General features: G+C 38.4%; 4 protein-coding genes across 4 annotated transcripts; 3 read left to right on the top strand and 1 right to left on the bottom strand.

Annotated features, from left to right (window-relative positions):
• Positions 1-5,509: 5,509 nt before the first annotated feature.
• LOC102851835 (olfactory receptor 1L8-like) lies at positions 5,510-6,442 on the bottom strand. The gene has a single exon (XM_006890744.1). It carries the CDS (start codon positions 6,440-6,442, stop codon positions 5,510-5,512), a length of 933 nt encoding a protein of 310 aa, XP_006890806.1.
• A 23,185-nt stretch (positions 6,443-29,627) lies between these two features.
• Positions 29,628-30,563, top strand: LOC102851421 (olfactory receptor 1J4-like). Its single transcript, XM_006890743.1, has one exon. It carries the CDS (start codon positions 29,628-29,630, stop codon positions 30,561-30,563), a length of 936 nt encoding a protein of 311 aa, XP_006890805.1.
• Positions 30,564-44,109: 13,546 nt separating this feature from the next.
• Positions 44,110-45,051, top strand: LOC102851008 (olfactory receptor 1J4-like). Its single transcript, XM_006890742.1, has one exon. The coding sequence runs from the start codon at positions 44,110-44,112 to the stop codon at positions 45,049-45,051; it is 942 nt and encodes a 313-aa protein (XP_006890804.1).
• A 15,865-nt stretch (positions 45,052-60,916) lies between these two features.
• LOC102850596 (olfactory receptor 1J2-like) lies at positions 60,917-61,858 on the top strand. The gene has a single exon (XM_006890741.1). The coding sequence runs from the start codon at positions 60,917-60,919 to the stop codon at positions 61,856-61,858; it is 942 nt and encodes a 313-aa protein (XP_006890803.1).
• Positions 61,859-70,485: the final 8,627 nt, after the last annotated feature.

Here is a 70,485-nt window from a genome sequence, read left to right as displayed (position 1 = left end):
GTCAGGGAGGAGTGATAGGGAATGGCAAGGGACACACTGACAAAGGAGATTAATCAGAACTGGCTTTGACAAGCACTGTGGCAATTGGACAATTAAAACGACATTGGGGGGAGGGGAAGAAGAACGAACTGGGGATGAGGGTGGTGAAAACAGTGCAACAATGAATGAATGAAAACCCAAAATCTCTGTAAATGTTCATTAAAAGTAATAAAATTTAATAAAAAAATATTTTCCCAATAAAATAATTCAATATTGAAAAAAAATAGAGAGCAAACAGACAACAGAGTATTGAACAGAATACAACAATTTTTTCCCGTCCTATTCAATGCTTGCTTTAATTGGTGTCACAACAATGCCAGTCACAGAACACTCAGTGAATCTCCAAGGGAGGAATCTCCTTGGGGCTATAAGGAATCATCATGACTAATACAATAGCAAAATGTTTCTAGAACCATAGTCCCAACCAATTATTATCCAGGCAGACCACACAGAACACTGACTGATCCATTCTTTCCCCAATCACATTAGTTAAGTTCTCAGATAATTGTTATAATTTGGCATGAAAGAGTGAGGTATCATCTATGCAAAACCCTAGTTTAGCCACAAGGTGAAGGTTCTACCCAGTCCATTATTCCTTTAGAACTGTAGGAATCCTATAGTTAAGTAAATATAATAATATTTATAATTTATATTATAATATATAATAAATATAAATACATATAAATAATATTAAGTAAATTTATAATATAGAAAACTATAGGATTGAGAGGAATTTAAATAGGGTTTTGAGAAGTATTTTCCTCTGTTAGGGCATGGAGATATAATTCAGTACTTCATACAGTGGAATTTGTCAAATAAAAGAAAAACTTTGTTAGATTGAGATCATTCTTATGATGTGATAGTATTATCCTTTGATCTCCCATTTTTATCTGTTTCCCCCAGTTTCCCAAAGACATCTTCCTTTTATTAACTCTAATATTCATAAGAAGTATACAGTCATCTGTGAAGTATCACATTCTTTATTAATCTGTTTTGTACACCAATGTCTAGACATCCATCACCCTTTGCTCATTGTCTCCTGGTTATTCAACTTTTTGATAAATTGGTGTAGAATTTATAAACAGTAAAATTCTTTTAATCTTAAGCATACAACTTTTATTGTGAAGTTTTAAAATTTGTTTTCTGGTTGGTGGACATTAAGGTATTTCTATTTTGTCCTCTTTGGAATAAAATGGCTGTGAATAATTTCACACAAAGTTTTTGCAGGCTTATGTTTAAAAATTATTGAGTTAAAACATATATGTGAAAATTTGTCATTTTAACTATTTGTAAGTGTAAAATTCAATGACATTACTAGACTCATAGTGTTGTTCTGTCGTTAACACTATCCATTCTATGTCACCTTAAACATAAACTCCGTTCATAAACCACAACAGCAATAGCTCCTAATCTCTTCTCTCTCCACTACTTGATAGACATTAATGAGTTTACATGTCTATGATTTTGGCTGATTTCAATATTTCATAAGTAAGATAATGCAATATTTTTGTGCTTGATGAATTCATTCAGCATAATATTCCCAAGGTTCAGAACATCTATCAGAGTTTCATTTTATTTATGACTGAATAATATTCCATTATATGAATATACTAAATGTTGATTAACCATTGATCTATAGATAAATACTTAAGTTGTTTCCACCTTTGATCTATAATGAATAATGCTACAATTGACAATGACATATATGTTTTAACCTCTAATTTCAGGTCTCTTGGACAAACACATAGAGATGTTTGGGTCCATATGAGAATTCTATGTTTAACTTTTAAAAAAGTTTGCTTAGTTTTTTAAAAAAATAAATATTGTTGTGGTAAATATATATTAACACATCATTCACTAATTTCATATTCTTTTTAAAAATTATTTTATTTTATTATTTTGCGTGTGTACCATCAAATAGGATCTGACTGGTACAGGAGGAGATTGCCCCTCCTCCTCCAGCAGAGCATCTGGTGGATTCGAACCACATACCTCTGGGATTGCAGTGCAGCTTCTTGCCAGTAGGCCACCAGAGCTCCCTTAATTTCATATTCTTAAACATGTGAAATAAAAAAATAAAAAAAAACACAACCCAACTGAGCAAAAACCGTTAGAATCAACTTTTGAACCTGGAAGATAATGAATGGTTTTTAGCAACCACAAAAATAGCTAATAAAGGAAAAGATGACTTACAGAAAAAAGTTGTAGTAGGTACTAAGTGGTATTTTAAGTTGGCCTTGTTCCACTTACCTGCCTGGTGTAGTGGAAGTCTTGAAGATGTTAGTCTGTGTTTCTGACATGAGTACATATTTCTGGAGGGAGCAGAGTAGGTTTTGTGAAGTAGAATTTCCTCAGAATTGTGTCTATTTGGCCTATTTGGTATCCCATAGATGACTAATGCAAAGAAGATGCTTGTGTTTCACCTTAATTTAATGTTTCTCAGAGAGGAAAGTGATGAAATGGAAGGCGTCCCTTGAAAAAATTGAGAGGCAAATGAAATAGTCACTGCCACCAATGCAAAAGACTGCAGTGCAGCAAGAATAGACATACACACCCAAACCTGAGAGGAAAATCTGGCAAGAGCGTCACTTTAAGGAATAAAGAATTTGAAAATAAGTCTCAGGAAAGCCACATACCTTCTTAGAGTAGGATGCTTGCTCACAAAAGACTTGAGAATGCTTTAAGCTTTCACCTCTGTTTTATTGTAAATTCACCATAAGCAAGCAAAGACTAAGGCAGAGTTACAAGTGAATTTACTAATTATTGAAAGTGTTCTAATATTGAGCCAATCTACAAAGACTTAGAGAATACCTGTACCTTTTTTAAAGCCATTTAAGTAAATTTATATCAAACTACAACAGATCACAAACTAAAGGATAGAGGATTCAGAGACCAAAACAGACAAAGAACTGAGTCTTTGAAAAATGGCTAGAGAACCATGGAACAAATAATCAGAGAAACAATAAATCATGATGGGGGTGGGGTGGGGGCAGGATTTAATTTTTACAAATGCATTGAAATATTTCAATTATCCAATTTCCATCAAAAATTAGGATACATGTAAGAAAAACTAAATATGGTCCATTCATGGAAAAACCCCCCAATCCACCACAAAACTGCCTTATAGGAAGTCAGCCATTGGATTGACTAAACAAAAACTTTAAATCATATACTACAAAACAAGAAAAACTTTTAAACCATATTCAAAGAACTAAATAAAACTATTAATAAAAAAACTGAAGGAAACTAGGAAAATTATGCTATAGCTAATAAATATTTTGAGAAAGAGAAAATGTAAAACTATTAAATTCTTAAAAAAACCTAAAAAACCTATTAAATTATTCATTATGGAAAAAATAGCTAAAACATTAGTAAATAATGTGAATGAAGGATAGTGTGAAACACAGTGTATATGAACTTTGTAAGCAAATCAATATAAAATAAATTTATTCACAAGCAGCCAGGAAATTAAAAGACGTATTGTGATGGGAAAGTCTGCGGTTAGAGACCTCTCAAAATTACTGAAGAGCAACAATGTCAGTCTAGAGACTAAGGTGCACATGATACAGGTCATGGTCTTTGCAATCACTTGCTATGCATCAGAGAGCTGGACAATGACTAGGCATGATAGGAGAATTGATGACTTTGCACTGTGGTGCTGGAGCAGAGTATTGAATATACCATGGACTGCTAAGAGAACGAACAGGGTGAAGCCAGGGTACTCCTTGGAGGTAAGAATTGTGAAGCTTCGTCTGACATACTTTGGACATATTGCAAGGAGGGATCTGTCCTTGGAGAGGGACATCATGCTTGGGAGGGTGGAGGGACAGCACAGGAGAGGAAGGCCCTCAATGAGATGGATTGATTCAGTGAATGGGGTAACAGGGGTAGGTGTGTCAGAGATAATAAGATTGGCACAGGATAGAGCAGGGTTTAGGGCTGTTGTACATAGGGTCGCTATGAGTTGCAAGCGACTTGACGGCACACAACAACAACTGGTTTACTTACAAAGTTCATATATATATTGTGTTCACATCAGGTCTTTCCCTTTTCCTTTTCCCACCCTGCCTTCCATCTATCAAATTGTGCGACTCTATGATTAACCCCCTCATCCTCACCCTTCTGCTCTCACCCTCCGCCCCTTGGATCCTTATACACTTTCTATAATAATGGTCTTATACCATGTTTGTCCTTATGGGACTGAATTAGTTCGGTTAGCATAATGTTTTCCAGTCCCTCACAAGTTAGGTAGGATTTACAAAATAATTGCTTCTGTGTGCTGTATAGTATTCTATTGTGTAATGTACCATAGTTTCTCAATCCATTAGATTGTGGTTGGACATTTGGGCTGCTCTTGAGATGGTGAATAACACTGCTCTGAACATTGGTGTACAAGTCTGTTTGTACCTCCGTTTTCATTTTCTCAGGGTATATTCCAAGCAGTTGGAATAGCTGGGTCATATGTAATTTCTATCTTCAGCTTTTTGAGGAAATGAATGTTGTTTTTTTTAAAGTAAATCTTAGCATAAAATAAAATAAAATAAAAACAACAGACAAGATCAAATTCGAGTTCCTGCCATGAGTGTCTAGCATGCTTCACTTTCAGAAAAGTACACTGGGTGTCTAGGTGGCTCTGTAGTCTAGTGATTTCTCCTTAAAATTCTGAGATAGAAATTGTTTCTCTTCATTCTATAGCCACCTGACTTTAAGACACTAGATACAAATTTAAGCACAGATCATGCATCTTATTTGAAAAACTGGGTGTTAAAGAATGAGTATGATTTCAACAAGGACATCACCATAACAAAATTGTTTCTAAAAGGAGGTTCTGCAGAATTAAAAGTATGTTTGTGGGGAACAATAACAGATAACCAGAACAAAGATACTGAGAGCTCTGAATGGTTGAGCTGAATCACTAAGTACTTTAGCTCATTGGGATTTACTGTTGAGCTGTTGCTTGCTACAAGACCCAGAACCAGTGGGTGATACAGAGGAAAGGGTAGACATGATCATACCCCAGATTATGGGAAAGAGACACCATCATTGCCAGAGTTATATAAAGCGCTCTGGAAAAGATATAATTTTTCTCTCTCTTGCAATCTTTTTCTCTCATTTCCTTCTCCTCTTTTCTCCTTTCTTCCATCCTTTTCTCTCTTCAAATGTTTGATTGAAAAGGCATCCAAACAGCTATGAATTGAGTCACTATTGTAAGCAGTATGTCAAAATGAGAAGAATTGTGGAGAATCGGCCTTAATAAACACAGAGAAATTTGTTCAAGAAATATTTATGGAAAAAGGATTAGTTTAAAGAAATACATGGTAGACAAGAAAAAGGAGCCCAATTGCTTTGCTAGGCTGTGAAAAAATGGTTATAAAATGCTCATGTCAATTTTACTTCAAGTGGATTAAACAAGCTAATCTCTAGCTGGTTGACGCTGATCCCACTTCTGAATTTGCAAAGAGAGAACTGGCTAGGGTTTTCTCCTGGCCATCAATTTCTTCAGGCCCCGTTTCAGATCTTGGTTTCTTAGGCTGTAGATAAAAGGATTTAGCATAGAGGATAAAACAGTATAAACAATAGTTGCCACGCGATTCTTGGCAGTGTAGCTGGACTGGGGTTGTAAATAGACATAGAAGATGCTTCCATAAAAAAGGGTTACCACAATGAGGTGAGAACCACAGGTGGAGAATGCTTTGCGCTTCCCTACAGCTGAGGGAATTTTGATAATCGTGAAGAGGATTTGTAGGTAAGAAAAAGAAATACATAAAAAGGGACTTACCAAAATAACAAGCCCTTCTGTCTTTATCAAAATCTCATTGACATACGTGGAGGTGCAGGACAATTTTAACAAAGGATTGATATCACAGAGAAAATGGTGAATGATGTTGGAGTCACAGAAGGTGAGACGATTTAGCAGGAGAATGTGAAGGAGGGAATGGATGTAAGAAATGGAACAGAAAAAGGCCAGTAGCAAGACACAGCGGTGCTGGCTCATGATGGTGACATAGTGGAAGGGGTCACAAATGGCCACATAGCGATCAATGGCCATGGCTACCAAGATGAAACTGTCGATGTTGCCAAAAGCATAGAAGAAATACATCTGTGTCAGGCACCCAGCATAGGAGATGGTTTTCTTCTTAGACAAAAAATTCACTAGCATCTTGGGCACAATAGTGGTTGTAAAACAAATGTCAGTAAAAGACAGGGACTTCAAGAAAAAATACATGGGGGTCTGGAGCTGGGGGTCAGAGCTGATGGCCAGAATGATGAGCAGGTTCCCGGTTATGGTGATGAGGTACATGATGAGAAAGAGTACAAAGAGTGGCTTCTGGTCCTGAGGTCTAGAGGACAGTCCCAGGAGGATGAACTCAGAGACACTGTTGGTTTGGTTGACTCTTTCCATTGATTTGGGCCCAGTTGGATAGAAGAAGTGTTGTTATTTAACACTTTTTATTCCAAACCCCAATTGTTAGAACCCAGTATGTCTTTGTTTCCTCTATGTAGTCAAGATTAACATCTATGTTGGGACAATTTGTCAACCTCATGGTCATTGATGTAGTCTTCCGTTCCAAAATTCTTGGGCTTCACAAGGCCTTTGTGTTGAAAACAAGAGTAAGAAATGAAGAGTTTTCCTTTAGAAACCATCAGGGAGGAGACTCTCTGATTAAGATTCATTAATTTATATATTATGAAAAGCACACTTCTGCTAGAATATATTTCTACTAGAATACTTCTATATTCTACTACAATACTCAGCAGAGAAATCTCTGCCTTTGTGGAGTTTATGGTATAATTGGAGAGATAGACTACGAACACATAAAATAAAACAAAACACGTGGTGCAGTACCCGATAGGAGGCAATCTCAAGAACAAAATAAAGAGTATGAGAGGGTACGAAGATTTACTTCTTGACTACCAAAGCAAATTTTGTGCCATTATATTGAAATTTATCTTTCTTTTGATAAAAAAATAGGGCTTGCAAGAATAAATAGCACAAACATCTTCAGAGAAATGTTGAGTCTAATTTATAAAGCAGGTTTTTTTATGCCTTCAGGGAGCTCTGGTGGCGCTAGTGACAAGAAACTGCTCTGAAATCCCAAAGACATGAGGTTAAAATCTACCAGTTGCTCCTCAGGAGAAGGATGGACAATCTCTTTCCATGAGATTTACTATCTCTGAAAACTCATTGGAGAGTCAGCTATGGGTTGGCTCTAACTCAAAGGTGCACAATAACCCGCGCATATGCCTTCAGCGCACAGAATGAGAAGCTTATCAGCTTGGCATATGGCACATTATTGTTATTATTCTAAGTAAGTCCTCACTTTAAATGAATTGTTTCCCTCCTTCTAATCCACATACTAACTCACACCTATACAGAATGGCCGCCCAATGCTCAGCGTTCTATTTATATTTTTCTAATTAGTCTTTCAAATATTTATAAAAAATATCTATAAGAAACATGTATTTTTGGTATGTATATTCAATTCAATCACATCCAGTTCCCTAGTATAGTGGAGTTAATAGGGTCCCTTAAAAACTCACACCCATCTAGCACCTCAGAATGTGACTTTATTTGGAAAGAAAGTTTTTGCAAACATAATTAGTTAAGAATTTGAAGAAGAAATTATCCTGGATTTGAGTGAGTCTTCAGTTCAATGACCACTGTACTTATAAAAGAGAACACAAAGACAGAGCAGGGAAGAAGGTCAGGGCAGGACAGCAGCTGAAATAGGAGGGATGCCACCCTAAGCTAAGGAATGCCAGCAGCCACCAAGAGCTGAAGGAGGCAAGGCGGGCATCTGAATTACCTAGTGCTATTATAATAGAAATACATATTTTTTAAAAAATGGGTGGGTTTAACTCGCAGTTTTCTTACAGTTTAGGTTGCTGCAAAAGGCCTCTGTCTCAGCTCTGGAGGAAGAGCTCTTTCAGTTTGTTTGTGGGCCACCTTATAATTTCCATCAACTCTGCTTGCTTCTCTCTTGTTTACCCTCAAAATAGACTGAGACAAAATCCATGCTGCACTGGTCCTGTATTATAGCAAAGACAATGTATTCTCAAACAAGACTATTACCACAGACTAGAGTTTACAGCACATATTTTGGGGACCACAATCTGATCTATTAACAAAAGGACTTTCTCCCTAGAATCTGAACACTTTGCTTTCAGAATTCCAACCTCTAAAAATGTGAAAGAATAAATTCATGTTGTTTAAAGCTACCAGTTTATAATAAATTATTAGGGCAGACCTAGGAAACCACATACCTTGCTATCACGAATGTGTCTGTATTGAAGATTCTTATAATAAGTGTTTTAAATTAATTCTTTAGAGTCAGCAAATTCACTGGTAAGTAGTGTATGAATATCCATATTACAATTTAAGACACTCCTTATTCATAAATTCTTGGTCACCATAAAAATTTCTACAATCAAACTACTAAATCAGCAAAGCATTTAAAGTTTTTTTTAGAGTCAGCATCTTCTTTCACATATTGTGAATGAGCTTATTTCATTGGAATTTTCACACATTTAAAAACACTGACCATTTTATATGTTTATTCATCTAAAAAGCAAATGGTTATGTTTATTTTCAAGTTGTTAAGTATCTTTAACTCTCAGTTTCCTCATATGTAAAATTGTACACTAACATCCTGCCACAAAGATTTAATGAGATAATTCTTTTAATGTACTTAGAAGAGAGCCAGGTACATTATAGTTGTTGATCACCATCATTTATATTGTCATCTTTTCTTATCTGTTCTCCCGGGGATATTATAAAAATGAATTAGCTAATTTATTTTTAAAAATAATATCCTTCACTTTGTAGTTAATTAGACTAATTTAATGGATTTTTAAGACTTTATAGAAGTTATTCATTCACATGCTGAATGGTTTTAGTGAATCTATTATTATGATGGGTAACAATAGAGCTATATGAAAAATTAATGCTATTTATGGCAGTATAAGTATCTCACTAAATCCTCTCAAGAATAATAAAATAGGTTCTGGTATTGTCACTTTCCATATAAGGAAACAGAACTTTAGAAAGTGACTGGGAATCAAGACAAGAGCTTCAAGGTGACTCACTCTGAAGACCATGTTCCTAACCCTTATTTGGGACATGAGGTAGAAGATGGGGATTTTATTTGTGTTCCACCACCTGGTCATAAGTCAATTCAGGGGTACTTAATGAAGAACAGATAAGTTTGCTGAGAAAAATTTACTGAGAAAAGTTTGTCAAACGTAGATAAACGGATAGTGCAATGGTTGCCTCGGTAAAGCAGAATACAAAGAATTAGTGGGAATTTAAGTTAATTGAAGTTGTGTGCTCCAGGGGTTTTGGATGTGAGATGGGGGGAGCATAGTTGTAAAAGCATAGGATGAATAGAGGGATCTGGAAATAGATTGCACCCCCCTTTCTCTACTGGTGATGCTTTGTTTCCTGCAAAACTATCTTTGGGCAAGAGATCAAACTTGATGAATCTAAAGCCAAAAGCCAGACGGAGGCATTAGATAAACTCTAGGGAATCCGTAAATTTCGTTTTCATCAAGCTAATTCTAAATCATAGAGACCCTACAGGTCTTTCAACGGCTGTGGTCTTTTGGAAGTAGATCACCAGGTTTTCCATGGCCTTTCTTTGTTCTGTAAATTGACATCAACAACTTTGTGGATAATAATAGCAGAGTACCCATCCAGACATTCCCAGTCAGACTTTATGGCTTCTTAATCCATGATGTATTTAAAACTATCAGAAAATTATAACCCAGGTCAGATTGAAATGGCCAAGTGATGACCAATTAGCTTCCTGAAGCTCACCTCCATATCCAGAAGCTCCTTTTTTATTTCTGGTTTCTCCATAAGTTGGTCTTTCTTCTGAATTATAACTATTCACTAACTCAAAGTTATTTCTCAGGAATAGGCTAGTTTCCTTATGTTTCTCCCTTTAACTTCTGGATTGATCATGAAAGAAAAGAATGATGGATTAATATATTGTTCTAGATAAGTAACATACTTCCTTCCTCTGCCTTTAAACCTCTGTCTTTTTCCTAAACAATGGCATAATCCTGCTTTCCCCGCTTTTCTATTTTAAAAAGCAGAAATGCTCTGACTCATATTACAAAGACTCTCTTGCTTGTGGAAGTCCTCTTAGCTACTTGTAGGTTTGAGTTCTGCTCTCTTGACCTCTGGGGCTTTTTGTGGGCTGAGTTTAATTGTGGTGTGTGGATTCCCCCAGAGAATTTGTTATGTGAATAAATAGGTACAAAGTAATGGACACTACAGCTATCAGTGATGACTTTAAGAACACATGTAATCATTGAGGCTTCTAATTTAGATGTAGGAATTAGTTTCAGAGTCTTTATTTATTTAATTTGATACTGGCTTACATACAAAGTTCATAAAATTAGTATACATTATTCTTCACACCAAATCTTTCCTCTTTCTTTACCCACCCCTCCCTCCACCCATCAAATTATGAGACCTATGTTTAAGACCCCTGTTCCCCCCTTTGATCCTTGATTCATTCTACAATAATGGTCTTTTATACAGTATTTGTCCTTATGAGACTGAGTTAGTTCATTTAGCATAATGCACTCCAGTCCCTCTTATGTTAGGTAGTAATTTACAAAATCATTACTCTGCATGCTGCATAGTATTCCATTGTGTGAATGTATCATAATTTTTCAACCCATTCCATTGCAGTTTGATATTTGGATTGTTTCCATGTTCTTGTTATGGTGAATAATGCTGCTATGAACATTGGTGTACAAGTCTCTGTGCCTCAGTTCTCATTTTCTCAGGGTTTAGTTCAAGCAGTGGAATAGCTAGACCATATGGCATTTCTATGTTCAGCTTTTTGAGGAAATGCCAAACTGCCTTCCAGAGTGGTTTTATCATTTATAAATCCCACCGACAACGTATGAATTCTTACCTTGCCATATCCTCTCAAACTTTTGTTACTTGCTGCCCCGCTAAACTTTGCCACAGCTATGGGGGTGAGATGTTATTTTATTATGCTTTTATTTTGCGTCTCTCTTATTGCCAGTGATTTAGAGAATTTCTTCATGTGTCTGTTGGCCACCTGAATGTCCTGCTCTGTGAAAATTTTTTCCATGTCTTATGCACATTTTGTAATTGGATTACCAATCTTTTTCTTCTGGAGTCCTTGTAGGAGTCTGTAAACTGTTAATAATGAGACCCTTGTCTGAGATAATATTGCCAAATGTTTTTCCCCAGTCAGTAGGCTTTCTTTTTACCCTTTTAGAAAAACATTTTTACAAATACAGAGACTTGATCTTTAGAAGATCTTCATCAATATCATCCTCTCCAAATTGTGCATTTCTGGCTGTATTTGGCAGTCTGTTTATACCGTAGATTAGGCCTTTTAAGCTTGGTCCCAGTTTGTCTCTTATGAGCTTTATGGGTTTGGGCTTTACTTCCAGGTCTCTGATCTGTCTTGAGTTGATTTTTGATATGGTGTGAGATACGGATTCTGTTTCAGCTTTCTTCAGGTAGTAGTCCAATTCTGTCAGCATCATTTGTTGAAGAGGTTGTCATTTCCCCATTTGATAGGTTTTATTTTCTTGCAGAATATCAGTTGACCATAGATATCTGGGTCTATTTCTTGGTTCTCAATTCTGTTCCACTGGTCTATGTGCCTGTCATTGTACTAGTACTATGCTGTTTTTGTTATTACTACTGTGTAATAGGTTTTGAGGTCAGGTTTCAGAAGTGTTTTGTTTATTTGATGTCTCTTTCCTTTCCAAATAAACCTGACAATTTCCCTTTCAATCTCAGGTAAAAATGAATTTATTATCTGCATTGGGATTGCATTGAACATGTAGATTGCTTTTGGTAGGATTGGCATTTTTACAATATTGAGCCTTCCAATTCATGAACAGGGAATATTTTTCCATTTATTTGGGTCTTTTATTTTGTCTTTTTTTTTTGTAATTTTATTCTCCCCCCCCCACTAGTTTATTTACAAAAGTCTAATACAAATTCAGACAAATTCTTTCCATTTCCCTCACCTCCCTGCAACAAATTGTACAACCCAATGATTAATCCCCTCTTCCCCCTGTACATACACATCCCTCTGCTTCCATCCTCTCCCACCCCTTCTGGATCCTTATACTCATTCTACAATGATAGTTTTGTACAATATTTATCTTTATGTGACTGAGTTAGTTCACTCAGCATAATTATCTCCAGTGTCTGCCAAGTTAGGTAATCAATTACAAAGTTATTGCTCCTGTGTGCTGCATAGTATTCCATTGTGTGAATGTACCATAATTTCTCAATCCATTTGTTTGTGGTTGGACATTTGGATTGTTTCCATGTTCTTGCAATGGTGAATAATGCTGCTATGAACATTGGTGTACAAATCCCAGTTTTTGCCTCAGTTCTCATATTCTCCGGGTATATTCCAAGTAGTGGAATAGCTGGGTTATATGGAATGTCTAGGTTCAGCTTTTTGAGGAAGTGCCAAACTGCCTTCCACAATGGTTGCACCATTTTACAATCCCAACAACAATGTATAAGAATTCCTTTCTTGCCACATCCTCTCCAACAGCTATTACTTGTTGCCCTGTTAAACTTTGCCACTGTTACTGGAATGAGATGGTGCCTCATTGTGGTTTTGATTTGCATCTCTCTTATTGCAGTGGTTTTGAGCATTCCTTCATGGGTCTATTTGCCATTTGAGTATCTTTCTCTGTGAAAATTCTTTCCATGTCTTTTGCCCATTTTGCAATTGGGTTATCAGTCTTTTTCTTGTGGAGGCCCAGGAATATTCTGTAAACTATGTGATAAGACTCTTGTTCGAGGTGGTATTACCAAATGTTTGTTCCCAGTCTGTAGGTTTTCTTTTCACCCTGATGGTGAAAGATTTTGATGTGCACAGGAATTTAATCTTTAGAAGATCCCAAGCATCAATTTTATCCTCTTTAGATTGTGCACTTCTGGTTGTATTTGGCAGTCTCTTTATACCTTGGACTAGTGCTTCTGAGCTTGATCCCAGTTTGTCTCTTATGAACGTTATGGTTTTGGGCTTTCCTCCCAGGTCTCTGATCCACCTTGAGTTGATTTTTGTGTATGGTGTGAGATGTGGATCCTGCTTCAGCTTTCTGCAGGTGGAAGTCCAGTTTTGCCAGCACCATTTGTTGAAGAGGTTATCATTTTCCCATTTGATAGGTTTTATTTTTGTGCAGAATATCAATTGACCATAGATAGCTGGATCTCTTTCTGGGTTCTCAGTTCTGTTCCACTGGTCTATGTGCCTGTCATTGTACCAGTACCATGAGTTTTTGTTACTACTACTGTGTAGTAGGTTTTGAGGTCAGGGAATGCTATGCCTCCAATCTCATTTTTGTTTCTCAGAAGTGTTTTGCTCACTTGGGGTCTCTTGTCTCTCCAAATAAACCTGACAATTTCTCTTTCAACCTCCAGGAAAAATGAATTTGGTATCTGGATTGGGATTGCACTGAACGTGTAGATTGCCTTTGGTAGGATTGTTATTTTCACCATATTGAGTCTTTGGATCCATGAACAGGGAACATTTTTCCATTTTTTAAAGTTTTTTATTTTGTCTTTCAGAAATGCACTGTAGTTTTCTTTGTATAAGTCTCTTGTATCTCTGGTTATGTTTACTCCCAAGTATCTCAATTTGTGGTTGGCTATTATTGTAAATGGTATTGCTTTCTTTATTTCCATCTCTGAGTTCTCTTGTTAATGTAGAGGAATCCTATTGATTTTTGGATATTGATCTTATATCCTACTAAATTGGCCTATTAACTCTAACAGGTTTTTTTGTTGAGTCATTGGGCTTTTCCATGTACACGATCATATCACCTGCATATAGCAACAGTTTAACCATTTCTTTGCAGATCTGGATGCCTTTATTTCCCTCTCTTGTCATACTGCCCTAGCAAGCACTTCCAATACAATATTGAAAAGAAGTTGTGACTGTGGGCATCCTTGTTTGGTCCCTATTTGCAAGGAAAATGTTTTTAGTCTTTCTCCATTGAGAATAATATTGGCTCTTGGTTTTGCATATACACTTTTCACTATGTTGAGGAAATTCTTTTCTATTCCAATTTTGCAGAGTATCTTTATCAGGAAGCGTTGTTGGATTTTGTCAAATGCCTTTTCTGCATCAATTGCAATTGCTAAGATAATATTGTTCTTGTTATGTACTTTGTTAATACAGTGAATTTATGCTGATTGTTTTTTTATGTTGAACCATCCCTGCATACTTGTTATGAATTCCACTTGGTCATGGTGAATTCTTTCTTTTTTTTAATGTACTTTTGGATTCTACTGGCTAGGATTTTGTTAAGGATTTTGCATCTATATTCATCAAAGATACTGGTCTGTGGTTTTCTTTCTTGGTAATATCTTTACCTGGTTTTGGTATTAGGGTTATGCTTGCTTCACAGAATGACTCTGGAAGTATTCCTTCTTTTTCAATTTTTTGAAATAATTTAAGTAGAATGGGTGCTAAATCCTCTCTGAATGTTTGGTAGAATTCAGCTCTGAAGCCATCTAGTCCAGGACTTTTTTTATGGGGAAGTCTTTTTAGGACCTTTTCAATTTCTTTTCTTGTGATGGGTCTGTTAAAGTGTTCCATATCTATTCTTGTCAATCTGGGCAGTGGATGCGTTTCAAGGAATTTGTCCATTTCCTCTAGGTTTTCGAATTTATCACAGTATAGCTTTTTATAGTATTCTGATATTAAATGTGCTTTTGAAGACTTTGTCAGGGTTAAGATCTTCTCTTAATGTCATTAATTTAGTTCTTTCTTGGACATTTATGGGTTACATCAAACATGTCTGCTTACAGTAGGACTTGCACCGTTCATATCTTGAATACCATTTTCCCAGTTTCTCTGTATCTTTCTTTTAATTTTCCTGATTTTTCTTCTCTCACTATCTTTTCTACCTACCTTCTGTGAGTCAATACTTCTCAGAAGCATTAGGTTAATGAAAATCTAGGTCCTTTCACATCCAATGATGTTCACTTCAAACTTGTAAGCCTTTGAAGCACACTCCCCTGTGCTGCAAGAAATACTGTTTTTATCAATTTCTTCCTCTTATAACTTCCTGTATTTTTATTGTTGTTGTTAAGTGATGTTGAGATGAGTATGATTCATAGCGATCCTATGAATGAAAGTTCTGAACCCTGTTCTATAATTATTGTAGTTTCTCTAACAGGGCTTTCAAGGTGTGTTATTTAAGAAGTGGATGCCAATACTACTTCCAAGTCTATCTTAATCTTGGAGTTCTATCAAATCCTGTCCACCAGGAGTAACCATTATGGCATTTGATATACCAGTGACACAGCTTTCAGTATTACAGCAACCAAAAGTTATATCAGAACAGCAAATTGACAGATAAGTGTTGTACCACTTAGAACAATGTTCTCTCCAAACACAATTAACACAAAAAAATGATCAAATAGTTTACAGCTGACTTTTAATTAAATCAAAACAGCCTACCCTCTAGTATCCAACTGCTTCATACAGGAGCCCCCAAACTGGAGGCTTAATCAGGGCCCAACTGACTACTAATTACAAAGGCCCACCCACCAGGTCCTGATGATTTAAACAAGAGACTTCCAGTCCACAGCTGTTTGTTAACTAAATCCAGATGACCAATCAACTTAAACTTTATTGTTAACCAAATAGAAAAAACCCCAAAACCAACCAGACAGTTTACACCTGACTTTCAATTAAATCAAAACAACCTACCCTCCAGAATCCAACTGTTTCACATAGGAATCTCGAAACTGGAAAATTCCTGTATATTTGTATTTATTTTTCCAAACTCTTTATTCATTTTATACGTGAAGAATTCAGAAGACAAATGAAACTATTGAAAGAGATGAGCTATTTTAGAATTTCAATACATATTTTAATTATTCATAAAAATACGCTTGTCAGGGTACTAGTGTTTTTCCAGTTTACAGAGAAGAAAATAAAAGTACAAGTAAATTACCTAAGGAACTTCCATATAATTATTTTTTCTTTTTTGCTTTATTTTTAATATTTACATCTAAAGTTTAGGTTAGTTCATTTAATGTGTTAAGGTAAGAATTGAGATAAATTTCTGTTGACTATCAAATGAATAAAGAACAATTTATTGAAAGTTCTTCTACTCATTGCACTACATTTTGTCATTGCCATAAACTAAAGGGCTAGATATTTGATACTTTGTATTGTATATAAGATGTATGAACCATTTTTCTTATAGCATTTCATTGTGAGTTTTAAATGTTGATTGTCAATTAAAAGAAATAAAATGAGTTTATGACAGCACTGAGTATACAAAATACTTTTACGTATTCCCTTTTTATTCTGTGAACTTTTTGTAAAACTTCATTTACTTAATTAATTTTTTTGTGTGTATGTGTTTGTGTCTTTCAAGAGATGGGACAGTGAAAAAAAGTAAAAGGGATTATTTATAAATTTCTCCTTCATTCTATGCCTGTAAACTTATATATCAAACAATAAACATACACATAATCTAATTTTTGGTTGATGAAAGGGCATTTTGAAATGGAGTAAATTTATAAAGTTCAGTGAGAAGGACTCAAGGAGTATATTTTGGGGCACATAATTTTAGAATAATGTTGTTGTTATTATTTGTTACTGAGTCACCTACGACTCATAGTGACGCTACATACCAAAGTGCTGACCTGAGCCACTTCCATTGTCTCCAACACACCTACTCTCATTACTCCAGTTACTAAGACAATCCTTTTCATTCTGGGATTTCCTTTCCTGTGCTGTCCTCCACCCTTCCAAGCATGATGTCCTTCTCCAAGGGTTAGTCCTTCCTGGCAATCTGCCCAAAGTGTGTGAGATGGAGCTTCAAAATTCTAGCCTCTAAAGAGTGCTTTGTCCATGATATGTTCAATATTCTTCTCCAGCACCACAACCAAAAAGAATCAATCCTTCTTTTATCATACTTAGTCATGGTCCAGCTTTTAGATGAAAAACAAACAATTGCAAAGACCATGGCTTGGATTGGATGCACATTAGTCTCTAGACAGACATCAGTGCTCTTCAGTAATTTTCTAATTGCTGGTGCTAAGAGTGTTGGTTGTGGACCAACTTTTGTTTATTTTTATCTTCTCTAAATAGATACATTGTCCATCATTTTTTATTTGTTTCATATTTGTGTACTGTTATATATGTTATACTTACTAAATAGTGTAATCTCTTTCTGATATATAAAAATACAATTAACTGTTATAGGTGCATATGAGAGCTTTACAATTTTTACTAGTTTTTTTAAATAAATTTTTATTTTATAAACTGATTTGCTTACAAAGTTTGTATACATTGTTTTTCCACACCACATCTTTCACATTTCCTTTACCCATCCCTCCCTCTACCCATCAAATTGTGTGACCTCCTGCCCATCCTCACCCTTCTGCTCCTCCCCTCCCCTCTTTGGATCCTCATACCCATTTTACTAGTTATCTATTTCTACAGTAGTGTTCTTAGATGGTAATTGTCTTTGCGTGACTGAGTTCATTTAGCATAATGCATTCCAGTCCTTCCCAAGTTATCTAGTAATTTTAAAAATTATTGCTCCTTCATGCTGTGTAGTATTCCATTTTGTGAACGTACCACAATTTTTCAATTCATTCTATTTTGGTTGGACATTTGGGATGTTTCCATATTCTTGCAGTGGTGAATAATACTGCTATGAACATTGGTATACAAATCTCCATTTGTGTCTCAGTTCTAATTTTATTGGGATATATTCCAAGCAATAGAACAGCTGGGTCATATAGAATTTCTATGTCCAGCTCTTTCAGGAAGTGCTAAACTGTCTTCTAAAGTAGTTGTACCATTTTACTAACCCACCAACAATGTATAAGAGTTCCTATCTTGCCACGTCCTCTCCAATATTTATTACTTGCTGTCTTGTTAAACTTTGCTGCTGCTACTGGGGTGAGATGGTATCTCATTGTGGCTTTGATTTACATCTCTCTTATTGCCAGTGATTTTGAGCATATTTTCATGTGTCTGTTGGCCATATATATCTTTCCAGGACTTTTGCCCTTTTTTGTTATTGGGTTATCAGTCTTTTTCTTATGAAGGCCCTGTAGGAGTTTGTAAACTTTTGTTATGAGAGCCTAGCCTGAGATTGTATTGCCAAATGTTTTTTACCAGTTTGTAGGGTTCTCTCCCCTCCCACCCCCCACCCCATTGGAAAATGTTTTAGATGTACACAGGGATTTACTTTTTAGAAGGCATCATTCATCAATTTTATCCTCTCCTAGTGCGTATTTCTGGCTGTATTTGTCAGTCTTTTTATACCATAAGCTAGGCCTTCTAAGCTTGATCCTGCTTTGTCTCATGATCTTTTACCTTACCTATTTTTTTTGTTTTTTTCTTCTTAGAATCTGTCAGTATAACATTTGAGATATTTAGATAAACTATAATGTCAACAGGTTCATCCTGGAGAAGGTGACATCAGGCTGCTCCTTGGAGGCAAGGATCCTAAAACTCTCTCTGTCTGACATATTTTGGGCATGTTGCCAGGAAAAGCCAGTTCTTAGAGAGGGACATTATGCTTGGGAGGGTGGAGGGACAGCACAAGAAAGGAAGACCCTGGATCAGATGGATTGACTAAGTGACTGGAGTAATGAATGTAGGTGTGTCAGAGACAATAAGGTAGGCCCAGGATAGAGCAGGCTTAAGAGCTGTTTTACATAGGGTCGCTATGAATTGCAAGTGACTCAACAGCACCTAGCAAGAACCATGTCATTTGTGAATAATAAAAATTGAGCTTGTCCCTACAAATACTTGAGATGTATTTTTTTTTCCTTGAGTTAATTTACTGACTCCTTGTAAAATCTTTTAATAGCCATTTAAAAGTATTTTTGAGGAAATGCCAAACTGCCTTCCTGAGTGGTTGTGCCATTTTACAATCCCACCAACAATGTGTAAGAAAGAGTTCTTAACTCATGGCATCCTTTCCAACATTTATTACTTGTTGCCCTTCTAAACTTTGCCACTGATACTGGAATAAGATAGTATCTTATTGTGGCTTTGATTTGCATCTCTCTTACTGCCAGTGATTTGAACATAGGAAATGTGTATGGCCCAGCTATTCCTCTGCTTGAAATGTACCCTGAGGAAATGAGAAGTGAGGTAGAAACAGAGATTTGTACACCAATATTCATAGCAGTGTTATTTAACATAGCAAGAACATGGAAACAGCCCAGATGTCCAACCACAATGGAATGGATTGGGAAATTAGGGTACATTCACACAATGTAATACTATGCAGCATGCAGGAGAGATGATTTTGTAAATTACTAGCTAACATGAGAGGAACTGGAGAGCATTATGCTAAATAAACTAAGTCAGTCTCATAAGGACAAGTACTGTATAAGACCCTTATTGTAGAATGAGTGTACGAGGATCCAAGGAGGGAGGGGGGGCTTAATTATAGGATCATACAATTTGATGGGTTGAGGGAGGGGTGAGTAAAGGAAAGGAGAATGATATTGACTTTATGAATTTTGGAAGTAAAGAAGTATAAAATATTGTTTTTTTTTAAAATGTGTAATTTATATAAAGTAAAACCCAGCAGTTCCAGATGTACTATTCAATGATTTCTGTAACTGCCAGATAGTCAAGCTGCATTTAAAAATGCTTTGGAATGAGAAAGCTTATTGCAGATGTCAGATGGGTCTTGGCTGAAAACAGAGACTATCAGAAAGATGTTTATTTATGTTTTATTTACTCTGCAAAGACATTTGACTGTGTGGATCATAATAAACTAGAGATAATGCAATGAATGGGAATTCCAGAACATTTAATCATGCTCATGAGAAATTTATACACAGATTAAGAAGCAGTCTGTCCAAACAGAATAAAGGAATGTTGCATGGTTTAATATTAGGAAAGGTGTCTATCAGGGTTGTATCCTTTTTCCATGTCTGTTTAGCTGGTATGCTGAGCAAATAGAGATAGAAACTAGACTATATTAAGAACAATGTGGCACTGGGTTTGGAGGAAGACGTATTAACAACCTGTATTATGCAGATGACTCGATCTTGAAAGTAGACAATATTTAGGGTATCTAAATCTGTTTTCTTTCCTGTAGTGTCCCCAGCACCTAATATATGGCAGGCCCACATACATATTTGTTGAATGGTCATTATTCAGTACTTATTTTTGTTACTGTTGGGTTCCTTCAAGTCAATTCTTGCCCCGATGGCAGAAATTTAGGTTTTCATTTCAGATAATCTTTATGGAAGTAGATTGTCAGGCCTTTTCTTCTATTGAGCTGTTGTGTGATTGCACTGGCTTTCTCTAGGCTATCAATCAAGAGTTCGACAATTGTGCTTAGTCATTGTTTCTAGGTGCCATGGAGTAGACCAGGACTCATTCTGTTGTTGCTGTTGTGTACTGTTGAGTCAGATCTGACCCATAGCTGACCTTCCGTTGGGTTTTCAGAGACAGTTATTGCATGGGGGGCGGGGGGCGGGGGAGATTGCTTATGCTTCTGCAGAGCAGCTGGTGGATTTGAACTGCATGCCTTTTGGATTGCAGTGCAGTTTCTTGTCACCAGGCTAATTAATTTTATTACATTATTTTCCTATGCAACAAAAGATTTGTAGTGGTGGCCTCTTTTTTTCACCCTTTCTCATTATTCTCTGGTTCCTATTTTCATTGTTAGTGACATAGACACAAACAAATGGCCAAATTTTGAACCCTAAGAATATAGAAGTGCCACCCAAATACTAAGAGTTTCTTCATAAAGCAGATGATGAAAAGACTTGGTTACCAATGCAAATAAAAATTTGATGTTAGAGTCTATGTATTGATGCCTCACAAGAAAGACCTGGTGACATACCTGGTGTATGAGTTGGAAATCACTTGACACCTAAACACCACAAAAAACCAGGGTGTATTTAATACTCCTACTCTACCATCTCAGGAACAATCTTTCACCCATGCAAAGAAATAGAGAGATCCGAAAGTTTTCAGGAAGTAGTGTAATTTGTGTTTAAAGGACTCATTTGTGAGTCTGCCACAGCTGGGTTAATTCTGTGATATTGAAACAGGATGCCAATGCAGTGTGTTCTTCAGAGGTCAAGGCTGTCCATGGGCACTGCTGCTCCTAATAACCTGACAAGGTGGAGCCCAGAGTCTAGAGACTCTCCTCCTTGTGATTCCTGAGGCTCAATTCCTATTGCACCTGAACAGAATCTGTATTGAGACAAAGGAAGAAAATGAGGCAATTAACTTTGTTGTTTCCTTTTCTCATCAGGCATTTTCCCTTAGGAATTAATCCTTAGTCCATTTACCTATTTATTGGTAAGTGGAGATCTTCAAGTCCATTCTTCTGATGCTTGTGAACAAATATGGAAAGTGCTCAAGATCTTTAGTCTAGAGAGGAATACGAACAATTGGAGCTCTCAGCAGCTTGGACCACTAACAACTGACACAAATCACAAAAAGGTGGGGAACTACCACTTCAATTTGTATGTGTACAATGTATGTGCGCGTGTGTTAGTGTGACTTGTAAAACAATGTCTCTTTGTAGGATTACCAACTCACACAGTTTTTTCAGAGTGTAGGTATAGACTCATACTGTCCAATTGAAGCCACCAGTCACATATGGCCATAACAGTGAAAATAAATGAAGATGAAAATATGGTTCTTCAGTTTTATTAGTCATGTTTCATGTGCTTAGTAGTCTCATAGGACTAGTATTTGCTGTATTGTACAGGATTTATATAGAACATTTCTATTATTTTTAGGAAGTTCTGTAGAATAATTCTTGTATAGACCATACTCATATTCATTGCTGTTGAGGTTTTCCGATTCATTGTAAGTCTGTAAAATCTGTGACACTGTCTCATAGCATTTTCAAGGCAGTAGATCTTTAAGGAATCAGAGTGCTATGGCTTTGTCCACAGAGAGACTTGTGGGCTCAAACTGTGGGCTTCTAAATTATCCACCAACCTCTTAATTACTGGGCAATCAGGACTCCTTGTACAGAATATAAAAATTCCAGATCACTGCTGTGTAGTGTGAACAGTCTCATAGTTGACCCTCCAAAAGATTTTCTGTGTAAATGTCAAGGAAGTAGATTGCCCATATTTTTCCCAATGCATTCTCCTGGATCCACTGGTGAATTCACACAGCCAGAGAGGCAGTGCAACTTGCATAAACTATATCACCGGTGCTCTCTTTGTATAGACAATCCTCCGTTTCTTCATGCCACATCTAGTTTGAATGGACTGATTACTGTCTCACCAGCAGGTTTTCAGAGGCTGTAAATCACAAGGGGATAGATGATCCATCTTTCTCTGGAAGATTCTCTGGTGCATTGGAACCACCTGTCTTTGGGTTGGCAATTCAATTCTTTATACTCACTAGGCCACCAGATCCTCCCTTTATTATATAGTATATTTTGTTGTCATATGCCGTCAAGTCCACTACAACCCATTGTAACCCTATGAACAATGGCTTTGAACCTTGCCCTATCCTAAGCCAACCTCACCATCTCTGACACATCCGACCGCACTACCACAGTCACTGTGTCAATCCATCTCATCCAGGGTCTTCTTCATATGTGCTGACCCTCTACTCTTCTAAGCATGTTGTCCTTTTCCAAGGACTGGTCTTTCTTAGTGACATGCCCAAAGTGTGTGAGATGGAGCTTCAAATACTCTGTCAACCCTAAATAAAAAAAGCATAAATACTACATTCACTCTCTCTATCGAGTGTTTTTGTTGTTGTGTCCCATAGAGTCAGAATTGACTCATAACTGACTCTCCAATGGGTATTCAGAGGCATAAATCGCATGGGAGGGATGGTCCTTCTTCTCCCCGGGAGCAGCTGGTGGATTTGAACTGTCTTTTGGATTGCAGTACAGCTTCTTACCACTAGACCATCAGAGCTTTTAGAATTAACTTGTCGATTCATTTACACACTCTTCATAGCCTTTTTGGTGGATATAACCTTTAACATTATTTGTCAAGTATGAATTTTACAAATGTTATTTGCATTTGTGGCAATGGTGGAGCTGAAAAGTGTTGCACCTTCTCCAAGCAGCACAGTAAGAGTCATAAATGATGTGGTGGAATTTGTGGCCACAGTTCTTTCAGCCTGGAGTTGTCAGATTGCTTCTCTGCATGCTTGTGGACAGGCTTAATAATCCAATGGGTGTCAGAATTTTTCTGATAGCTTTGCAGAAATGATCAATGAAAATAACTATTAATATTTCTGAAAGTAGAATCTTCACCAATCTGGTAAGAATCCAGAATTCTCAGGAATTCTCCAAAACCACCTCAGTGATTTTCAGCTTACTATTCAGCAAGAGATTCCCAAGTAAACATCAAGTGGTTAACACTAGGGCTGATAAGCTTGTTATACCCTTAGGCACTGGGTGTTTGCAGCCTTCATAGCAAATAGGAATACAATAGATGACAAAACCTTGCTTGCCTTTGTGGTTTATGTATACTAACAAAATAAATGACATCATCTTGCTCAGTCTTGTATCCCAGCCTGCTGTTTTTTCTAGTCAGGTGGGACAAGGGTCCTGTGTAAGGCAGAGAGCTAACAGTACAGTCAGTCCACAGTGGGCCCTCAGAAGAAAGTGCAGCACATTGGACTACTGCTTCCTCCATGATTCCTGAATGCACTGCAAGCAACTAGCTATGCTTTTCTGATGGTTTCTACCAGATGAAGAGGTACATTCAGGTAATCAATCATCTATGTTTTTCTATTGGGCTGTGTGTGTGTGTGTGTGTGTGTTACTTCAAAATATTACGTGTAGCATGTATCAGAACTTCATTTATCCTGAGGGCTGAATATTCCACAATTTTTTTTATCCATTTATCTGTTGTTATGGTGCTAGACATTGTTTTCACCTTCTGACTATAACATAGACCAACCTTGAAAACATTATGCTGAGTGAAATATGTTAATCATAAAAGGACAACTATTTTACTATTATTACACATATCAAATTTCTAGAATAGAGAAATGTATATAGAGAGAAGTTTTTTATCGGTTATCAGGGGTAAGAGGGGAGTGAAAAACAGAAGTTACTGCCTTGGGGGCACAAAATTTATGTTAAAATTGATAAATAATTTGCAAAGTGTAGTGATAATAGCTGTGCAACCTGATGGATTTAACCATAGGTTTGTTTTTGTGAAAAAGGCAAAACCTGCAAATGTTCTATTCTCTTTACAATACAAATAGTGATTTTCTGTGTCCTATTTGACTGTAACTGCATTTGATTTCTCAGTGTGTGTGGTTTTTGAGCTGTTTGGATGGGTGGATGTGTTGTTTATGCTTTTTGATTTATGGTTGACAGTATTTGATCAATTGTATGTAAATAAATGTAAAATTCTTTCAAGTATTGACACTTTTCAACTGTTGTAGGTGTTGTGGAGTATATTTAAACTTTTAGTGATTCTATATACAATACAACTGAAGTGTATCTCCCAATTCTCAGCTATTCACACTTTGGTTACTGTGTCTGAGCTTAGATTTATGGTTACTGTGTTCATCCATCTTGTTGTAGTTGATCCTTTTTCCCCTTGACCTTTTATTTTACCTTGCATAATGTCCTTCCCCAGAGGCTTGTCCCTCCTATAGTATTCCCAAAGCATGTGAAATGAAGTCTGTGTTCTGCCCACGAAATGCCCCTCAAAGAAATCTAAAAACACGTCTGAAATGTCAAGAGTGTTTATTATATTATTTCCACTCGTGGAGACTTTTCTCCTTCCTCAGGAAGGTGGTAAAGGAAAAAAGCCCCGAGTTTCCCCTCCCACTTGCTTTCCCCCCCCCATGTTATATTTGTATTTTATGTTTTTTATTTTTTTTTAATTTAGGTTGTTTATTTTTCATTTCAGTGAACATCTACAGAGATTCCCACTTGCTTTTATAGCTCTTTTGAGTGCCCCTGTTAGGGCAGGGGGATTGTGATCATCGTTGATGGGTTGACTTTTGACGGGCTGGCTACTTTGCCCACCTTTACTTCTTTTGTGTCACGTAGACACTAGTTAATTCTTTACTTTTCAAGGACAGACCAGGCTTTACCCCGGGAACTTGTGTTTGCCCTAAGCTAAGAATTTTTATGGCCTGCTTCTGCCTCTAGCATTAATGGGGGTTTATAAAAATGGGGTTTCTGCTGTCCCAAGTCTGACCCTTACTGTTAGGGAGCGTTCTAGTTGTACTAACTTCAAGACAAGTTGGTTTGTTCCTTTCGATATTCATAGTATATTCAGTATTATCTGCCAGCACCACAATTCAAAGGTATCAATTCTTATTTGGTCTTCCTTCTTAATTGTCAATTATCCAACTTTCACAAGCATATAAGGTGATTGACAATACCATGGCTTTTATCAGACACAACTTCCCTTGAAGTGACATCCTTGTACTTTAATACTCTAAAGAGGTCCTTTGCAGCTAATTTCCTCATTCAATATGTTAGTTTTATGTTGTAACTGCTGCTTTCATTGTTGCTAATTATAGATGCAAAGAAAATGAATAGAAGACATAGAGGGCTGAAAGTCAACACTGTGTGTTAGTTTAGTTCTGTGATACTCTATGTGAATCTAGGTGTGTTTTGTATATATTACACTCACATCCAACTCTCTTTACCTTGAATTAATATGGAACAGAGGAAGCCTAATATGTGAGACAGCAAATGTGAAGCCTGTGAAACAGACTTGCAGTCTGACCCTCCTCTTGACTTGGACAAGAGGCAGCTTGAAGCACTGTCCTCTTTAAATTACTCAAAAGCCATTGCCATCAATTTTGGCTGGATTCATAGCTATACCTCTAGTAGGATTTTCAGAAAGCTACAAATCACACAAGATTGCATAGGAGGCAATTGCTCGTTTTTCTCCCTTGGAGCTGCTGGGGAATTCTAACCACCAGAAAGAGGCTACCTTTGGGTTAGCAGCCCAGCTGCCCATGGACTGTGCCTCCAGGGGTCCCTCCTTCACACTAAGTAACAGAATTTTATTTAGTGGTTTGAAGGCTCATGAAATTCTCTGGTTCTTCATTGACTTTTGTATTATTTCCACATTTTAAAACATGGGTAAGTCAATTTTGGAATACAATCAGGGCACTCTGAATTTGGATATAATTTTCTAGTCCTATCCAGCATCTGTAAGATCTCCAGACCCTTGGTAGATCACTGGGGAAAAGTCTTAGATCACTCTTTTGGAACTCAGCTGTTTGGTAGCAATGAAAGCAGGTGGTGAGAGGGGGGGAAAGGGTCAAATATGAAGAAGAACATTTATTGGCAGATTTATTATGAAAATGAAGATTTTCACTACTTGCTCAATTGGCAGCATCATGATAGATGGAGAAGAGATTAACAATTTCAGCTTGCTAGGTTCCACAACCAACACTATTGGCACCAGCAGTTAAAAAAAAAAAGACAAATTGCATCATGAAAATCTGCTGTCAAGGACCTCTCCAGACTGCTGAAGAGCAATGATGTCAGTCTAGAGAGTAAGGTATGCCTGATCCAAGCCATGGTCTTTCAGTTACTCACTATGCATCAAAGAACTGGACAATGACCAAAGAGGACAGAGGAAGAATTGACCCCTTTGAGTTATGGTGATGGAGAAGAGTATTGAACATAATATAGACTGCCAACAGAACTAACAGGAAAGGGTGAAACCAAGCTGTGCCTTAGAGGAGAGGATTTTGAGGCTCCATCTCACATACTTAGGGCATGTTGCCAGAAAGAGCCAGTCCTTTGAGAAGAATCTCATGCTTGAAAGGATGGAGAGACAGGGCAAGACTAGGGTAATATGGTTAAGTGTGTCAGAAACAGTGAGATTGGCTCAGGATAGAGCAAGGTTCAGAGTTGTTACACATAGGGCCACTGTGAGTTGTAGTTGACACAACGGTACATCACAATGGCATTAAAATGAAGTAAGGTACAGTGTTATGAGAGTATCAATCCACAGGGACCATGGTGTATGGTTTCAGCTTCCCTGAATGTCCAAGAGGTCAGGAATATATACCAATTTCAAAAAGCCTCTTGATTTTTATTGAGAACTTCCTTATGTTTTTGTTATTTTTAATTATGAAGTGTCATCTTAGTCTCCCTCCTTGTCAAAATAATGAGTTGATGCTTTGAGTACTCTGCAGAGTGTATATGTTCCAAGTGGTCAGAATAGAGCAAGGAAACACTGCATGGTTCAAAATTGGGAAGGGTGTGAATCAAGGATGTGTCCTATCTCCGTATCTCTTCAATCTGTATGCAGAATGAAGTATCCAGGAGGCTAGGCTCTATAAGGAGAAGTGTGGCATCAGACTTGGAGGTAGACTTATCAACAATCTGCTTTATGCAGATGACACAACCCTGTTGGCTGAAACTGAGGAGGACCTGAAGCGCTTGCTGTGGAATGTCAAGAATTGTAGCATTCAATATGGAGTGAAGCTCAATGTCAAGAAAACAAAGATTCTCACCACTGAACTGATTGGCAGCATCATGACAGATGATGAAGAGCTTGAGATTGTTGACAGCTTTAGTTTGCTTGGCTCTACAACCAACACTCTTTGTACCAGCAGGCAGGAAATTAAAAGATTAATTACATGGGAAAGTTTGCTGTCAGAGATCTCTCCAAGGTACTGAAGAGCAACAACGTCAGTCTGGAGACTAAGGTGCGCCTGATCCAGGCCATGGTCTTTGCCATTACTTGCTATGCTTCAGAGAGCTGGAAAATGAGTAGGGATGATGGAAGGAGAGTTGATGCCTTTGAAGTTTGGTGCTGGAGAAGAATATTGAATATACCACGGATTGCTAGGAGAACAAACAAGTTCATCCCGGAGAGGGTGAAGCCAGGCTGCTCCATGGAGGCAAGGATTCTGAAGCTTTGTCTGACATACTTTGGACATGTTTCAAGGAGGAACCAGTCCTTGGAGAGGGTGGTCATGCTTGGGAGGGTGGAGGGGCAGCGCAGGAGAGGAAGACCCTCGATGAGATGTGTTAATTCCATCACTGGGGTAATGGGGATAGGTGTGTCAGAGACAGTGAGATTGGCAAGGGATAGAGCACGGTTTAGGGCTGTTGTACATAGGGTTGCTATGAGTCGCAAGAAACTTGATGGCACATAACAACAACAACAATGTTATATATGTATTCTTTCATGTAATCCTAGTAATAATTATGTGTGTTTGTATATTATATGTTGAAAGAGAAAAAAGGATAGAGGAAATAGGGATCATTACAAACTAATTGTGAGCTGTAAAGGCAAACAACAGACAGCCCATAGCAATATGGATGAAGAAAAACACTAATTCAGCACTGAAAGAGGTTGTCTACCAGATTGTGAAGGATTGTATTCTATTTACTACTTTGTCCTTGTTGTTGTTATTGTTAGGTGCTATTGAGTTGAGTACAACTTATAGTGACCTTGTGAACAATGGATCTAAACCCTGTTCTCTTCTGTGCCATCCTTGTAATCTCTGATACACTTGCCCATTTTTGCACATATATTCCACATATATTTCTTGAGTACCTATTTTGTAGTCACGAATGTCTAACTCCTGTAGTCAGCTAATGTCTAACCTCTCCCAGGTAGATTAAACTATGTCAACTTCAAAATCTCTGGCATCCGAGAGCACACTGCTGCAGTCACGGTGACAATCCACTGATTGAGCATCTTCCTCTCCTTTACTGTCCCTCCACCATTCTAAGCATGATATCCGTCTGCAAGGAATAGCCTCTCATAGCAACATGTGCAAAGCATGTGAGACAAAGCTTCATCTGAAAGAATTTTTTAACGTTTGTAAAAAAAAATGAGCACATCCTTACTTTCCATGGAAAAATCTGCTATCTTTCTGCAACCAGTCTAAATGAAGCATCAATATGCAAATGAAATTCACAAACATATATTTGTACACCAGTGTTCATAGTAGCGTTATTCACCAGCACAAGAACATGGAACTAGCCCAAATGTCCAACCACAATCGAATGGATCGGCAAATTGTGGTACATTCATACAATGGAATACTTTGCAGCACTTGGGAGCAATGATTTAGAAAATCAGTACATAACCTGGGATGATTATGTTGAGCAAACTAATTCTTATGAACAAATAAGTCTCATAAGGACAAATACTGCATAAGACCATTATTGTAGAAAAGAACTAGTAAAACGTGTATGAGGATCTAAGTTGAAGCAGATGGGAGCAGAGGAGTAAGGATGAAGGTGGGGGCGAGATTCATAGGGTTGCATAGTTTGTTGGGTGGAGGGAGGGTGGGTAAAGGAAATGGGACAGATCCAGCAGGGCTCTGGAAAGACAGAGTTAAGGGTGATTACTTTTATAAAACATAATGGATGAAAATGATAGTTTAAAACACAATGTAAAAGATAGTGTGAAACAAAATGTATACAAACACTAAATAAACCAATTTTTAAAAATATGAGAGTGAAATTCAAAGAGATTTTTCTGAAAACTTACACAATCACTTGAAGGAAGTATATGACCACACAGTAATGGATATGCTCAGCATTTCGAGTAAGCTTTTTTACTTTCCCCCATTTGATTTCTCTCCCAGAAACAGAAGAGCAGCATGAGGTGGGAGAACCAGAGCAGTGTGTCTGAATTCCTCCTCCTGGGGCTCCCCATCCGGCCAGAGCAGCAGGGGGTGTTCTTTGCCCTGTTCCTGGGCATGTACCTCACCACGGTGCTGGGGAACCTGCTCATCATCCTGCTCATCAGGCTGGACTCTCGCCTCCACACCCCCATGTACTTCTTCCTCAGCCACTTGGCCCTCACGGATGTCTCCTTTTCGTCTGTCACTGTCCCAAAGATGCTGATGAACATGAAAACTCGCCATCAATCAATAACCTATGCTGGATGTATTTCACAGGTATATTTCTTCATATTCTTTGCTTGTACTGATAACTTCCTTCTGGCAGTGATGGCATATGACAGGTATGTGGCTATCTGTCACCCTCTGCACTACACCATCAAAATGAAGCCTGAGCTTTGCATCTTCTTAGTGACTGGATGCTGGTTCTTCTCTTGTGTCCATGGTTTGCTGCATACCATCCTTGTGAACCAGTTGTCCTTCTGTGCAGAGACTACCATCCCTCACTTTTTTTGTGACCTTGCTGCTGTGCTCAAGTCGGCTTGCTCAGACACCTCTCTCAATGAGTTAGTTATTTTTACTGAGGGTGGTTTGCTCTTCATCATGCCATTGTCTGCTATCTTGGGTTCATATATCTGCATGCTGGCTACCATTCTCAAAGTCCTCTCCATCAAGAGAATCTCCAAAGCCTTGTCCACCTGTGGCTCCCACCTCTTTGTGGTCTCTTTATATTATGGGACAATTGCAAGCATTTACTTTTTCTCCTCATCAGGCAAATATACAGGCAAAGACATTGTTGCTTCTATCATGTACTTGATAGTCACTCCCATGCTGAACCCCTTCATATACAGTCTGAGGAATAAAGACATAAAATGTGCTTTTGATGACTTCGTCAGGGCCAAAGTCTTCTCTTGATGAATTTACTTTAATTCTGTCATAGTTAATCATGTTGTTGTTATTGTTAAGTGCCGTTGAGTTGTCTGTGACTCATAGCGACCCTATGTACAACAGCCCTAAACTCTGTCCTATCCTGTGCCAATCTCAACATCTCCAACACACATGTCCCATTATTACCCCAGTCACTGAATCAACCCTCTCCTGTGCTGTCCCTCCACCCTCCCAAGCATGACATTGCTCTCCAAGGACTGTCACTCCTTGCAACATGTCCAAAGTATGTCAAACGAAGCTTCAGAATCCTTGCCTCCAAGGAGCAGTTCGGCTTCATCTTCTCCAGGACAAACCTGTTCATTTTCCTAGCAGTCCATGGTTTATTCAATACTCTTATCCAGCACTACAGTTCTCCTTCTATCATCCCTAGTCATTGTCCAGCTCTCCAATGCATAGCAAGTGATTGCAAAGACCATGGCCTGTATCAGGCAGATGAGTAACATAAAAAATGTCTTCTTTTTCTTCCTTTTTATAATGCTTTATTGAAATAATTTGGTAGCATAATTTTCAGTCTCTTAGAGTATACTTTTCTGTAGGTTATAATGTATTAACAGACTTGTACAGCCAATATCATCCTCTGATAAGGAACATAGTCCTTACTCTCAAGGGAAATCTTGCACATATTAACAGTCACTGTTTATTCCAGAAAAATTACTTCAATGGTATATACAATATGTGATCTTTTTTGTAGCATCCACTACCTAAAACAACTTGCCTCTGGAAACTGTATGAACTTTGATAAAATGTCGATACGTGTAGAGGGGCTTCAGGCCTTTTGTTTGCTATGAGTCGTGCTCAACTTGAGGGCAATCAACAACAACAAGAACAAGCTACCATTTTTAAACTATGAATTTAGAGAACGTTTACAGAAAGATTGGGTTTTCATTTATTCATTCATTCATTGTTGCACATCTTCCCCTTCACGTCCCCCCTTGCAGTCCACTTTGCAATGTACCTCTTGTTCCATATTATTGCCATAGATACAGTGCCTAATCACGTAATCCTTTCAGGCATTTCTTCTCATTTGTTCCAAAGCAGTGTTCATTACCTATCCACTCTTTTCCTATTCTCCCCACAACCAGCTTCCTCCCTCCCATGTCAGTCCTATTTCACAACAGTGGTGTTATGAAGTATTTGTTACATTGTAACTGAGATATTTTACTTAGAATAATGTCCTCCAGGCTTACTAATGTTGTATAATGTTTTACAAGTTCATTACTTCCCAATACTATGTAATACTTCATTGTGTGACTGTACAATCATTTTTCTATATATATGTTTGTTGATGGGCACTTGGGTTGCTTCCACCTCTTTGCTATTGTGAATAATGCAGCAATAAACATGGGTATGCATACATCTGTTTGAGTCAAGGCTCTGGTTTCTTTAGAATATATTCTCAGTAGTGGAATTGCTGGGTCAAATAGTATTCCTACTTTGCTTTGCATTGTTCACTATGTCTAATGGTTTTCTTGCTGAATCATCAGGGTTTTCTAAGTATACTGTCATATCATCTGTACATACAGATAATTTTACCTCCTCTTTTCCTTTGGATATCTCTTATTTCCTTTTCTTGCTGTATTTTTCTTGCTAAAATTTCCAATATAATATTGAATAGGATAGATGATAGTGGTCATCCTTTCCTATTTCCTGTTCTCAAGGGGAGTACTTTTAATCTCTCTTTTGAGAACAATGTTGGTCCTTGGTTTTGCATGTATACTTTTCACTATATTGAGGAAATTCCCCTCTATTCTTATTTTGTTTAGTGTTTTAATAAGGAAAAGGTGTTGGGTTTTGTCAAAGACCTTTTCTGTATCAGTTGGCAGGGTCATGTTGTTCTGTTTTTTTCTTTGTTAATGTGATGAATTACATTAATTGCTTTTCTTATGTTGAATCATCCTTACATACCTGTTATGAATTTTACCTGGTCATGTTGTCGTTGTTATATGCTATTGAGTTGCCTGCAACTCATAGTGACCTTATGTATAGTAGCTTTCAACCTTGCTCTATTCTGAGCCAGTCTCACTGTCTCTGACAAACTTACATCCATTACCCCAGTTATTATGTCAATCCACTTCATCCAGAGTCTTCCTCTCCTGCATTGTCCTTCCACCCTTCCAAGCATAATGACCCTCTTCAGAGACTGTTCCCTCCTGGCCACATGCCCAAAATATGTGAGACAGAACTTCAAATCCTTGCCTCCAAGGAGCAGACTGGTTTCATCCTCTCCAGGATAAACCTGTTTGTCTCTTGGCAGTCCATGGTACGTTCAACACTTTTCTCTAGCACCACAAATCAAAGATATCAATTTTTCTTCTATTAAGTCTAGTCATTATCCAGCTCTCTGATGTATAGGAAAGAATTGTGAAGTCCATGCCTGAAAGGCGCACCTTAATATCTAGATTGACATTGTTGCTCATTATCATTTGGATAAAGTCCCTGACAGCAACTTTCCCCAGAGCAATTTGACTCTTAAGTTCTTCCGACTTGTGCCAAGAGTGTTGATGGTGGAGCCAAGCAATCTGAAATTGTTAACAACCTCAATCTTTTCTCTATATATTATGGTATCAATTGGCCCACTGGTGACAAACTTTGTCTTATTGATGTTGAGCTTCAATCCATATTGAAGAATACAATCCTGGACCTTTTTTAAATTGAGTTAATTTATTAACTTCTGATTGAATATCCTAAAACAATTTTAAAGTGTAATTGAAATATAATAAAACCTAGAAATTTCAGATGTGCTATTCAACAATTTCCAGAACTACCAGAAATTCTAGCTGGATTCAGAGTGGACAAAGAAATATTGCAGATGTCAGATGAATCTTCACTGAAAGCAGAAAATACCAGGAACATGTTTATTTGAGTTATATTTTCTATGCAAGAGTATTTAACTATGTGTATCATAATAAATTATGGATAGCATTGAGAAGATTAGGAATCCCAGAACTCTTAATTGTGCTCATGGAAACCTGTACATAGACTAAGAAGCAGTTGTCAGAACAGAGAACATTACATGGTTTAAAATCAGGAAAGGAATGCTTTAGGATTGTATCTTTCATCCATAATCTTAAAATCTGCATTTTGAGCAAATTTGAGAAGCTAGACTAAGGAGAAGAATATGGCTTGGAGAAAGACTTTTCAATAACCTGTGTTGTACAGATGACACTACCTTGCTTGCAGAAAGAGGAGAAATTGAAAGCAATTACTGCAGAAAATCAAAGACCTCAGCCCTGAGTATAGATTATAGCTCAATATCAAGAGAACAAAAGCTTCACCACTGGGTTAATAATGTTATTGTTGCTGTGTGACAAACAGACTCATAGCTGACGCTCTATTAGGATTTCAGACACAGTAATCACACTGATGGAGAGCACCCATCTTCCCATGGTGCAGCTGGTGGATTTGAACCAGTTGCCTTTAGGATTGCAGTGCTGCTTTTTACTACTAGGTCACTGTTGTTGTTGAGTACTATTGAGTCGGAACCAACCCATATCTGACCCTCCAGCAGGTTTTTAGAGGCAGTTAATTGCACAGTAGGAGACTGACTTGCTAATATAATGATAGAATGAAAAAATATGGTAGTTGTCAATGAACATCTTACTTGGATCCTCAATCAACACCCATGATAGCTGCAATTAAAAAATCAGAAGATGTCTTTCTTTCAGCAAATTTGCTGTCAATTTCCTTTTTAAAGCGTTAAAGTCCCAGGATGTTTAAAGATGAAAGTGCATCTGATCCAAGCCATGGTATTTTCCATTGCTTTAGATGCAGGAAAGTTGGATGACGAATGAGGATGACAGAACTAGCTTTTGAATCATGGTGTTGTTGAAAGTATTGAATATCCCAAGAACTACTAAAAGAAGAAAGAAATATGCCTTGAAGGAAGTGGAACCAGGGTGCTTCTTAGAGAAAAGGATTATACAACTTCATCTCACATACTTGAGGAGTATTATGAAGAAGGGCCAACTCATAGGAAAAGACATCATGCTGGGAAAAAGAGAGGATCCTTGAAAGAGAGGAATACTCTCAACACAATGGATAAATACAATAATCACTACAATGAGCTTGTGTACTAGGTTGTGTAGCCCTGGTGTACAAGTTGCCGTATCGTGGTCACTTGTGGTTGCTGTAAGGCTGAACACTATGACACTGATGTGTCAAGTGCGTTAATGGTTGGTTACCCAATGTGGACAGAGAGTGGGGTGGAGCTCCCGGATTAAAACAAGCTTGGAAGGAGGAGTGGCATCCACTTCCATAATAGTTTGCCTCCAGAAACCCTATGAACCTGGAGAGAGGATGAAAGGCACCCAAGCGTAGAGGACTCCTCCACAGGGTCTCTATGAGTTGCCTGCGACTCGACGGCACTTAACAACAACAACAACGGAGATCATGAAGTTGATGCAGGATTGAGCAAGGTTTTAATATGGTGTCCATTGGGTTGTTAAGAATCATAGCTGACTTAATGTGAGGAGAGGTATGTCATATTTGGGGATGTCCACTTAACAGATGAGGGAGAGAATAATTTAAAAGCAATATATGATAGGGTATCATGGGTATGATAAGAGTCCAGAATTAAGGTTGCATAGTGGAGTGTACTTGGGGTGCGCGAGGGTTGTATACCAAAGAAGCAATTTTTCTTTTGCTTTACAAAGAGAGGAGCCGAACTGGGGTTGGCGGGAGGGCTGGGCAGGGAGAAAAGTGCAACAATGAATGAATGGAAATCCAAAATCTCTATAAATGTTCATTACAATTAATAAAATAAAAAAAATAAAATTAAAATACTTATTGAGAAGAAAATAAAAAAGAGTATGTTTAAATTCTCTTTTGCTGCAGACTAAATAATCACAAAATCTTATAAGTATGCAAAGATTCCTCAATTATATAGGTCATTCCTTGGTGAGTTGACTGATAATGGGGCTAAATTTGTTCCACTTCATGTCTCTTTTACTACTCCTAATGTTGCTGTTCTTGTTAGGTACCACAGAGTTGATTACAACTTCTAGTAACCCTGTGAACAGTAGAACGGAACTTTGCCCTATCTTGTACCATCCTTATTTTCCTCAAGCCTGCAGTTATAATCACTGAATTAAATAATCTTGTTGAGGGTCTTCCTTTCATTTGCTGACTCTCCATCTTTCCCAGTATAATGCCTTTTCCCAAGGACTTGCCATGCTGATAACATACCCAAATACATGAGATGGACTTTCACCATCCTTTGCCTCTAAGGAGCCCTTGGTTGCACTTCCTTCATGATAGACTTGTTTGTTCCTTCAGCAGTCCATGGGATATTCAGTATTCTTCTCTGACATCACAATTCAAAAGCATTATTTTTCTGTTATCTCCATTGCCCAACTTTCAGACACATCGGAAGCAATTGAAAATATCGTTCTTTGCATTAGGTTAGTGTCTTGATCTGGACATGCTTTCCTTATAATAGCAAAAGTATAGGAAATAGAATAATAAAGTGAGTAAAAGATAAAAAGGGGATAAAATACACTCACTCTCTTGATAGTCGTCCCTAAATGGGATAAATAGATAAATGCACAATTGTTGTTGTTGCTGTTTGGTGCTTTTGAGTTGTAGACGATTCATAGTGACCCTATGAACGAACAGACTGAGCACTGTTTGTACATAGAATTTCCGGAGGCAAGCCATTTCAGAAGAGGATGCCACTCCTGCTTCCAGGCTTGATTTAGTCGGGAAGCTCCAGCCACTGCTGTCCACCGTGGGTACCCATTACCACGATTGGCACATCACTGTCACAGGCTTCAGCATCACAGCAAACACGAGTTACCTCTGTACAGCAACGCACAGACCAGTGCTATACCACCTAGAAGAATGTTTGACAGGAAAACAATTTGAACCTGGCCGAGGGCCGCAGATGAAAATCACCCACCTTTGGCTTGGTTAGCATCACTTCCTTTCCACTAGGCCAACATAGCTCTCTCTTTGTCGTTGTCGTTGTTATTGTTGTTTGGTGCCGTTGAGTCATAGATGACTCCTAGTGACCCTATGAATGAACAGCCTGAGCGCTCTTCGTACATAGAGTTTCCAGAGGCAAGCCATTTTGGAAGCAGATGCACAATTATTAGCTTTAAAATAAGTGGTCAAACTCACACAGAGATATTTCAGAAGATGATACCACCAACTTATTTTCTCAGGGTCACAGCCATTGAAAATCCTATGGAACTCAGTTCTAATCTGAAACACATGGGCTCCCAATTAGTCAGAACTGACTGAATGGTACCTGGTTCTTTGTTTTTCCACTTTATTTTTATTTCATATTGGTTTGCATAAAAAAATTCATATACATTGTGTGTCATTCATGAACATTGCGTTTCATTCATTCCTTCATTTACATTGTGTTTCAAATGATCACCCAACATGGTGTTTTAAAAAATTAATCACCATTGATTGATGCCTACTACTATTTTATCCTTTCAGGTTCTCAGTGGATCCTTCCCAACTCCCTCACCCTACCTCCTCAAACTCCAACTGGTTTATTTCTTTATTTGATTTTAGGAGGAACTACAAAGTAAATGATTAGTATTATTAGTGTCAGCCGTACAAAGTTGCTTATAACTTTAGAGGACAGAGTCAACATGCTTCATATAGCTGAGTAATATGGTAACTGAGGTAAGTTGTTGTTATGTGCTGTGACATGAGTGTGACTCATAGCAACACTATGAACAGCATATCGGAACTCTGTCCTATCCTGTGCCATCCTAATTATGTCTGACATACTTGATCTCATTATTTCAGTCACTGTCTTGCCAATCTGTCCTGTTGAAGGTCTTTTTCTCTTTTGCTGACTCTCCACCTTCCAAGGATTAGACCCTTCTAACAACGTGTCCAAAGTATATGACACAAGTGTCACCCTCCTTGCCTCTAAGGAGCACTGACTGCACTTTCTCCAAGACATTATCTATTTATTCTTTAGAGAGATATTCAGTATTTTTCTCCAATACTATAACTTAAAGGCATTGATTCTTCTCTGTTATCTTTATTCATTGTCCAACTCTCAGACACACAGCAAGTGATGGAAAAAATGAGGGCTTGAATCAGGGCAACTTAGTTTTCAAAATTACATCACTGACCCACAGTACTTTGGAGAGTTCTTTATATCAGACTTCCCCAATGCAATAAATCTTTGATTTCTGCTATCAAGGGTACTGATTGTAGATCCAAGCAAGATGAAATCATTCACAATTTCAATTCTTCCTCTATCTATCATGATGTTCCTTATAGGTCTGGTGGTGAGAATTTTTGTCTTCTTAAGGTTGAGATGCAATTCATAATGAAGGCTCTAGTCTTAGGAAATACCCAGCAGGGACCAGAAAAGTAAGGTAATGGTAGGCATAGATCAATGGTGATTAATTTTATAAAACACAATGTATAGGAATGATACTATTAAACACAATGTGATTAGAGGAGTATGTTAAGCACACACGCTCTTGGAAGCAGGAGTGGCATCCGCTTCCTAAACAACATGCCTCTGGAAATTCTATGAATGTTGATAAATTACGATAGTTATAGAAAGGCTTCAGGCCGTTTGTTCATAATGCTGCTATAAGTTGTGCTTGACTTGATGTCAATCAACAACAACTATATGTATATATATATGTGTGTGTGTGTATGTATATGTATATAACAAATTTTGTATGCAAATGAATATAAAAATTCCATTTTAGAAAATATAAAACAATTTTAAAAAATTAGGTAAAGTGCATAAACCCCATATAGAATAGATTCCAAAAGAAAACTATGAAGGTATATCATAGTCAAATTTCCCAGAATCAAAGACAAGGAGAGAATTCTGACAGCTGTTCTCTGGAGGCAAGGATTTTGAAGTTCCATCTGACATACTTTGGGCATCTATCCAGGAGGGATCAGCCCTTAGAGAAAGGCATCATGCTTGGAAAGCTGAAGGGACAGCACAGGAGAGGAAGACCCTGGATGAGATGGACTGACACAGTAACTAGGGTAATGGGGGTAAGAGACAGTGAGACTGGCTTAAGATAGGGAAACTATTGTACTATTGAACTATTGTACACAGGGTCTCTATGAGTCACAGGTAACTCGGTGGCACATAACAACCACTACCACCACAACAACTTTCTAAGTCATTGACAAATTGCTTTCCTTAGTGTTGCACGATTTTGTATCCTCACCAGCAGCTCATGAACATTGTGATTCCTGTGGTTTGGTCCTGTTGACACCTATACAGACCATATTTCTAGACAAAGGCAGGAAATTGGACAATTAGCCTTGTTGTGTCCTTTTCTCACCATCAGTTTCCCCTTGGTAGTGATCTTATTAGGAAATGGATATCTTCAGGGTCATTATTCTGGTGCATATTAAAGTTCTTTAGGCTAGAGAGGCATAAGAGCAAAGTAAGTACTCAAAAACATGGACCATTAAGGATTGACACAGAAAATTTACAGAAAAGTTGGGAGACCATCACTGATCTAGATGTGTTTGTCTACAGTGTATGTATAGTTGTGTATGTTTTGGTTGTATAGCCACATGTTTTCAGTGGGTAACTAGCATACACAGTATCTTTATCTTAGAAATGTATAAATTTATACTGTTTGATAAAATAGTCAACAGTCATGGCCATATAAATTATAATCAAGTGAAATAAAAATTTTTGTTTTTCAATTTCACTAGGCACATTTTGAATGGTCATTATCCATACAATGGTTTCTGTATTGGGTAGAGCAGATACAGAAATGTAGAACTGAATAGTACATGTACAGACCATACTCACAACCATTGTTGTTGAGTTTATTCCTGCTTAAAAGAAATAAAAGTGACTCATTGTTATGGATTTCTCCAAAATCTTGAAGAACAATGATGTCATTCTAAAGACTAAATTGCATCTGGTTTGGGCCACAGTCTTTCCATTCACCTACTACACATCTGAGAGCTAGACAACAAGTAAAGATGATAGAAGAAGACACAATATATTTGACTTGTGGTGTTGGAGAGAGAGTCCTGGATATTCCACGGAATGCAAAAAAAGACAAACATGTATGTGTTGCAGAAAATGCAACCAGAATATTACTTGGAGGCAAAGTTGAGAAAGCTTTGTTTTGCATATTTTGGGGATGCGGTTAGAAGAGGCTTATCCTTGGAAAAGACATCAAGCTTGGAAAGGTGGAGGGTCAGCAAAGAAGAGGAAGACCCTTAAATAGATTGATGCAGTGTCTGCAGCTATGGACTTATCTGTGTAGGAGATGATAAGAATGGTACAAGATAGGACAGAGTTCAGATCCATTGTTCATGGTGTTGCTATGAGGCATATTTGACTAGATGACACTCAACAACAACAACAACAATCAGCTTATCGATTGAAATATCTGATTGAATAACAATAAACAATAATAGTTGCAAATATAATAAAAATCAAGGAAAATGAGATAAATACTCACTGAGATTGAATGATACAGTAGTTACAACAATGGACTTGAACTTTTCATGATTATGAAGGTTACTCAGGATCGAGCAACATTTTGTTATATTTTTGTTCAGAGTTCATATGGCAAGGCAGCCAGCAATATACACTCAGACCTGTGCGAGGCTGTAGGGAAGACAGAAAAATCAACCCAATACTTGTCTTTTTTGCATACTTACAACTTTTGGGGATAGAATAAATGAACCCCACATTTTGGGACTGATTTGAATTTCTTCTTAGATGAAAAGAGAGAGTTTAAAATAGGTCAAGAAAATTGTGCCATCTTATATAATCGATATTCATTTTGGGAGGACTCGGAGGAGGATAGTGACTGTGATCAACATTTGTGAGAAAATGACAAAATGTGAATCTCATAATAATTTTCTGTTTAATGCATTCTTTGAGTGTGAGTTTTTCTTTTCAGATAATAAAGTACCAGTTGAAACATACTAAACAATTAGTTTCTATTAAAATCTCATAACACCTTCCTTGCTCCCTATTTAAAACTGAACTACTTCTTGACATCAGAGACATTTTCTCCCTGACTCCAGGGACTCAGTCCCACTGGCCTCTGCACGACCTTCTCCCAAAGAGATCAGGAGGAATTAGTTGGATTATTCCATGTTGGGTTTTTCTTTATTGCAAGTCTTGAGCATTTTTATCCATGTATCTTCTCTCTCCACAAAACCCAAAAACCTCTTGGCCACTGCTCAACTGTTACTAGCAGACATGCAAGTCTGCAAGTAGGTCTTGAGGCTACAAAGGCTGTGTAAAATTCTTCAGATCCTAACTCTTTTGCACAGAAAGCATGGATTCAGGTATTAATCTGTGGCAGAAGTTATCTAAGTTTATGATGGACTAGTTTAGGTCAGAAGGAGCCAGGATTCTGTCCCAGGAAATGAATGTGCATGCAAATATGAGACTGGGTGTGAGCATTCTCTGTGAATGTGTACCTCTACAAGTTGTAGAACATCCCTACCTGGGATGTGCATTAGGTCAGGAAAGGTTTTAAGCAGTGTGTATACTTTGGTGGTTCTATATTGCTTTTGCATTGTTCATGTGATTCTGTGTGTTGCTATGATAATGGATATTTGTAACTGTCTTAAGGTTTGCTACCATATGCTGTTTGTCTTTGTGTATTCTGTTTTGTTCTGTAAATATTTGTGACTATAGGCATGAATTTCAACTACATTCATGAGAATGCTTGTATATTATGAGTGCTTTTTTTACATCATAATATGTTAACATTTTGTGTGAATTTGTATGAGACATTTATACTCCCTGCATCTTTCTAAGGCGTAGATGTATCAGAGAAAAGGAGAAATTGTCCTTCAGTAATATGTATGTGTGTGCACGTGCAGACTCACTTCTAACTAGAACTTAGGAGGAAAAGTAGAAATTTTCTTACTAAATTCACCTATAAGTAATGAGGACTTGAAACCATCATACAGCAAAGTGAGTATGCTTGCCTGGGTGTATAAAGGCTGCCTCACTGTTTCTTTTTGACTCAGACCAGAACCCAGTCAGGATTTTTAGCTTTTCATTAAGGTTGGGTGCATTAGACTATAGAAGCTGAATGCTTCAATAGTGTCCCCACAACCCTAAGAAGTCCTCACTTTGGACTTTAGCATTGTCTATGTTTACGCCTCACAAGCATGACAGAATGGTTAAAAATGTAGGTTCTAGCATCCAAACATATACCGACAGTTGCCAAGTAATGCAACTATAATGCTATATAATTTTGTAGCTTTACACTTGTTCTGTCTGAGGTCAACAGCCTTAAATGTAAGGGAGAATAGTATTTGGTATAGGAAACTGTTTATAAGTGGTTTAATCTGTGACAGGCACATAGAAAAGATCCAGTAAAATGATAACCAGTTGTATAATTATTTCCTGAACGGAGCTGAGTTTCCTGATTATCAGTCATATCCTAACTCTCCATGGAAGAACATACGCTGTCAGGATGTAATAACAAGTTCGTCTGAAGACTCCTTTCAAATGTCAAGTCACAATTTCATTACTTCCATTTACACACTAGGTTCTGCTGCTGTTTTTTTAAATTATACTAGTTTATTTACAAAATTAGAATACATTGTTTTCTAGAACAGATTGTTTCAATTTCACTCACCCCCTCACCTGTCAAATTGTACAACTCCATGAATAATCCCCCCTTTCCCCTGAACATTCTCATCCCTGTGCCTCCACCCCCACCTCTTGGATACAGGGTGCTTCTTGAGTCAAGGTTGTATAGACAGTGCAGCACTGTAGCTATTTCAGATTTTCTCTCTGAACTTGTAGTTGAAGTCTTACCCACCAAATGCAGAAGCCAGAATTGAGCATGAGAAATGAGATAACTGTCCCCTTGCTAATGGCCCAGTGTCTATGAGAATCATGTTGGTCTAAAACAGTTATCTGCAATCAAATATAGATATTGAGTGCTAATGTGACTCTATTAGACACTGTCCCCTATCATCAAAGAAATGGGAAGTGGCTATCACTAGGAAAAAGAGTAACAGAAGATCTGCCGTAGAGATTGGGTCCTATCACCCAAAGCACAAAGTAAGCATTGATCATACAAAACCGGGATCCATATGCTATTGGCAAATTTAAACACTGTAGGATTGTGAATAAGAATGTAGGTATTTGATCTAGTTGTTGAGATAATATTGGAGAAAGAAATAGTTATTCAAGCACTGAAATAGCATATGTCAAATGCCTCATTTTTTGTTGATTAGAAATGAGGAGGAAAAGTATATTCAATAAAAGCAGAGAATCTCTCTCTATATATATCTATGTGAAGAATGGTGTTTCTAGAAGTTATTGGCTATGTGATTCTAAGCAGATTTCTTAACATTTCTGTTCTAAACATTACATGTGCACAGATATGCAAAATTTCTGTGGTATGTCTAGTACATAGCAGAGCACATGCTCAATAAATGGCAATTGTTAGGATTTATTTAGGGAAATATTGATGTAAATTATGTCACTTACATTTTGGCAGTTACCACAAATTCTATGGTGTTGTTCACAGGTGCTGTAGAGTTGAATATGACTCACAGCAACCCTATGAACAATCGATCTGAATGAACCCTGCCCTATGCTGTGCCATCCTCACAATCTCTGACTCACTCAAGCCCATTACCACAGTCATCCAACTTAACAATTCTTAGGTCCTAGGCCAAGTGTTCCTATGTCTCACAAACACTCAAATATTAGTCTACTGTGTTCACAAGATGGGTAAGGAGACATAGACAATAATGAAGATGGATGAAGCCTAATTTGTTTAAAATGAAATAAATTGCATTAAGGTACGTGACATCAGGAAATGAACTCCAAGGGTTAGTTCGCGTTTCTGCACCTTTCTTGCGACTGTGAGAACCACCTGTGAAGGTTATATATATATTATATAGTGATATATACACACACTATATATATGTCCGTCACTTTCTTTTTTCTAATGTCCATTTCTCATTTCTCATATATTGGAATCCAACAGATATAGTAGGGTGAAGTTCAGTTGGATACTTATACTGCATAATTTAATAACATTTTTTTGCCCTACTATATGAAGAATTCTATTCTAATATAGAAACTCACATTGAATTATTTAATTCTTCTCTAAATCCTATTTGTAGGCATTATAATTTTATGGATTTCCAGAAGGACACTAGGAGAAAGTAATTTGTCAAGGCCAGTTACAAAATGCTGGTTACAAAAAGTCGTCTAGCATCAGTTCCACTGCTTTGAATCAGTACTCAATGAAGCTGCAAGCTAGTATTTGAGCGGCCTGTATGAAGGGTGTTTTTCTCTCTTGTTTTCCATAGGGAAAAACATAGTGTCTGACGCACAGTTTTAAAAGAAAAAAAAGAGATGATTTTTAAAAATTTATCTTTAAGAAATTTTGTTAGTCATCGGAGATTGAATAGTTTCCCCTGGCTCCCCTGGGTGAGGGTGGCCATTCAAGCAATAGCAGCAGGATAGTGAGTTGCTATTATGACCTTTTATCATCTGAGACATTCTCATTATTGCTTCATTTCAAGCAGAGAGAAGAGCAGCATGAGGTGGGAGAACCAGAGCACTGTGTCTGAATTCCTCCTGCTGGGGCTCCCCATCCGGCCAGAGCAGCAGGGCGTGTTCTTTGCCCTGTTCCTGGGCATGTACCTCACCACGGTGCTGGGGAACCTGCTCATCATCCTGCTCATCAGGCTGGACTCTCGCCTCCACACCCCCATGTACTTCTTCCTCAGCCACTTGGCCCTCACGGATGTGTCCTTTTCCTCTGTCACCATCCCAAAGATGCTGGTGAATATGCATATGCAAGATCAATCCATCTCCTATACAGCATGTGTAACGCAGACGTATTTTTTCATGTTTTTTGCTTGTATTGATAACCTTATTCTGGCAGTGATGGCATATGACAGGTATGTGGCTATCTGCCACCCTCTACACTACATCACCATCATGAGGGCGGAGTTGTGTGTTTTTCTGTTGGCAGGATCCTGGTTACTCTCATGTGCCAATGCCCTGTCCCACACCCTCCTCTTGGCTCAGCTGTCCTTCTGTGCTGACAATACTATGCCCCACTTTTTCTGCGACCTTGCTGCCCTGCTTAAGCTGTCCTGCTCAGACACGTCTCTGAACGAACTGGTCATATTCACTTCTGGGGCTGCAGTTGTCATCTTTCCGTTGAGTGGCATCTTGGTGTCTTATGGTCGCATTGGGGCCACCATCCTAAGGTTCCCTACAATCAAGGGCATCTGCAAAGCCTTCTCTACCTGTGGTGCCCATCTATCTGTGGTTTTTCTCTTCTACGGGACAATCATGGTATTATACTTTTTCCCATCATCAAATAATTCCAACGACAAAGATATAGTTGCCTCATTAATGTACACAGTAGTCACTCCCATGTTGAATCCTTTTATCTACAGCTTGAGGAACAGAGACATGAAAGAGGCCCTGGGGAAACTTGTCCGAGGGGAGATATTTTTATCTAAGTAACTATCTCACATTCTTGTTTTTATCTACTGGCTCTGTCAGAGAGGTCTGTTTGAAAAGTATGTAGTTAAAAAAAAATAATCTTGGTTTTTGTACTTAACCGAGTCTCCTTTTAGTAGTTTATTCTATTTGGATTTTCTAAACTCTTTGGGAGAAGATAAATGTAAAGTGTGAAATATAATTGCAGAAGGTATCCTCTTGTGCCTTTAGTTCTCAGCCCTGACACTGAGTAAGACTAGAGCTGTCAGATGCGTGTAGTTAGAAAAAAAGACTTTCCCTTTCCTAATAATTTCATTCTGTATTATGTTTTTATACACAATTTATTTGTGTATTAATCCAACCTTACTTTATTTTCATTGTGATTTGGGTGGAGGTTTACAGAGTAAGGTGATTACTAACCAACAATTTTTACACATTTTGTTTCTTGACATTTATCCCAATCACACAATGCCAGTTCACCTCCTCCCTGTGTCTGCCATTTCCTTTCATCTTCCTTTCCTATTCTTTTCTACCTTCTGAGTTTTCTTTCTGGACAAATGCTGTTCTTCTAATATATGATTGATCTTCAGCGTGCACATCTTCCTAGTATTACTGCTCATTTTATAAGCTTGTCTATTGTTTGGCTGAAACTTGAGCCACAAGGGATAAGTTCAGGTCTAAGTTTGGAGGGTGTCCTAGGGTCATGAGAGTAGTAAGCCTAGTCAGTCTTGTTGTTTTGACGTTTGTTTCACATTTTCCCCCCACTATATTAAGAAACTTCTATTGTGATCCCTTCTGTGTCATCAGCACTGGTATCTGGGCAGCATCTCAGGGTCATGGAGGCTGAGGTTCACTTGGTATATTAGTCCTTTGGACTGTTTGCATGTGTCTTGGATTTTCTTCACTCTTCTTTACTCCAATGGAGAGACAAAAATAGTGGCATCTTAGATGACTGTTCACAACCTTTTAAGACTCTAGTCACTATTCACCAAACCAGGGTGTAGAACATTATCTTTGTGAATTATGTTGTATCAATTGACTTAATATCTCCTGAGACAAATGTCCTCAAAGAATTTGGTTATGGTTAAGAAATTTTCATAACTTTGAGTCTTGTATTTTCTACCATGTTGTTGTCATTATATACCCTATGGAACCAACCAATAGCTGACTGTCCAGTGGATGTTCAAAGACCGCCAATAGAAGGGAGGAGGCTACTCATCTTTCTTCCTGAAGAATAGATTTGTACTGCATGCCAATGGGTTGGTAGTGCAACTCTTTACTACTAAGTCACCAGCATCTCCATGGATATATTTGCAGCATATTTAAATAGATACATAGAACTATCCTTTGTCAAAGCTTATATTCATGAATGTAGTTCCACTTGGTTTCTGACTCTTGTTTAGCTTGAAGGCCTATTTACGTATCTACTCATCATTGTTATTGTTCTGTGCCATCAACTCAACTCCAACTCATAACAACCTTCCATACAACAGATCTAAACTTTGCTCTACATTATTACTTTAGTGCAGGATTATGTATGTAATATGTTTACTTTTGTTGTCTTTAATTTTTGTGCTCTTTCCAGTGTCTTCATTTATCTTGGTTATTTTGTGCTCATCTTCTTTATTGTATATTACCTTTCCATCCACCTAACTAATTATGTATCTGCCCTCTAGTTAATGATTGCTTTCCCTTCATCTCATGGTGATCTTTATGTTTTATTCAATCACAATCACTAGGCACAAAATTGTATTTAGAAAAAGATCAACAATAATGTGAAAACCCTCCACAAGTTAAACTGGTACATAATACAACAATGGACGGAACAAAGCAATGATCATGCAGATGGTATAGGATTGGGTTGTTTTGCTTCGTTAGACGTAAAGTCAGTATAGTTGGAGCTGATTTGACAACAACAAATATTCAACTGCATGACTCTGCCACAATTTGCTTATTTTGTCACTTGTTAATGGACAATTGGTTTGTTTCAAGCTTGGGGATATAACAAATGAAGCTTCTGTATTTATGTACAATTTTTGTGTAAACAGATTTTAAAACTTTTCTTTTTGATAAAAAACAGCCACATAAATATTGAGTTATGTCAACTATTTGTTTTTATTGTAATTTGAGTAAAAGTTTACAAAGCTTATTAGTTTTACATTCAACCATTTTTACACATTTTATAACATTAATTAAACATCCACAATGTGCTCTTCTCATGTCTTCCTTATGATTCTCATTTCCATTAATTCTTCTATTCTAACCATAGCCTGAGTCAGGCACATTTTCAGACTGACATCATTGTTCTTTAGTACTTTGGGGAGGTTCCTGACAGCAGATTTTCCCAGTACAACACAAAACAACACAACTTTGGATTTCTTGACTAATGCTGCCATAGGTATTGGAAATTGCGACAACTTAATTTTTTCTCCATCTATGATGGTGTTGCCTATTGGTAATCCATACTGAAGGTTGTGATCTTCATTACCTTCATTAAGTGTTTCAGGTCTTTTTCCATTTCTGAGCAAGGTTGTGTCATATGCATCATGCAGGTTGCTGACAAGTCTTCTTCCAATATTGATTCTACATTCATCATCATTTAGTCCAACTTAAAAACTCAGATTCATCACAGTCAGTCAGAACTTGTTCACAACTGACCCTCCAGTTGGTTTTCAGAGGCTGTAAATTGCACAGGAGGAGAGGGTCTATCTTTCAACATGAAACAGTTGAAAGATTTAAGGCGCCTGTGTTTGGGTTGGCAGCACAACTGTCTTACTCACTAGACCACATTCTATGCTCACATAGTCCAGCTTCTGAAATTATTTGCTCAATGTATGGATTAAATAGTTCTAGAGAAAGGATACAACCCTGATGCACAACTTTCCTGATTTAAAATCATGCAATATTCCCTTATTCTGTTCAGACAAAGCTTCTTAGTTTATATGTAGGTTTCACATGAGAACAAGTAAGAGTTCTGGGATTCTCATTCTTCTCAATATTATTCATACTTTGCTAAGATCCACACAGTCAAATGCCTTTGCATAGTCAATAAAACAATGGCAGCCACATCCACATAGCTTAAATTGCCCAGTCTCCACGTCTCCCCTCACTATTTGTCAGTTAAAGATTCAGCTCCATCTCTGGCAACACCCATACCATCATGTTTCTAGAGCTGGAAGCTCTCAGTGTTCTTCCAGAGCCCATGAACTGTGTGCTACAACAGGCCTGCAATCAGCCCCCAGATTAGTGGAGGCACCTCCTCTGACTGGGAATTACATGACTTCTGGACTGGCAAAGATACTACCTTAATCCAGGTAGGCTAGCCTAAGAGCTTCTGACGCCAGTAGAAACTTTTCCCCAGACTGGGTGCCCCACTTCGTGAAACACCCTCAGCAGAGCCTTCCTATGGTATGGATGTTTATTATTATTTTTTATGTTTATTTTGTGGTATTTGTATGTTTGCTTGTTTTTCTTCTATGAGTAAGAGGCTTCAGAAGAAGATGGAAGGAATATACAGAGTTACTGCACCAAAAGAATTGTTTGTCACTGAAACATTTCAGAAAGTAGCATATCATCAATAACCAATGGTAATTAAAGAAGTTCAAGATGCACTGAAAACATTGGCAAAAAAAAACAACCTTTGAGGAACTGATGTAATACTGATTGAAGTGTTTCAATAAACAGATACACTAGAGCTTACTAGTCTATTCCAAGAAATTTGGAAGACAGCTATATGGTCAACTGACTGGAAGAGATCCAGTTGAATGTGGCAATTATAGAATATCATTAATATCACATGCAAGTAAAACTTAGCTGAAGATTATTTTTAAATGGCTGGAATAGTAGATGTATAGGGAACTGCCAGAAATTAAAACTGAACAGAAGAGGCCATGGAATAAGGGATATTGATGATGTCAGATGAATTTTAGCTGAAAGCAAATAATACCAGAAAGATACTTCCTTGCTCTATGTTGTTGTTGTTATGTGCTGTCTAATCCACTATGACTCATAGTGACCCTATGTACAATAGCTCTGAACCTTGCTCTATCCTGAGCCAATCTCACTATCTCTGACATACCTACCCTTATTACCCCAGTTATTGTGTCAATCCATCTCATGCAGGATCTTTCTCTCCTGCATTGTCCCTTGACCTTTCAAAGCATGATATCCTTCTCCAAAGACTCCTGGCTATATGTCCAAAGTATGTGAGATGAAATCTCAAAATCTTTGCCTCCAAGGAATAGCTTGCTTTCACCCTATCTAGGATAAACCTGTTAGTTCTCTTGGAAGTCCATGGTATGTTCAATATTCTTCTTCAGCACCACAACTCAAAGGCATCAATTCTTTTTTAGTCATCCTTGATCATTGCCCAGCTCTCTGATGCATAGCAAGTAATCATTGCCTGAATCAGGTACACCTTAGTCTCTGGACTGACATCTTTGCTTTTCAGCACTCTGGAGTGGTCCCTGACAGCAGATTTCCCTAATGCAATTAATCTTTTGACTGTTGTGCCAAGAGTGTTGATTGTGGAACTGAGCAAGCTGGAATTAACAATCTCAATCTCCATCTATTATGATGCTGCAAATTGGACCAGTGATGAGAATCTTTGTTTTCTTGGTGTTAAGCTTTAATCTATATTGCAAACTATAGTCCTTGATCCTCTGCAGCAGATACTTCAGGTCCTTCTCAGTTTCAGAAAGTAAGATTGTGTCATCTGCATAACTAAAGTTGTTGATGAGTCTTCCTCCAATCTTGACGCCATATTCTTTCTCATAAAGTTCAGCCTCTCAAACAATTTGTTCTGCATACAAATTGAAAAGGTAAGGAGACAGGACATATCCCTGACACACTCCTTTTCTGAGTTTGAACCAAGCAGTGTTTTCTTGTTCTGTTATGATGACTGTTTCCTGGTCCAGGTATAGAATTCACAAGAGTACAATCAGTGGCTTGGAATTCCCATTCTTCTCAAACTTAGCCACAATTTGTTGTGATCCATGAAGCAGAACTGGCATCCACATCCTAAACAACATGCCTCTGGAAACTCTATGAACTTTGATAAATATCAATAGTTGTAGAGGGGTTTTAGGCCTTTTGTTCATAGGGTCTCTATGAGTCGTGCTCAACTCGAAGTCAATCAACAACTACCACCACACAGAAAAAAGCCTTTTCTTTGTCAATGAAACACAGATAGATTCCACTGATACTCTCTGCTTTTGGCCAAAGTCCATCTGACATTAGCAATGATGTCCTTAGTGTCACTGCTTCTTCTAAAGGTATTTCTGATAGTTCTCTGTCAATGTACTGTTCCAGCCTTTTCCTTTTTTTTTTTTTTAAAAAAGTAATCTACAGCAGAATTTGGCTTGTGTGTGATATTATTTGATAATTTTCACACTGCTGGATCACCTTTTTTGGGAAAGAGAATAAATTTGGATCTCTTCCAGTCAGTTGACTAGGTAGTTGTCCTCCAGATTTCTTGGCATAACTTAGTGAGCACTTCTAGGGTTGCATCTGTTTGTTGAAATCAATCAATCAGTATTCCATCAATTCCTTGGAGCCTTGTTTTCTGCCAATTCCTTCAGAGCAGCTTAAACTTTCTCCTTCAGCATCATTAAACACAAGTTTTCATTAAATATTTCTGTGTCAGCCAGTTCTTTTTGGTACAGTGACTCTTTCCATCTTCTTTTTATGCTTCCTAGATGGTTCAATATTCTGCCCACAGCATCTTTAAGTATTGCAACTTGAGACTTTAATTTGTTCCTCAATGACTTTAGCTTAGAAATGCTAGTTTGACCCTTTTGATTCTTTTACTTTTTTTTTCCTTTGTACATTTCATTATAAAACTTTATCTTCCAGTGCTGCCCTTTGAAATCTTCCATTCAGCTCCTTAACTTCTTGATTTCTTCCCTTTGGCTTCTCAGCACTCTAGTGCAATATTCAGAATCTCTTCTGACATCCATCTCAGTCTTTCCTTCCTCCTCTGTCTTCGTAATGATCTTTTGCATTCATCATGGATAATATTCTTGATACCTTCCCACAGCCCATCTAGCCTTTGCTCATTAGCGTTGAAGGCCTCGAATCTGTTCCTGATTTTTTTTTAAAATTTTTTTTTTTTTACATTCAGGTAGTATAGCCTTAAGGTTGAATTTTGGACCTTGTATATTTGACTGAATTTCCTTTAGCTTCAGTTTGAACTTGCATGTGAGTAATTGATGGTCTGGTCTACAATCAACACCCGACTTAGTTTTCACAGTGGATATTGAGCTTTTGTGACAATTCTTTTCATAGGTGTAGTCAATCTGATTCCTATGCAGACCATCTGGTGAGGTCCAAGTAGATAGTCACTATTTATTTCTTTAAAAAGGTATTTGTAGTGAATAAATCATTGCACACAAGTCTATCATTTTACCCCTAGCCTTATATCTTTCACCAAGCCTGTGTTTTCTGACTATTGGTCCATCTTTTCCATTCCCAACTTTTTCATTCCAGTCACCCATTATTTTAAGTGTGTCCGGGTTACATGTTCAATTGATTTCTGTCTGCAAAAGTTGGTTAAAATAATCCATTTCTTCCTCTGTGAATCTGGTTGTTGGTGCATATATTTGAATGATGGTGGTATTGACAAGTCTTCCTTTTATGTATATGGATATATCCTGTCACTCACAACATTGTATTTCAAGATAGATCTGGAAATGGTCTTTATAACTATGAATACGACCTCATTTCCCCTCATCTTTTTATTTCTGGCATAGTGGATCATATGATTGATTCAAAATGTCCCATGCCAATCCATCTCATTTCACCAAAGCCTAGTATGTCAATATTCATTCCAGTTCTATCTTAACAATATCCAGTTTACCTACATTCATGCTTCTCACAGTGCATGTTCCAAAAACTAGTGTCTGCTTGCAACGATTCCTCCTCTTTTGTGTTTGCCAATTGGAGGGCTCATCCTCAGGTGCCATATGTGCTAGTCTAATTTAAGTATGCTCTGTTGTGCATAGCATTTTCAAAGCCCTGCTGTTTCTGAAGTGGATAGCCAATCCTTCTCCCTAGTCTGCCTTAAGTTAGGTGTTTAGCTTTGAGCAATATCTGACAGAAAAACATTTTACTCATTAGTCTTGGGTCACCATGCTCCCCCCCAAATTTGGTGCCCATGATTTGGTTCCACCCTGCCCTGCTCTGCCAGCATCCACGTCCTCCAGACCATAAAAATTATGGCTATTATTGAGAATAATAAGAATCCAAGAGCACTTACTTATGCTCATGAGAAATCTATACATAGACCAAGAAGTAGTTGTATGAGCAGAACAAGAGGCCACTGCATGGTTTAATATGAGGAAGGATGTGTGTGCATAATGGTTGTATCATTTTTTTCCATATCTATTTAATCTGTTTGCTTGGAAAATCACCAGAAGCTGAACTTCCTTAAGAAGAATGTGTCTAATGATGCCAGTTTGAGGACTAAATGAGTTTGATTAAGGCCATGGTCTTTCCGATTACTTGTTATCCATCTGAGAGTGGACAATAAATAAGGATGACCGAAAAAGAACTGACGTCTTTGAGTTGTGGTTTGAAGAAGAGCACTGAACATCCCATGAATGGCCAAGAGAATGAACAGATACAACTTGGAGAGGGTTCAGCCGGAGTGCTCCTTGGAAGCAAGAATGATGAGGTTTCACTTCACATACTTTGAACATATTGCTACGTGAGGCTGTTCCTTGAAGAAAGAACATGATACTGGGAAAGGTGGAGGGTCAGCTAAGGAGAGGAAGACCCTCACCCAGGTGGATTGACATCATAAGTGTTACAATGGGCTCTTGTGTGTCAGGAAGTGTGAGGATGGCACAGGATAGAACAGGGTTCAGATCTTTTGTTCATCAGGTCACTATGAGTCTTATTTGATGACACCTAACAACAACAATAATACAAGCAAAAACCAAGAGATACTTTAAAAAGCAATACAATATAAAGCAGATAAAATCAATGAGGTATTAGAAACTTTAGATACAGCAATCCAGAATATTAGGATCAATGTCTCAGAAGCTATCAATATGTTGGAGGGACAGATGAGTAGAACTGAAGAGATGGAGCACAGTGTCAACAAAAAAAAGGGTAAAGCTCTAAGCACTGAACTACCAGAGAAAAAGCAGAATCTCTGGTGGCCTAGTGGTAAGAAGCTGCACTGCAATCCCAGAAGTATGTGGTTCGAATCTACCAGACGCTCTGCTAGAGGAGGGACAATCTCCTCCTATAACAGTCAGATCTGATTTGATGGTACACACCCATAGGAAATAATAAAATTAAAAAAAATTATAATGTGGGGCACCATCAAGAAAACCAACATGCACATAACTGGAATTCCAGAATAGGAAGAAGCAAAAAAAAAATATTGTGGAAGAGTTACTAGAAGACAATTTTTTCGGGTATCATAAAGAATGAGAGAATGTACATCCAAGAAGCTGAGCAAACTCCAAATAAAAGAATAGTGAAGAGAAATGATGTCAGGCTGGAGACTAAGGTGCACCTGACCCGGGCTATAGTCTTTGCATTTATGTGCTATGCATCAGAGAGTTGGACAGTGAATAGTGATGATAGAAAGAGAATTGATGCCTTTGAAATGTGGTGCTGGAGAAGAGTGTTGAATATACCATGGACTGCTAGGAGAACAAACAGGTTTGTCCTGGAGAAGGTGAAGCTGGAATGCTCCTTGGAGTCAAGGATTCTGAAGCTTTGTCTGACATACTTTGGGCATGTTGCAAGGAGGGACTGGTCCTTGGAGAGGGACATCATGTTTGGCAGAGTGGATGGGCGGTGCAGGAGAGGAAAACCTTCGATGAGATGGATTGATTCTGTGAGTGGAGTGGTGGGACTGAGTGCATTTGAGATGGCTAGGTTGGCACAGAATAGAACAGAGTTTAGAGCTCTTGTACATAGGGTCGGTATGAGTCGCAAGTGACTCGATGGCACATAACAACAACAACAACAAAAGAAAAAACATCAAAGTATATCATAGTCATAATTGTCAGAATGAAACACAGAGAGAATTCTGAAACCGCAAGGGACAAATGAAGAGCAATCTGGAAAGGATAACAAATAAGTTTAAATGCCAATTTCTCAGAGAAAACATGAGAAAAAGAAGACAGTGGAATGATAGATAACATTCAAAGAATACAATTGCCAACTAAGAATGCAGCAAAACTGTCCATCAAGACAGTTTTGGAACAATCAAGGCATTCTGAGAAAAGCAGAAACTAATGGGTCTAGGGAAACACACCGAGGTTGCAAGATATATTAAAGAAGTCCTTCCCACAGAGATGCCACACAAAAGTGGATCAATCAAAGCAACAAACAAAACAAAACACAAAAAAATCAACAAAGTGATAGCAATAAAACATTTCCTCACAATAATTATATTGAATGTGAAGGACGTGTTTAAAACCTGATTCGACTGTGCATGAAATCCACACTAGGAATAGCGACTCCAAGGAAAGCCAATTCCAATACATGGGATCTTAGGCTATCTTCCAATATAATTCCCACTTTAAAAATTAAAGAGAATTACCTCTATTGGTATGGAATTATTTTACTAACCACTGCCCTAGCATGACTAATGAAAGGTGCAATTTAGGAAGTGTAGACGATAAAGAATATGCCAGTTATGGTAGAAAATACAACCAAAGACACAGGAGAAGCACTGCATATGTCATTTGATTTTCTCGCATGTCAAATGATGGATCATAGCATCGCCCTAGATTTTTTGTTAGCAGAAAAGTGTGGTGTATGTGTCCTTGCAAACATTTCCTGTTGTTTTTACCTGAACACCTCAGGAATAGCAGAAGTCTTATTTAAATAGAGCTAAGTTCCTAAGAGAAGCCTCTGCCAAATGACTTGCTGGAAATAACTAGGAAGAAATGAAAGTTTGGATACCATATATGACTTGGTTTCTACCTCTTACAGGTCCATTAATTACTACAGTACTTCTATTAATTTTTGGACTATGTATCTTAAACTTGGTTGTGAATTTTGTTTCCTGTAGGCTGCGACAAATTCCATGATCAGGAGCAATTACCAGCCTGTCCCAGTTTACTGACCATGCAGTTGCCACTTTTAGAGACAGAATAGGAAAGGCTTGCCCATGAACCAGTAGGCAGGTCCAGGAAGTAGCCAGAGAGACCTTGATGTCTGATTCCCTGAAGAATCAGGGCTGAATACCTCTCAGGTGGGAAATGTTAAGGGGAAGAATTGTCACCTGTTTATCTCACTCTCATAGAGAATGTCTGGAGTCTTCCAGGATAGGGAAGGAAATCACTACTTTTGAACCAATAAAATAGTATATCTGGCAGGAGCCAAAATACAGTTACACCAGGAAGTAGCTCCCTCCCTAGCCTATCACACAAGTGCCCAGGTAGGGCCGAGATTGGAAGTAATTAGAAGCAATGCCCAACCGGGCATCACTCTTTTGCTCTCCTTTTCTATTGCAGTATGCTATAAAGTCTGGCTTCACCCCTGTCTTTCCAGGGGTCCTTTCCCCACCTCTTCCTTCTTCTTCTCTTTTCACTTTAACTCTTACATACCCCACTTACACTGGCTATGCCTCTGTCTTAATTAACCTTTTTCGTTTGTTTGCCAGAGTTGAGCCTTATTCCAGCCCATTTTGTGCTGGATGGAGACACGACTTCAATTTTATGATTATCGTTTAAGGTCAAAGCTGACCATGGTCACTACTGCTTTTAATGACTTGGCAGAGGTGAGCCCAACATGTCTCACATTAGGGACAGATCCCCTTATGATTCCTGTGGTTCAATCCCTTTGGCCCCTGCACAGAATATATCTCAAGAGGAAGGCAGGAAATAGGGCAATTAGTCAAAAGAAGTTAACTCTTCTTTTAACCAGTTTCCCCCTTGGGTGTTAGTCCTAATGGTAAATGGGGATCTTTAGGTCCATTCTTCTGGTGTTCGTAAATATAGATGTTGCTAAGATTCTAAGGATTTTTACAAAGGCATAAGAACAAAGAAGAGGAACTAGATAGTAGTCTAGACCAGTACAGGTCACAGCAAGGTGGGAAACTACCATTTGATTTACATGTATTCATCTAGACATCTGTGTCTGTGTATTTGTGTTGTTTGTATAACTACATATTTATAATGACAAATATGTATGTAATATATAATAATATAAAATAATATATAATATATAAAATATATAATATGTAATACACACTGTATTCTTCTTTCTTTCTTTCCAATATAATAGCAATAAGTTATATTTGGTTATATAAATTAAAAGGGGAAATGTCATTCTTCAGTTGTACTAATTACATTTCAGTTGCTCAGTGTTCATGGGGGAACTAATGGCTGCTGTATTGAAAAGGTCAGATATACAACATTTCTATTATTGTACAAAGTTTTATGGAGCACTGCATATATAGTGTCATGATCTGACCACGACTCATAGAAACCATATGAACAATACATGTCAACCCTGTCCTGTCCTGTGCCATCTGTGACACACTTGAGCAACCATTGTTACAGTTACTGTGTTAATCCATCCAGTTGAGGTCTTCCTCTAATTTTCTGACTCTGTGTCTTTCAAAGCATAATGTCCTTCTCTAAGGACTGTCCCCTCTTAGCAACACACCCAATGTGAGATGGAGTTTCACCAAGGAGCACCTGGATTTCACTTTCTTCATGACAGACCTGTTTGTTCTCTTGACAGCCCATGGGATAGTCGGTATTAGACTGTACAAATACCAATTGCTGTTGCTTCTATCCTAGTAAAAAATACTCATTAGGATAGAGCAGAACTACTCATAGGATTTACGATGTCACAAGTGTTTACAGATACAGACTATCACTTCTTTCTCTCAGAGTGGCAGGTGAGTTTGACCTGTAGATCTTTTGGTTACCCACCGACCTCTTAAGTACTGTGATACCAAGTCTCCTTGTATAGACAATCTCATAACTGACCCTCCAGTGCATTTTCAAAGCTGTCCTCACCTGGGAGGATATTGCTTATATTTCTCCTGGATCCAAACCACTAGAAATATATGGCCTTTGGGTTACAACTCCCTATAGACTATACCACTAGAACTCCATATAGACCAGAGAGAGCTAGAAATCTCTTTTTCATGCCTATTCATGTTTTCTTATTTTTCAGTAGATAAGACTGTCAGAATTTGTTTATTTGTGTGAATTTACAAATACTGCATATATTAATATATATACTGGGAGCCCTTGGTGATGTACTGTAGTGGTGTTCTGCACTGTGGGAGGCTGCTAACCAAAAGATCAGTGGTTTGAGTCCACCAATTAGTCAGAAGAAGCATGGAAAGTCTCCTCCTGTGAAGATTTATAGCCTCAGAAACTTGATGGAAGGTCACTGTGATTTGGAGCTGACTCGATAACAATGAGTAGTAATATTAGCAGTAATGGAGGAGCTGGAGAATGGTCCACCTTCTCCAAATGCCGTGATGAAAACCGCCGAGGGTGTGGTGGAATTTGTGATGAGGGCTTTTTCCGCCTGCAGATGTCAGACTGGTCATCTCCCTTTTCTTGTGGAGTGGCTTAGTGATCCACCGGATGTCAGAATTTCTTCTGATAGCTTTATGGATTGGATCACATGAATAACTTTAGGGAATTTGGATAAGAAACCCACGTCAGCTCAGTTAGAATTCAAGATGCTCAAGGACTGACAGTGGTGTCCAGTTTACTCCTTGGCAATAGATTTTGAGAAAATGTAAGCTGGTTAACATCAGATAAACAGGCTTGCCATAGGTTTTACCCTTAGATTTTGGATGTTTGCAACCACCAAGATGCAAGCAAATCTGAGAGGTATCATTTCCTTGCTTGGCCTTGCATCCTAGTCTGCATTCTAAATCTGACAAGATAGGATGCAGTTCCTGGGCAGTTCAGAGAACCCACAGTACTGACAATAGCAGATTTCAGAAGAGAGAGTATCACACTGGACTGCTTCTTCGTACTCAATCCCTAGATGTATTTGTAAGTACCTGTCTTGGTCTATAGTAGGGAACTCTGGTAAGAAGTTATGCTGCAATCCCAAAGGCATTCAGCTCGAATTCACCAACTGCACCATTGCAGAAGGATGGATAGCCTCCTCCCATGTGATTCATTTCTTCTGAAATCCTGCTGGAGGGTCAATTTTGACCAACAGCTTGGTTCAACTAATAGCTGCTGCCAGATACATATATTTTTTTGTGTAGTTGTATTGGAGTGTGTGTATGCACATTAAAATATTACATGTGGCGTGTATAAGTTAATTTATCTTCAAGGCTGAGTCATTCCAGGATTTACAACCTTCAAAAATCCATTGAGGTTCAGCTAAGAATTGATCCCAACTTGATGGCAATGAGTTTGAATTTTGACTATTTCATTGTATGCATGTACCACATCTGGCTTATCTATTCATATGCTCATGAACATTATTTCAACCTTTTGGCTACAGCATAGATGAACCTTGAAAACATTATGCTGAGTAAAATAAGTTAATCACTAAAGGACAAATACTGCTTGCTTACATTTATAAGAAATTTCTAGAAGAAGCAAATGTATAGAGACCAATGTTTATTAATGCTTCCAAAGGGTGGAAGAGGAGAGGAAAAAGGGAAGTTACTGCTTAGGAGGCTCTGAAGCTCTCTTACGATGACAGAATTATTTGGGGATGTATACTATTAATGGTGGCACAACATATTGGACTTAATTAACTACAGAATTGTATGTGTAAAATGCTGGAATTACAAATGTTCCATTATATGTTATACTTGTTTGCCACCATTAAAATAGAATTTTTTTTCTGTATCTGACTAAACTTAGTATGTGTAGTGAAGTGTGTGTATGTATAGATGATTTGTGAGTTTCCTAGGTAAGTGTGTTACATTTGTGCTTTTTTGAGTTGTGTTTGACAGAGTTTTTGGTTCAACAGTTGTGTGTGAATTTGGATGAAATCTTTGCAAGCGTTTACACTTTTCTATTAGATGCTGTTATTGTTAGATGCAGTTAAGTCTGTTCCATCAGAACACTGCCTAGTCCTGCTTCACCTCATGCTCACTGCTATCCTTGAGCCCATTGTTGCAATCATTGGGTCAACTTTCCCTTTGAGGGTCTTCCTCCTATCTACTTTGCCTCCATCTACTTTGCCTGATCTCATGTCCTTCAGCTGGAACTGGTCCCTCCTGGTAAGAAACCCAAAGTATTTAAGATGAAGCCTTGCTATTCTATCTTCTAGGGAGATGTCTGGTTGCACTTCTTCCAATATAAATTTGTTCTTTAGGAAGTCTATGCTATAGTCAATGTTCTTTACCTACACCATAATGAAAAGGCTTCAGTTCTATTGCAATCCTCTTTCTTTCTTTCTTTTTTTTTTTTGCCATGCTATGAGGTGGGTTTTATTTTCATTAATCATGCAATCCTCTTTCTTAACTGTTCACCATCCATGTGCATATGAGGAGATTGAAAATAACAGGGATTTCTTCAAACACAAATTCATTGTCTAAATTGAATCTTTGCTTTTTGTACTCTCATGAGGTCTTTGAAGCAGATTTGTACCATAGAAAATGAATTGTTTGGTTTCTTGACTGATGCTGCTCTAGACATTGATTGTGGATCAAGTAGAATTACTGTTAGTCAGAGAGGATTGAAAACCAGAACCTTGGGGTTGTTTCTGTGATGTTATGTGACTATATATTTTATATCTATTACACTCACATGTAGACTCTTTCCCCCTTGAATAGTTATAGAAGAGAGGGAGCTAAATATGAAACATAGCAATGTAACTGTTATGTGATGCCAAGTTGGAACCAACTCATAGTTGGTTCTCCAGTGTGATTTTCTAAATCACATGGAAAGAGAGTGTCCATCTTTATGTTGCAGAGCAGCTGGTGGATCCAAACCCCCTACCTTTGAGTTAGCAGTACAACTTCTTACCACTAGGCTACCAGAGTTTCTTGACATAGTAATAAATGTATGCATCTGGGCAGGCGAATTCAGACTCTTACTGTTTTCTTGTTTCACCTTTAGACAAAATCAGGCAGCTAACGCAATGTCATCTTTATAGTAAATCACTGGCAATTTATCCCTAAAGGCACCTGAAGTTCTCTAAGTCTTCATTCACCTTCAATAATTCCTACATTTCTGCTTTTGAGAACATAGATTAGTCAATTTGGGATATATTCAGAGCACTTTGGATTTTATATAATTTTCCTGTCCTACATCATTGTAAGATTACTATACTCTGAGCAGATCACTGGATACATTCTCAGATCACTTACTCATTTTACATTCTTGGAACTCAGCCAGTTTGAAACAGTGGGAATGGATGCCAAGAGAGAGAAAATGACAGGTATGAAGATTTCAGTTAGCTGCTTGATTTCAATTGATGGTCTCTTTTCTCATCTTTAAATCTGCTGTGTGAATTTGATCAATTATCATGCAAAAATAGTAAGAGTTAAAGCTTTGAACACTTACTTGTGCATGCCATAGTTTAAGAAAAAGGCAGATGACATTTGGAATAATTTCAGACAATAACTAGCAAATCACAAAGGGAAGAATCAGATATACACATCAACAATACTCTGTGAGGTTGTTCACTAGAATGTGGGCTTCTAGATGAAAGGAACTCTGTCACATCCACCCCTCTTCTTAGTGTCTATTATAGTGCCTTTCACGTTTGGGAAAAAAAAATAAATGGTCTATGGTTCCCATAGAAGAATCTTCTTCCTATGATCTATCTGAAAGAAGCAGAGGTATGTGAGCGAAAGAGAGTTTTGTCTTAAGACTGGTATAATCCCTTGGAGAGAGTATGTAACCAAGTGCTCACCATTTCCAAGTTCTTGACATTTCCGGTATCACTTCATTCCCAGATACATAGGAGCAGCATGAGGTGGGAGAACCAGAGCAGCGTGTCTGAATTCCTCCTCCTGGGGCTCCCCATCCGGCCAGAGCAGCAGGGCGTGTTCTTTGCCCTGTTCCTGGGCATGTACCTCACCACGGTGCTGGGGAACCTGCTCATCATCCTGCTCATCAGGCTGGACTCTCGCCTCCACACCCCCATGTACTTCTTCCTCAGCCACTTGGCCCTCACTGATGTGTCCTTTTCGTCTGTCACTGTCCCAAAGATGCTGAAGAATATGCAGACTCAACACCAGTCTATCTCCTATCCAGAGTGTATTTCACAGATGTATTTTTATCTACTCTTTGTTTGTGTCGATAACCTTCTTCTGGCAGTGATGGCGTATGACAGATATGTGGCCATTTGTCACCCACTTCATTATATCACTATAATGAAGAAGGAGTTGTGTGTCCAGCTAGTGACTACGTGCTGGGTATTCTCCTGTTGCGGTGCCCTCTTACACACCCTCCTCATGGTCCGGCTGTCCTTTTGTGGTAACAACACAATTCCTCACTTTTTCTGTAGTCTTTCTATCCTACTTAAACTTTCCTGCTCAGACACTTCTCTCAATGAGCTGGCCATATTCACTGAAGGAGCTGTGGTTGTCATCTTTCCACTAAGTGGCATTGTGATATCTTATGGTCGCATTGGGGCCTCTATCTTGAGGATTCCTTCTACCAGAGGCATCTGCAAAGCTTTGTCTACCTGTGGTTCCCACCTGTCTGTAGTGTGTCTATTCTACGGAACAATTGTAGCACTGTATTTTTCCCCCTCATCAAGCAACTCCAATGAGAAAGATATTATCGCCTCACTCATGTACACAGTAGTGACCCCCATGTTGAACCCTTTCATCTACAGTCTAAGGAACAGAGACATGAAATTGGCTTTAGGAATTCTTTTCAAAAGCAATATTATTTTCTCCAAGTAAAAGTCATTTGATGATATTTTATCTTCATTTCCTAACCTTGTCCAAGATATATTGGAGAACTGGTTGTGAACTCTTCTTGTCTCTGGCACCCACCAACTCTCCTTGAATGGAAAGTTATGATCTAGGACCTTGTCCTTCTCACTTTTAAGTTCTGTTTCCCACTTTGATGTCTGTAACTCTACATAAACGTCATCTCACATACTCAGGGAATGGTGTTAGGAGGAGCTATTCCTTGGAAAGGGACGTCATGCTTGGAAGAGTGGATGTTCAGTGAAAGAGTGGAAGACCGTCAATGAGAGAGATTAACACAGTGACTGCAGCAAAGGGCTCAAGTGTGTCAGAGACGATGAGGACGAGACAGGATAGGACTGGGTTCAGGTCTGTTGTTCACAGGGTCTCTATGGGTTGTAACCGACTCTATGGCACATAACAACAACAGCATATGGTATTCCCTACAGCACACATTTATCTCTTTAACACCAAAGTTCATGATAATCAGGTGTGAGTGATTGTTTTGAACAGGTCATACTATTGCCTTATCCTCCTGAAGAGATGTGAAAGGCTTGCTAACATAATGGAATTACCCCTATCAATAAGCTAACCTGCCAACTTGGCTTGTTTTTTTTTTTTTTAACATCTTATTATTTTAGACTAAATTAGAGTTAGGAAATATGGTTGCATTTTACACTAAGCTGTCTTCTTACTGTTACTTCTTACTTGGAAACTTAAGTTCCCAAGGTTTAGGTGGTAAATGATAAAAATTCTCATTTTTTGGATGAGATGAATATGGATTCAATCTCTCACTCTCCATGATAAATTAAATATTTAAATCTCTAAGTGGAGTGAGCCTTTTAAAGTTTTATGGAATATTGTTCAATTGTTAAAAACCCACAACTATTTGATAATAGGTTTGCTCTAATTCAGATTGCAGAAGTTAGTAGAAATCCCTAGTTTTCTTATCTTTGACTTTAGTGGTTAGTAGGTTGAATAATGGTTCAATAATTGTTGCATTAACAGATCTTCCTTGTATGTATACCGATATTTTCCTATCACCAACAGCATTGTACTTCAGGATAAATATTGTTCTTTTTGACAATAAAAATGACATCATTCCTCTTCAATTTGTCATTGTCATAATAGATCATGTCTGGTCCAAGGTGGTGGTCAGTTCCGGTTCATTTCAACTCAATAATTCCCAAGACAGGGAGCTCTGGTGGCTTAATGGTAAAGAGTTGCACTGCCAACCCAAAGGCAAGCAGTTTGAATCCACTAGCTTCTCTGTGAGAGAAAAATGGGCAAATTCTTCCTGTGTGACTCACTACCTTTGAAAACCCACTGGGGGGTAAGTTGTTACTAGACGGTACACAACAATACCACCACCTAGGATATAAATCTCTGTGCTACTATTTTAACCTTGACAAGTTCCAATTTTCTTAGGTTCATACTTCGTACATTCCACATTACTAGTTAATGATTATAGCTGTTTTGTCTTCTTTCTGAGTTATGTCCTATCAGCAAATGAAGGCCCTGTATTGGCTGTAAGCTTTACCTGCATCATTAAGACAGACTGTTTGGAGGAGGCAACTCTTTCCAGTATTATTTTAAACCTGAAGACCAACCTGAAGACCTCATCTCATTGCACTATATAAAAAGTTGTTCTGTTTCTATTCATAGAGATTTAAAAATCATATTATTTCAGGCTACAGAGTACACTGCATTCTTTGGCACCCCCATCCTTCTGTGAGCCTTACTGCCTATTACTCATTAATCCCAGTGTTGGGTGTCTGATGGTCACCAAGTCAGCTTGTTGGCTACACAGGTTTCTGAATTCAGGGATTTTGGAAGCAGAAGTAGCATCCACTTCCTAAACAACATGCCTCCGGAAACTATGAACTTTGATAAATGTAAATAGTTGTAGAGGAGCTTCTGGCAGTTGTTTCATAGGGTTGTTATGAGTTGTACTCGACTTGAAGGCGATCAACAACAACATCTTAAATTATTTGTTCCTATTCCCAAGAAAGATGATCTAACTGAATGTGGAAATTATCAAACAATATCATTGATAGTACTTAACAAGAAAATACTGCTGAGGATCTTTCAAAAATGGCTAAAACAATACAAAGATAGGAAATGGCCAGAAGTTCAAGTGGGATTTAGAAGAGGCTGTGGCACCAGGGATATCATTACTTATGTCCAATGGATCCTGGCTGAAAGTAAGGAATACCAGAAGAATGTCTATTTGTGCTTTATTGACTATGCAAAGGTGTTTGACTGTCCGGATCATGACAAGTTGTGGCTGACATGGAGAAGAATTGAAATGCCACAGGACTTGACTGTATTAATGAGGAACCTATACCTGGAGCAGGAGGCTGTTGTGTGAATGGAGCAGGGGAGGAATGCATGGTTTGGAATTGGGAAAGGAGTGCGTCAGGCGTGTATTCTATCTCCATACTTGTTCAATGTATATACTGAGCAAATTATCCAAGAAGCTGGATTCTATGAAGAAGAATGTGGCATCAAGATTGGAGGGAGACTCATCAATAACCTGCGGTGTGCAGATGATACAACCTTACTTGCTGAAAGTGAGGAGTATTTGAAGCACTTGTTGCAGAAGATCAAGGAATGTAGCCTTCAATATAGACTGCAACTCAATATAAAAAAAAAACAACAAAGATTCTTACCACTGGACCAATAGACAGTGTCATGATGAATGGAGAGGAGATTGAAACTGTTAACAGCTTCATCTTACTTGAATCCACAATTAACACCCTTGGTATGAGCAGTCAGGAAATACGGAGACACAGTGCAATGGGAAAATCTGCAGTTAGGGACCTTTCTAAACTGTTGAGGAGTAGTGATGTCAATTCGAAGACTAAGGTGTGTCTGACTCAGGCCTGGTCTTCCTGATTATGAGCTATGCATCCGAAACCTGGACAATGAATAAGGATGACAGAAAAAGAACAGATGCATTTGAGCTGTGGTGTTGGAGAAGAGCACTGAACATCCCACAAACGGCCAAGAATAGAATAGATATGTCTTGGAGAGGGTGCAGCTGGAGTGCTCTTTGGAGGCAAGAATAATGAGACTTTGCCACACTTACTTTGGACATATTGCTAGCAAGTGCTATTCCTTGGAGAGGGACATGATGTAGGGAACGGTGGAGGGTCAGCAAAGGAGAGGAAGACCCTCAGCTAGGTGGATTGATAAGATGACTGCTGCAATGGGCTCTTCTGTGTCAGGAAGTGTGAGGATGGGGCAGGACAGGACTAGGTTCAGATCTTTTGTTCATAGAGTCGCTATGAGTTGACTTGCTTGACTTAATGGCACCTAATAACAACAACATCTTAAATTTGTCACATCCACTTGCCCCTGTCTCAAGCCTTGTGGGATGCTCCTCTAAATAAGGCTTAGAGTGTCTGATTATCTACTCCCTCTCTTAGATACTCCCTTTGGCTGCCTTTTAACTAATCTTTGCAAATTACACCTCCAAAATTATATTAAACCAAAGAAATGAATATTTTTTGGTAATGCTTCTTAGCAGCAGTACAAATTAGAAAATAATTCACAGTGGCTTGAAAATAGCACTTTCAATAATTGAATCAATTGTTGAAAATACCAATTTCAACATTTCACTGCCAACCCAAACGTATGTGGTTCGAATCCACTACCTGTTCCACAGGAAAGATGTGTAATATCCTCCTGTGCAATTAACTGCCTCTGAAAACCTGCTGGAGGGTTAGCTATGAATTGGTTCCGTCTTGATGATCCACAACAACCATTACCTACACACCCTTAGACAGAGCCCTGGTAAGTGGCCAGAGGTTCTCCATGTCTAGGCTTTCTTTTCTTTCTGTAGTTACCCCTTTCTTGCACTTCCTGTTTAGTCTACCATATCCTCAAGCATACTTCAAACCCCCATCACCCTATACCCTTTCTAAGCTGACCTGTCTGAGCACCCATGCAGACTCTGAATCTGCTCTCACCATAGAGTCAGTGAAATTCAAACCTCTCTCACTCAAACCTCTCTCATTGCCCCATACCCAGAACCTGATTCTGGTGCTTCAGTCACAGAAGCTGAACCCACTCCCTCAGAAGACATTCCACCCTCGCCACCTGTGACTTCCCTTCCCTGAACCTGCTCTGGTGCCCAGAGATAGAACAGCAGATTCATCTTCTCCAGACTCTACCTTTTACGAAGTCATTTTTGTGAACGAAGTCACTAGCATTCAACTCCCATTTTTACTCACTGATCTATCACAGAGAGAAAAAACACCTGGGCTCATTTTCTACCAATCCTACACAGTTCATAAAATAATTTTGGTATTTAGTTAAATCATGTGACTTAAACTGGCATGATATTCATACTATTCTTACAATCTGTTTAATTCCTGAAGAGGGAGACAGAGTATGGCACACTGATCAAACCCAAGCTCAGAGAAAGTGCAGTTGGTTCCCATTGAAGGACTGACCGAAATACACTCACTGGAGAAAATGAACCTATTTTATTGGGTACATTTTTGAGAGGCCTGATCTGAGCATCCCTCAGGATAATTTACTTTGATAAGCTCAGACAGGTCTGTCTAAGAATCTGCACTGCAATCCTGGTTTGAATCCACCAGCTGCTCTGCTGGGTAATCTCTTCCTGTGCAATTACTGCCTCTGAAAACCTGCTGGATGGTCAGCTATCTGTTGGTTATGACTCAATGGCACACAACAACAAGAAGAAAACGCTCAGAGAGGTTTATCGAGAAAACCCAGCGCAGTTTATGGCCAGACTGACGGAGACCCTGAAAGCTCACACTAGATCAGACTCAGTCTCGCGGGAAGGCAAACTATTCTTAAATATGGCCTTTGTCTCTCAAGCAGCCCCCAACATTTGGGCAAAATGGAAAGAAATAAGATGACAGACCTCAGATATCCACTGAAATTTTAACGAGTGTATTGTTTTAAAGGTTTTCAAATCCCAAGAAGCTACAAATGAGGCCACTGAAAGACAGAAGGAAACTCAAATAAACGAGACAGAGAAGAATGGGATAAGGCAAAGGCCTAAATGATGGCTATGACTCTCATTCACAAAAAAAAAACACCAAAAAACTTGCCAGAGAAGGTTGTGTAAAGCCCCTAAATTCCTGCAAAGGAACCCCACCCAGCCTATGTTTTTGATATGACAGGTCTTGGCACTGGGCAAAGGAAAGTCCCAACCCTTATCCTCTGATCAAACCCTGTCCTAAGTGTAGAATAAATGGACACTGGGTTATGGATTGCTCACAGATCCATGAGGGCTCACAGTCATCCTCCCAAAACCAGACCTTACTCGTTGGCATGACACTTGAGGACTGAGGAGGCCCAGGGCAAGAGACCCTGTTGACCATCACAAATGGCCAGCCCATTTGTAACTGTCTTAATACAAGGCAAGTCTGTTTAATTCCTCTTCAACACAGTGGGCACCTACTCAACCCTTTGCCAGTTTTCTGGCCCTTGTCTGCCATCCCAAGACTGACCAACCCACGCCACATCCCTCTTTAACATAATGGAGCTTTCCCACACTCCTTTTTAATAACAACATCTTGTCCAATACCTCTCCTAGGCAGAAATAGTCTAATTTTAACACTACCATCTCATGTGCTTCCTCTTTCCATCTTTCTTCTTCCTCCAGCTCATGGAATAATCCCAACCATCCACCATTGGCCAAATGTGTCCTTGTCCCACAGTCACTACTGAAATAAATTCTCAAGTCTTTCCCATAGGCTAGAACACAAATACACCTTCAGTAGCCCTTCTGCATTCCTCTGTTTGTATCCAGCTATGAGACCTTACCTTACATCCTAAAATTCTTCAATATTCCCTTTTCCTTGCTTGCCTACAGGGACTACAAACCCATAACAAATTTACTACTTCTAACGGTCTCCTCAGATCCACCAACCTCAAGAAACAGAATGGAACTTACCAGTTGGTCTAGGACCTCTAATCCCTTTACAAAGCTGTGACACCATTCACCCCAGTAGTCCCCAGCTCATACACACTCTGTATCACCATTTCTCTAATTTTTCACAGCACTAGATCTGAAAGATGCCTTTTTCACAAGCCCAGTGTATCTTGCCTTGCAAGATATTTCTGCATTCACCTGTACAGAACTCCTGTCCAATCTATCTCATTCAGCATCACCTGGGATGAAGTCACCCACCTCATCGTTCCATTTCCACCCAGCTTCCAAATACCTGGCTCTTTCTTTCTACTTTATGATGATACATATCCTCCTCTCCCTCTCTCTCAAGGAAGACTCACACACATTCCCATTCACCCTGATCTGAACTCACAAGTGTATTCACTTCTTTCCTTGTTGTTGTTGTTGCTGTTATGTGTCATTGAGTCCTTTGCGACTCATAGCGACCCTATGTACAACAGCCCTAAACCCTGCTCTATCATCACACTGCCTCCGACACACCCATCCCAATTACCCCAGTCACTGAATCAATCTACCTCACGTTGAGAAATCCCTTCACCTAGCTTGCTCCCTTCTGAATGTGTCTAACCCCAGTCTTACTGAATCCTGCCAGATCTGCCTTCCCACATCTTCCTCAGCATATTCCACCTTCTTAGCACCTGTTTCAGCATGGTCAGCATCGTGTTATGGCTTTGTACTCTTAAAAGGGAGACCCACCAGTGGCTTTCAATGCACCACAGTTTATCGCAGACGGAAACTCCTATGCTACTTCTCAAGAGAACCTTTCACATGAGAAAGCCAGCCAAGTCCCTAAGCCACTGCTACTATTCCATAATCCCTTCCCTACCCATCTGGAAATCCACCTCAGGCAAAGGGTATGAGACGTCCTACCATGTGTGGACTACTCAGCTACCAGTCATTCCATTTTCTCCATACATCTTGGGAAACCTTATTTTGTCAAAGACGAGGACCCACTCAACCCTTTGTTCTTCGCATCAAGACTGCTATGTATATTCTTCAATCATGTCGGGATCTGCATCTACCCGATTCTCTATCACTAACATTTATGGCTCTCCTACAACATAGAAGTTCAGTCCCCTAATGTCACCATGACAGCCTTCTAAATCCCCTTCCAACTTTTAGGGGCCACTGTACTCTCACATACCTTCCAGACACAGGTAAAAGGACCAAGGGCTACAGATGGGCCCCCCTTCACCACCTACTTCAGATGGATATCCAGAGATGTTTAGAAGCAAACAACAGGGTGGTTTCCTCCACTAGTTGAACCGGAACATAGAACCTAGCATATATTTCCCCCTGACATATTAGTCTCATTAAAAGACACTCCCCTTCCCCCTCCCTGTTAAAGCCTTTGCCAGGAAAAAAACATGCAGTTCAATTCCTGCTCCTAGTTAGCTGGCCCCGAAGGAACAGCTCTAGGAGGAGCAGGGTTAGGCCCCACTCTCAACACGTACAACACTTTTCTGAGAAATAGCAGCCAGCTTACAAAAATGTTCTCAACAGCAATTCAGCTTGCAGGACCAGGTTTATGTCCTTGCGGCCATGGTCCTCCAGAACCAGAGAGCTGGATCTCTTTGCTGCAGCAGCAGGAGGTATTTGTGCTTTCTTCTTCTTTTTTTTTTTTAGAGTACATAATTTATTTTATTTAATATCGAAAGTATTTTATTTAATGCAAGGTATTGCATCATTGCTTGTCAATCTACAGGAGTGATTTTAGAATGAGTTACTTATAGAATATTTGTGCTTTTTTACAGGAGCAATGCTGTATCTTCGCAAACAGGAATGGTGCATGCCAGGATCATCTGGAAAGAAGACCATGCCAACACCTCAGACTCATAGATCTCTTTCCCATGGAGATCATAACCCTAATCTTGTTCTTTTTCCCCATGCTTAATTCAGCCTGTAACATTTTTCATTTTAATTAAAATAAAATAAATTACTTCCACAGATGTAACCCAAATGATGTTTACTTCTATCATTCTCTATCAAACCTTCGCCTCTCACAGTGACACTGTAGTCAGCACTAAGCAGCCTGAGACTTCAACCCCCATTTCCCTATAAGGAAAAAGGCTGGAATAAGAGGGATAAAAACATGATATATGAACTTGACTCAATTCTACAACTACAAACTATCCACTTTCCCCTGTGTTTAGCAAACAGAGATACCCATCTCTGCTCCATTGTACCTGGCTCCTCTTCACTCTTTTGTACATGGCAACCGGGAGGACTATTACCATTAACTCCACTCCTTTGGTGGAAAGTCGCAACCAAGTGTATCTGCCCCAACCCTAGAGTTTCTCCACCTCCTCTTCATTAACTGCTTGATTGGACCACTTCACATCGTGGACATATTTGTGCCAGAGAAGGTTGGTCAATACATAACCATTGTGCCTTGACTGAGTGATCTTGGGTCTCTATCAGTTTTGATTTGCATCCTTCTGACACGTAATGATCTTTGGCATTTCTTAATTTGTTGGCTATTTGAATGTCTTCTTTGATGAAGTCCCTTCACATCTTCTGCCCATTTTGGAATTGACTAGTTTGTCTTTTCTTCTTGTTGAGATGTTGTTTTCTATATATGTTAGAGATGTATCCCCTTTCCAATATGTTGTTGTCAAATATGTTTCTGTAATTTCCTTTTCATTTTCCCCCAGTCTTTTGA

The sequence above is a fragment of the Elephantulus edwardii genome, unplaced genomic scaffold (genome assembly GCF_000299155.1).
Source record: "Elephantulus edwardii isolate Elephantulus edwardi_28Jun2011 unplaced genomic scaffold, EleEdw1.0 scaffold00092, whole genome shotgun sequence".
In the NCBI taxonomy this organism is placed as follows: domain Eukaryota; kingdom Metazoa; phylum Chordata; class Mammalia; order Macroscelidea; family Macroscelididae; genus Elephantulus; species Elephantulus edwardii.
Note: the sequence above shows the minus strand (reverse complement) of the source record. Positions and strands in the feature narration are given on the sequence as shown.

Coding starts and splice junctions, on each gene's coding strand:
- LOC102850596 (XM_006890741.1), top strand. CDS start 60,917: ATGAGGTGGGAGAACCAGAGCAGCGTGTCTGAATTCCTCCTCCTGGGG.
- LOC102851008 (XM_006890742.1), top strand. CDS start 44,110: ATGAGGTGGGAGAACCAGAGCACTGTGTCTGAATTCCTCCTGCTGGGG.
- LOC102851421 (XM_006890743.1), top strand. CDS start 29,628: ATGAGGTGGGAGAACCAGAGCAGTGTGTCTGAATTCCTCCTCCTGGGG.
- LOC102851835 (XM_006890744.1), bottom strand. CDS start 6,442: ATGGAAAGAGTCAACCAAACCAACAGTGTCTCTGAGTTCATCCTCCTG.